The sequence below is a fragment of the Panthera uncia genome, assembly GCF_023721935.1.
Source record: "Panthera uncia isolate 11264 chromosome B3 unlocalized genomic scaffold, Puncia_PCG_1.0 HiC_scaffold_1, whole genome shotgun sequence".
NCBI lineage: Eukaryota > Metazoa > Chordata > Mammalia > Carnivora > Felidae > Panthera > Panthera uncia.
This window is the reverse complement of record NW_026057582.1, coordinates 71,420,182-71,472,458: the sequence shown is the minus strand read 5'-3', so window position 1 is coordinate 71,472,458 and position 52,277 is coordinate 71,420,182. Positions and strand designations below refer to the sequence as shown.

Sequence of the window (52,277 nt, the reverse complement as noted above, 5' to 3'; positions counted from 1 at the left end):
TTTGGCTCTCTCCCACTCTAACCTCTTTTTTTTTTTCCTTCCCCTCCCCCATGGGTTTCTGTTATGTTTCTCAGGATCCACATAAGAGTGAAACCATATGGTATCTGTCTTTCTCTGTATGGCTTATTTCACTTAGCATCACACTCTCCAGTTCCATCCATGTTGCTACAAAAGGCCATATTTCATTTTTTCTCATTGCCACGTAGTATTCCATTGTGTATATAAACCACAGTTTCTTTATCCATTCATCAGTTGATGGACATTTAGGCTCTTTCCATAATTTGGCTATTGTTGAGAGTGCCGCTATAAACATTGGGGTACAGGTGCCCCTATGCATCAGTACTCCTGAAGGGATCATCTCTTTTAAAGAAACATCTTCACGAATCTCGTCAGAAATGGAGTATTTGCCTCCCCATACTCTGATCCCTTTTTTATGTCCTCAAACTTGGAGAAAGCTTTTTAAAGTCACAGAACAGGTTTTTGATTAAACATTTTTAAAAAAATATTTGCATATGATGACCTGGCTTTGGAATTTCTCATCTGCATTATCTTGGTGCCTTGATCAAAATCTCAATTTTAATATCCTGTTAGATAGATAGATAGATAGATAGAAACAGATACAGATGTATAGAACCTATCTATAAATAAAGGCAAATCCATAAACATAGGAGGAGATCTTAACACATTTTTTGGAAACTGACATCAAGTAGACAACATCAATAAATATGTATAAAATATTTAGAAGTAAACAAAATATGCACAAAATCTTTACAGGAACAAATAAAAAACCTTATCAAAAGATATAGAACAAAAGGTGAGTGTAAACAGATGTTTCTGGATGAGAAAACTTAACATTGTAAAGATATCAATTATCCCTCACGTTAGTCTATTAATTCAATGCATTATCAATTGAAACCTCAGCAGGATTTTTAGGGAACTTAATTAGACTGTTCTAAAATGGCAGTGGGAGGGAAAAGGCACACTAATAGTTTAGACAACATTAAAAGAGAAGAACACAGGTATGTGTGTGGGAGGGAGGTCTGCGTGCCCCATTACACCAGATATATTGAAGGCTCTAGAGTTTAAAACAGAGCAGTATCATCATGAAAGAAGAGAAATAGTTTAGTGGAACAAAATAGCCTGATGTGGGGCTCAAACTCACAAACTGTGAGATCATGACCCGAGCCAAAGTCAGAAGCTTAACTGACAGAGCCACCCAGGTGCCCCTAGAATGACCAAAATTTAAAAGATTGCTACTACAAATGCTGGCAAAGATATGGCAGTTATGGGCTACAAATTAATACAATATTTTTGGAAAACAATTTGACACCACTTAAAACTTTAAATGTTTTTACCCTTCAATAGAAGGAGCCATCCATTCTATGAACATCTAGTTAATTCCTCGTCCAAACCAGGACACCCTTGAAGGCCTGCTGACTCTCTTCTTTCAATTTCTGTGACTCAACCTAGACCAGTGGAACTTGATACCTTTCCTTACCTGTCCTGGCCCTGGCCCAGGGCCTTGGAAAGTATAGAACTGTGTCTGGCCTTCACTTGCCCGAAATGCAAAGCACCGTTTGTCTGTATGATTCCAGGCCTGATAGCCACAAAGGTGTCTTCCTGTTGATCAAAAGTATGACCTGGTTCTCTATTCTCAGATCCTAAGCATTAAGGGGAATGTTATCAGGTAATTGGTTTACCTCTCTCTAGACTAGGCAGGGACAGGGTGTTTACATCACCCCCATTCTGCCTCTCTACTCCAAATTCTTCTCTTACACCTGCTGATGGGAGTTTTCTAGCCTATTCTATTGGCTTGCATCTTTTTTTGATCTTTTCTTGGTCTAAGACCAGGATGATCAGCCAGAGTCTAAAAATGTGGTGCTTTATTCACTGAACCTTCCTAATTTCTACTTCCTCACTAGGTGCTGTTTCAAAATATGTTCATAGTTTCATTGACACACCTTCCCTCAAATGGTAGAGCAGAATTCCCAACCCTTCAAGTGTGGGCTGGGCTTAGTAACTTGCTCCTAATGAATGCAATAAAGTGGAAGACACTGTGCAAATTGGGAGAGCAGGTCACAAAAAGTAGAGCCACTTTCTGCTCACTCTCCTTTGGATAACTTACTCTGCAGCCAGCCAACTGCCATATTGTAAAGTCATTCATTCAAGCAGCCTATGGCAAAGGCCATGTGGTGAGAACTGAGGCCTCCTCCCAACAGCCACAAGAGCAAGCCATCTTGGAGCACATTACTTTAACTCCTTTTAGTCCCAGTGGTCATCCTGATCGCAACAACACAAGAGATTATGAGGCAGACTACACAGATAAATTGACCTACAGAAACAGTGAGCTAATAAATATTCTTTTAATCCACTAAATTTGGGAGTAATTTGTTATGCAACAATATGTAACTAATAACACCGGGGGAACTGGCAACATCTTGTCTCATGGCCAGAATGGAGGTAATCAAAAGGAGAAGAGAACCCAGACTGATATTTTTTATGAGCTGGATTGCGTTCTCTCTCCAAATTCATAGTTTGAAGTTCTAACCCCCAGTACCTTGGAATGTGACTACATTTGGAGACAGGGTCTCTAAACAGGTAATTAAAGTTAAATGAGGTCTTTGAGGTGAGTCATAATCCAGTGTGACTTATAAGCGTCACTTATAGTGTCCTTATAAGGAGAGATTAGGACACAGATACACACAGAGGAAAGACCATGTGAAGACACAGGAAGAAGACTGCCATTTCCAAGCCAAGAGAGAGACCTCTGAATGAAACTAAACCTGCTGGCACCTTGATCTTGGACTTCTAAACTTCCAGAACTGTGAGGAAATAAATTTCTGTTAAGACACCCAGTCCATGGTATTTTATTATGGCAGCTCTAGAAAACTGATAGAATATTTCAAATTGTTATTATATCATATTCTTCTGTTGGTAAATTTTTGCCTCACAATGTAAAGAACACTTATTCTCATACAGAAAGTTCTAAACTACCTTCCAAACAGTTAAAAATTAAGTCTTTGTCTAAAACTGTACTGTCTAATAGATTAGCCACTAACCACATGACTACTGAGAACCTGAACTGTGCTCAGTTTAACTGAGAAACTAAATTTTTAATTTTAATTAATTTTAATTTTAACTTATAACTGACAGTTGTTATTGGAAAACTTTTAGGTGTGTTTGGAACAGCTTGGGTATGTGAATCTACTTTTTCAACGATAGATTTTATTAAATCTAAACACATGCCAAGTATTCCCGGTGAAATTTAGCATCTGAATTGAGATGTACTGTAAGTATAAAATATATCCTAGATTTCAAAAAATTAAGATGAAAAAAATAAATGTGAAGTACCCCATTAAAATTCTTATATTGATTACATGTTGAAATAATATTTTAGATAAATTAAGTGAAACAACATGTATTCTTTTATTTTATTTTGTATTCCTTTAATTCTATAAATTATCATCTGTTTCTTTTTAATTTTTTTAATATGACCACTAGAAAATTGTAAATTATGTATGCAGTTTATGTTATATTTACATTTTTCTCACTGGTTAAATATTGCCCCACAGGGCATAATCTCCCTCCACCTCTTACTAGTAATTGTGTCACTTGGTTCCTCTGGGCAGTGGCACAGCAATATAGCACTTTATCTGGGTCCAGAAGTGATGAGTAAAGCCAGGGCCGTGTTTAGTCATAACCCGAAAATCTCTTGGCACAAGCAGAGCATCAGAAGGCAGAAATGAGAAGCTGGAATTAGAGTTCAACCCAGAGAATCTTCTGGCCATAGACTAGAACATAGGCAGAACTGTGGACCCTGGTGCAGGTCAAGTTGCAGCTGCTCATCAGACTGGGTGTAGGAGGTGTGGTGCATCTGCCCAAATTTGCTACCTACCTGCTGCTTGAGAAGCCACTGCCCAGCCACAGCCCTCACGAGCTGGCAGTACCCTCCATGCAGGTGATGGGTATTCACCCAACTTGATGTGGGATGAGATGAGGAGGATAGTATTTCATTTAGCAGAGGCCTAGGTCTGCAGACAGTGAGACTGAATGAGTCCTGGAGGGGGGTGCCTAACTGGCTGCAGTACGTCCTATGACACATCAATTCCATTTAGAGGCATATACTCTAAAGAATTCTTCATACATATGCATGAAATAGTATGTTAATTACAATATTACCATAATAAAGGGAAGCTGGAAACATTTATCTTTGTCCATCAATAGATAAATGCATAAATAAATTGTGTGTATTCATACAATGAACACTATACAGCAGCTCAAATAAGCAAATTAACCAAATGGAAATTTTAGAACCAAAAAATCAGTAACTGAAGACTAAAAACTCATTTTGATGGACTCAATAGCAGAATGGTGATAACAGAGGAAAGAATCAAGGAACTTGAAGACAGTCCTGGAAGGAAAAGAGAAAAAGATCAGTGCTAGGAAAAAAAAGAAAAAAATGTTTAAAGAAATAATGGCTAAAAATTTCCCAGATTTGACCAGAGACATAAATCCACAGTTCAGGAAGATGAGAGAATCCACAAATAGGAAATCAGCAAACAACAAACAAGGAAATCTACACTCAGGCACATCATAATCCAACTGATGTAAACTAGACAAAGAAACAAATTCTGAAAGCAGCCAGAAGAAAACAATGTATTTATTACCTAGAGGGGACAACAACTCAAATAACCATAGATTTCTCATCAGAAACCATGGAGCCAAAGGAAGTGAAACAGCATTTTTAAAGTGCTGAAGAGTGTAACCATCAACCCAGAATTCTGTTTTCAGTGAAAACATCTTTCAGGAACAAAGGTGAAATAAAGATATTCTCAGATGAAGAAAAACTAAGAATTCACAGCCTGCAGATTGGCTCTAAGAGAATTTTGAAAGAAGTTCTTCAGACAGAAGATAAATTATGTAAGAAGGAAACCTGGAACATCAGGAATGAAGTAAGAGCAACAGGAAAGATACTGTGTAAATATATTAGACTATTCTTCTTTTAAATTCTGCAAAATATGTTTGGGGTGCCTGGGTGGCTCAGTTGGTTGAGCATCTGACTTCAGCTCAGGTCATGATCTCACAGTTGGTGAGTTATAACCCCACGTCAGGCTTTGTGCTGACAGCATGGAGCTTCAGATTCTCTGTCTTGCTCTCTCTCTCTCCCCCTCCCCCCCCCCCCCCACTCTCTCTCTCTCTCTCTCTCTCTCTCTCACTCAAAAGTAAATAAACATTTTAAAAATTCTGCAAAATATGTTTGATGGCTGAAAGCATAAATCATAACATTGTTTAGTGGGATTTTTCATGTATATACAAGTAATACACAAGGCAACTATAGCATAAAGTAAGGAGGGTAGGGGTCTTGTAAGGTAGTAAGTTTTCTACATTCCAATTAATGTGGTAAAATAATGATTCTAAGTAGAGCAAAAGAAGTTATGTATTTTGTAATCCTTAGAGCAACCAAAAAAAAAAAATACAAGGAGATATAATCAAAATCATGATAGAGGAACTGAAATAGAATATTTAAAAGATATTCAAATAACTCAAAAGAAGATAAATATAAGAAAACTAGTTTCTTCCACATGCAGACCATTCTGACAAAATGTATGATGTTTTGTCTCCAATCAGTTTTCCAATTCTCTGGGAATGCCAACTGGGTATCCTACAATTTAATTCAATTCAGACATTAACTACCCCAAATAAGTAAGTGCAGACCCTACAGGTTAAAGACTCGGTCCTACAAACTGCCCCACTTGGGATGCAGACCACAAGTCGAGCCCTCCCATACTTCTGACCGGCTGGCTATAAGTCAGGGGTTCCCACATTCCCCTCCCAAGTTTCAGAAATTTGCTGTAAGAGTTCATAGAACTCAGGGGAAAACTTTACAATTACTGGTTTATTATAAAGAACTCAGGAATAGCCAAATGGGAGGGCAAGGTATGTGGGAAGGAGCATGGGGCTTCCATGCCCTCTCAGGGCATGCCACCTTCCTAGCACCTTCATGGATTCACCAACCAGGAAGTTCTCTGAACCCTTTCGGTTAGGGTTTTTATGAAAGTCCCATTATGTAGGCACAATCAATTAAATCATTGGCCACTGGTGATTAAGTCAACTTCCTCCAATCTCCCTCCAGGTGTGGGGTGGGACTGAAAGTTCCAATCCTCTAATCACTAGGTTGTTCCACTGGCAACCAGTTCCCAGCCTCCAAGGGTGATCTCATTAGCACACAAAAAGACACTTATCACCATGGAGATCCCCAAGAGTTTTAGGAGCTCTGAGCCAAGAACTGGGGAAGATGATCAACTTTGTATTTCTTACATCACAACATCACAGCAAAGAGGGGGAGACAGAACAAGCAAAAACACATTTATAAAATGATATACCTAAGCCCAAACATATCAATAATTACATTAAAAAGAGTGACATATGTCTATATGCACTAATGCAGAAAAATCTCTATGACATATAATGTAAAAAACTAGTTACAAAACAAAATGTTATAATAACAAATTTTTAACATATTCCTATATATTCATGTATATTTTCAGCACAACAAAAATGTATTAGAAAAAGTCTGGAAGTAGGGCGTCTGGGTGGCTCAGTCAGTTAAGCGTCTGACTTCGGCCCAGGTCATGATCTCACAGTTTGTGTTTGAGCCCCACATCAGGCTCTGTGCTGACAGCTTGGAGCCTGGAGCCTGCTTCAGATTTTGTATCTGCCTCTCTCTCTGCCCTCCCCAGCTCATGCTCGCACTCTGTCTCTGTCAAAAATAAATAAACTTAAAAAAATTTTTTTTTTTTTAAAGAAAAGGTCTGGAAGTGTCTTCATATTGAAATCATTCTTGAAAAGTCAGTGTGATTGAAGAGAAACAGTATCAAGAGGAACTTTTTTCTGTATAATTTTAATTTTTAGGACAAGAATGTATTTATTACTTTGTCAATGAAAATAAATGAAATTGAATTAAATTTAAAAGAACATATTGTTTCACAGTGTGCTGGTGATACCATCTGGGAATCAGACATTTTTAGGTCCCCTGACTCAGGAATGTACCCAACTGTTATCAGCAGAATTTGTGAAATGGAGTTATCAGTGTTTCAATCTATTTCCTGTCTGTGCCATTTATCTTCTATTCCCATTCTTATTCCCCTTCCCAGATTTAAACCCTACAACCCAAGGGTGATGGGTTTGATCTTCCTTTCCTTCACCCACCCCAACATCATGCCACTTTTCTAGAATTTAATATATTCAAAATTTTAAATATTCCTAGGTATGGCATTAATATTAAATATATTAAGCATTCTTCCACTAACATTTTTAAAGTAACTTTAGAACAGTGTTTTCAAATTGTAGGCCTTGATCAGTAGTGGGTCATAAAACTAATGTAGTAGGTCTCAATTCACATTTATTTCTAAGAAATGAAATAGAATAGAAAATATCCAAGTTAACTGAAACTGTAGTGAAGCTGAAAATTGTTTTGTGAAATGTTTGTTTCCTTGGTGTAGGTGTGTGTGGTTGTGTATGTGAGGGGGGCTGGGGGGTGTGGAGGGTGAGGGTAGGGCTGGGGGGGTGAGGGGTGGGGGTAGGGGTGTGTGTGAGGTGGCTGTAGAGGAGGGGAGATGTGTGGGGTGGGGGTGTGTAGGGGTGGGGGGTAGGGATGGGGAGTGTGGATGTGTGTGTGGGGTGGGTTGCAGTAGAAAATGTACTTCTTTCTCTGGGTTGAGGTAAAGGAGGAAGCAGAAGGAAAAAGGTGAAAAAAACACTGTTTCAGTGAAAACATTTTATTTATTTATTTATTTATTTATTTATTTATTTAAGAGGGGGAGAGAGAGAGAGTGAGTGAGAGTGAGAGAGAGAGAAAACATACTGTCAGTGCAGAGCCCGATGGGGGGGGGCTTGATCCCAATGAACCATGAGATCCTGACCTGAGCCAAAATCAAGAGTCCGACATTTAACCCACTGAGTCAGTGAGGCAACCGTTAGTGAAAACATTTAAAAGGTACTTGATGCGGGGTGCCTGGGTGGCTCTGTCAGTTAAATATCAGACTCTTGATTTTGGCTCAGGTCAGGATCCCAGAGTCATGGGACTGAGCCTCACATAAGGCTCTGCACTGGGTGTGGAGCCTGCTTGGGATTCTCTGTCTCCCTCTGCCCCTCCCCCGCTCATGCTCTTGTGTTCTCTCTCTCAATAAATAAAAATTAAAAAAAAAAAAGAAATAAACTTGATGCAATTTACCTTTCCTTCTGATACTGGCACAATTGTAGATACTCAAACATTAAACAAATGGCTAGCCAAAAGATTCTTCTTTGTGGGGGCCTACAGATGTTAAGCAACTGAAATTTTTATGAACAATGCTGTTTAGTCATTCTTTCATTCAACATTTATTTAGCATCTATTATGTGATAGGCATCAGTGAAAGAATCTTTGGAAATTTCAGGGGGAGAAAATAAATCTCCTGAATAGAATAATGAACAAAAATAAATAAGGAGTTTGCATAGGGATTTAAGCTGGTTTTGTTTTGGTTTTTTGTAAATGGATGTTTTTAGGATGTAGTCTAATTCTTGGGGGTTTTTTTTGTGTTTATTTATTTATTTTTGAGAGAGAGAGCACAAGCTGAAGAGGGGCAGAGAGAGGGTGACACAAAATCCGAAGTGGGCTCCGGGCTGTCATCACAAAGCCCAACATGGGACTCAAAGTCACGAACTGTGAGATCATGACCTGAGCCAAAGTTGATGCTTAACTGGCTGAGCCACTCAGGTGCCCCATACGCTAGTTTTGTAATACAGATGTAGCACAGTGAGCAGAGGCATGATCCCTGAGAGAAAAAAGGAGCAATCAAGCATTCATACCCAGACTCCCTGTCTCTGCATGGAACAGGTGGGTGGCCAGAAAGGACTGTGGGAGAAGAACGGGTGCCATGATGGAACCACAGCTCCATGCAGCATAGACCCCCTGGGCCAGGATGTGGATCTTCTGGAGCCAGAAAAGATTCTCTTCACCAGGACAGGTGTGGCTCTTGCTTACAAGGCTGACTCAAAAGGGGGAGAAACCATGATGATTGGGACCATCATTTGGAGAGGTGAGTTTTGAAAAGAAAGGAAAGGTGAGGGTAGTGAAGAAAGGGAGACAAACCCACAAGGGAGGTAATGTTGTAGGGATGTGGAAAAGAATTACTCCTGAGAATGGCCTGTGTCATGCCACCACTGTTCTCCCATGGTGACCCAAGGTGAGCCATTATGAGGTTGGCAAAATATGCCAGTTCGTAGCTGAGTTGAAAGATATAGAAAAGGGACGGTCTTGGAATGACTTCAGTGGGGGAAGACGAAAGAAGTTCTGGAGACGGACGGGGGTGATGGTTGCACAGCAATGTGAATATACTTCATGCCCCTGAACCAAACACCTAAGAATCAAGCTACAACAGAAACCATAAAAAAACAATGAGATCTTGCCATTTGGGAGAGCATGGTTTGACCTAGAGGGGATTATGCTAAGTGAAATAAGTCAGACTGAGAAAGACAAATACCATATAAATTCACTCATATGTGGACTCTAAAAAACAAAACAAACAAACAAAAAGCAGAATCAGACCTATAAATACAGAGAACCGATGGTTGCCAGAAGGAAGTGGGAGGATGGACAAAGTGGAGAAAGGGAGTGGGAGACACAAGCTCCGAGTCATGGAATGAACAAGCCATGGGAATGAAAGGCACAGCATAGGGAAGAGACTCAATGATTTTCGAATAACTTTGCATGGTGACAGATGGCAGCTACACTTATGGTGAGTACAACATAACAGAGACTTGTCTGATCACTGCGTTGTACATCTGAAACGAATGTAACACTGTATGTCAACTATACTGAAATTTTAAAAAACTTAATCATTACTATAGTAAATTTCATGTTCTATGTATCTTGCTACAACAACAACAACAACAACAAAATAATAAGCTGAGGCTTGAAAGATGAAAGTGTAAGGCAGACAAGGAAGGGGGACACAAAGAGACTTCCAGGCAGGGGAATGGAATATGCAGCCTTGCGTGAAGTCTTTCAATTATGAGAAGAAGAAAAAAAAAAAGGCCAGTGCCACTGGAGGGTGGTGTTGGCAGAAGGCAGGGGATAGGGTGACAAACGAGGCTGGGAGGTAGTTACTCTTGGAACCAATCAGCCACTGAACCTCACAGACCAAACCAAAGAAACATACCCTGGATCCCTGCTGCCCCTGCTTTAATGGGGACCCTAAACAGTTTTTGGTGGTAGAAATAAAACCATCTCTTAACTGGGCCCCTCCTGCCTTCCAGTCTCCCCTCACTTGGCTACCAGTGGATGTGACCACAGGCTCTGGAGGCAGATGGCCTGGGCTTGAATCCTGGATTTACCACTTGCTAACTATGACCTTGGGCAAATCACTTGGCATTCTTAAATGGCCATGGGTAAGAGTGGCAAATATTAGTTCCTGTGCCATAGTGGTTTTGTGAAGACTCAAAAGCCAATACAAACATATATAAAACTCAGGCAACAAATTCAGGTCTACAAAAAATGCAACTTTATTCTCCTGTCATCAAACTTCTTATCTTAAGCAATCATTCTAATAGTTGCCAGAAAGTTAAGTTATCAATACAAGGCATCCCCGAGACTTTCATTTCAGAGACTTCCCAGAGCCACAGCATTGGTCTGGCAGAAGCCATCTGATCACACTCTTGAGAGCAGGACTGAGGGAGAGAGGTGACTTCCCTGGAAGAACCGACAAGTGAGGGTGATGTGGGTCACGGAAAGGAAGAAAGACAGGGTGCCCCAATGAGCAAGTAACTGCTTTGGGCTCCTGGTAGGTTTTGCCAGATAAAATACAGAACTCTCAGTTAAATTTGAATTTTGGATAAACCATAAATAAGTTTTTAGTATGTGCGTGTTACAAATATTGCAAGGGACATAATTTTACAAAAAAGATATTTATCATTTATCTGAAATTAAAATTTAACTGGATGTCCTGTATTTTTATCTGCTAAATCTGGCAACCTTAGCTACTGGGGCTCAGTCCCCATGAGAACCTCTCATGGGGTATGCTGCAGAGATGGAATATGACCCAGAATTGTCCTCAGTGAAAGGTAAAGCAGATGGGGGTATTTATCCCCCCAGCCCCATTCACCCTTGTTTGAAGACTCCCCCAGCATTTCTGGCCTCCCTTGCTCCCAAGCTGAACATCCTCTGGTTGGCCAAAGCTGTCAGGCATTGTCACCAGTGCTTGCCTTAGACTGCTGTCTGGGAATGCTGGGTGCTGCCACAATGGTCCTTACAATGTGACAAGGCACTGAGTCATTGCATCCCTATGTTTTCCTTTGGCCCCCAAGGCCAACTTACCCATATGTTTGTGCTAAAATATATATATAAATAAATAAATATTTAGAAAGGAATTGTGGGCCCATGATAATGGACAAGAGTTCTTGCATGACACATACATTCACACCTGTTCTCTCGAGGAAGCAGTCCCCATCCCACCCAGACACTAGCAGTGGCCGTCTGTCCCTTTCCTTCGGTATCATCCACTGCAGTAATCTTAGACTACAGCCACATCACACATCAGCCAATCAGCCCATCTTAAGTAGAGGGCCTCAGTCAGGCTGGGATCCAGCAAAATAAGGCTATGAGAGGAGAGGCAGTAGGAACTGACTCTAGTTGTCCTGTTCCATTAGAAGTGACTGTCATTGTACAAGAAGGACCTCTGGTCACAGAGCTGGAGGAATTATCCAGAAGCTGCCTGGCCTGCTATATTAATCAATCTGTCAGGAGTGAGGGTTGCCCTCTACCACCCTGGGACCACCCTCGTGGAAGGCAAGGGGGCACTGCAGCATTGGTCATTAGTCAGGGCTCTCGGCAGAGGAGAAGCACCTCTGTATCCCAAGGAGAAAGGTCTTAGAAGCTTGCACAATGGTTGGAAGGTGTGGGGAAGCAATATGGAGACTGTGGCTGGTTCATGAAATCAGGAAGGGGTTAGCCTAGGGAAGCTGCTGACAGTAATCCAGCTGTCTACACCAAAGCAGGTGCTTCTTAGGAAGTAGCTGGAGGCTACAGCAAATCATATGTCTACCATATGTCCAAGCATCTGTTCACAATGGCCAACAGAGACACTGACTTGTCTTCTGCCTTCCAAATGTCCTGTGTGTACCTTTAATCGGCAGACTGTAACTCAGAGGCATATAGGAAAGTGATAGGGGAGAACGGAACTCCAGACTTCCCTACAGTGCCGAGGACAACGGGGAAAGGGACAGGGATGACAAGCTGACCAAGAAAACTTGGTGCAAATAAATTAAGCCATATACCCATATCAAGGGTGGAATGCACTCAGGATGCCGTCAAAGCCCATGGCTCCTCATGTATTAGGGCAGAATCCCTAGAGCAAATTAAGCCCAGGTCAATGTGGTGGCTTTGTAATTCTGCCAGCTTCTATTTCCCTCTCAAATGTCAAACTGCCTGAAAGTCTCAGATATGGATCTACCACACACATAATTCCCATGTGGCACAGGCCTTCTTTCCCTCGGCCTGGTAGTGATCTCAAGTATGACTAGACTCTTCAAAGCCCGGGCCCAAGAGACCAAGGTCCAGAAAGAGAAAGGAGTTTTCTTCTCCCCCACCTAAGTACTCCCTAGGGCATCCCTTTGCAGGGCCCAGAGCCTCCCTGATAATTAACGTAAATACCCAAAGCCATCAACTCTCAGTGACACCAGAGGGGTATGGCCTGAACCCATGGCCACACAGGACAGCCACGTCATTGTGCAAACACATAACAAGTCACCACAGAAGACATAAGCATACACAGTAGCAGGGAGTTTATTTTGTTACTCTCAGAGGTCTCACAGGGAAGATGGTGGAAAATGACCCCAAGAGAGGAAGGAGATTCAGAGGAGGAAGGTGAATTCAGGGGGCATACTGAGATACAGCTGTCTGCAGAAGAGCCAGGCAGGTATTAGCAGCAATAGCTTTCTGGAGCCAGGATTCTGGGCATTCTTCTTGCTGAGAATGCACAGTAAGCTCACTCACCATCCTGCAAGTTCCTTAGTGTTCCAGATTCCCTCTTGTTCCTCCAGGAGTTTCCCACCCTAGGGGAGCCCCTGCGGATCTGTCTCATCTCTACCACCCCTTCCCCCATCTCCCCTGCCTTAACAATAGCCATTCACGGATGCACTGAGCATGTGCTAGGCCTAGGGTACTGAGTATGATAACTTGGTCATCAAAGACCGGCCACTTGATAAATATTAGTTGATTGAATTGAACTGATGGGAAAGGCTCAAGTTGATTAAATTATTTTTATTAAAAAAAAAATTTTTTTAAAGAAATTTATTGTCAAATTGGTTTCCATACAACACTCAGTGCTCATCCCAACAGGTACCCTCCTCAATGCCCATCACCCACTTTCCCCTCTCTCCCACCACCCAACAACCCTCAGTTTATTCTCAGTTATTAAGAGTCTCTTATGGTTTGGCTCCCTCCCTAACTTTTTTTTTTCCTTCCCCTCCCCCATGGTCTTCTGCTCAGTTTCTCAGGATCCACATAAGAGTGGATTTGGTATCTGTTCAAACATATGGTATCTGTTCAAGTTGTTTAAATTATTATACCTCATGCTGTTTCCAGTCAGGGTCAGACTGAACCAAAAGCAGGAAGAGACCAGTTATGCCTGGGATGTAGGCCCTGTACTCTCAAAGTTCCTGTTTGTGCTGCCACATCCAAATCTACCAGCTAGCTGGTCCTAATCCACCAGCTAACTGCTGTGATGTCAAGAGAACAATGACATCAGGTGACACCAAGGACTGTGGTCATTTCTAGAGGCATGAAGTTCTTGCTCGGGAGGAAGCAAGTCCCTCCCCCCCCCCCTCCCCTGCCATACACACTGGCCTGGTTATGCTTTCTCCATGCCTGAGACAAAATGTGGTTAGTAATCTTGGTCCTCTGCCTCCCTTTTAACTTGATTAGAAGGCCATCTCTGTGGTTCTGGTCTGGCTTTTCCTTCCTGAATATAATCAAGAGAAAAGATCCTTACTGGTCTCCACTGTAGGAAGGCAAACCCCAGAGGCCTGAGCTAGACTGAGACTGGCTAGGCTGAGCTCCCACTGTGAGCCTGGCCCTTGGAGGTACAGAAGCACTGACCATCTAGTACCTCTCTGCCTCTTTTGGGCGTCTGAAACTCACAGGACAGAACTGAGTAGGACAGAACTTGAAGGCTGTGATTGTGCTTTGTCATTATGTTGAGAATCCAAATCCCAGCCAATACCTGTTATCCCACTATGTCTTGATGGGAGCCTTAGAAATCAGAACTCGGGGCGCCTGGGTGGCGCAGTCAGTTAAGCGTCCGACTTCAGCCAGGTCACGATCTCGCGGTCCGTGAGTTCGAGCCCCGCGTCAGGCTCTGGGCTGATGGCTCGGAGCCTGGAGCCTGTTTCCGATTCTGTGTCTCCCTCTCTCTCTGCCCCTCCCCCGTTCATGCTCTGTCTCTCTCTGTCCCAAAAATAAATAAAAAATGTTGAAAAAAAAAAAAAAAAAGAAATCAGAACTCAAGGCAAAGCTTACATGCTAACACTTTATTGAATGGCAAGGCAGAGAAAGTGAAGGACAAAGGGCAGTGAACGGGGGACGGAGGGCAAGCAAACTCAAGAGGATGTGTTGCAGAACTGTCCGCAGCCTCACAGAGAACATTGACAGTTGCTCAGTCATGCACGACAATTGGGAGAGGCTGCAGAGAATCACAATGCTTCAGAACCATCTGTCTGGGACAGAAAGGACAACAACTTTATCTGTCAGCTCCTGTCTCTTACTGGTCCAAGTTCACCCCAAGAGGTATGAACTCTCCTCTATTTCCTGGTTTGTTAGCAGCTTCTGGGGAAGCCAGAGCCCCCCCCCCCCCCCCGCCCCAAGGTCTGATAGAATCAGGTTGATTTTCTAGAATTCTTGTGGTCATATAATATGGGACAAAGAACAACACAGTCTTGCTTCCCTTTGCTTTCACCATATTTTTTTAACTGAGCATAATATGGGGTGTGCTTGTGATGATATAAGAATCTCCTCCAATAGATCCTTGGTCTAAAGTGTCTGGAGTATTTCTCAAGTACTTGAAAGTACTTAAGTTTTAAGTAACAGGAGAAAAATATTAAAGAATCTATTATTTTATAGTACATTTAGGTATTTTTAAATAATACGTATTAAAGAAAATTTTTTTTAAGTACAAAGATGGGGCACCTGGGTGGCTCAGTTGGTTAAGCATCTGACTTCAGCTCAGGTCACGATCTCATGGGTCGTGAGCCCCACATCAGGCTTTGTGTTGACAGCTCGGAGCCTGGAGCTGCTTCAGATTCTGGGTCTCCCTCTCTCTCTGCCCCTCCCCCATTCATGCTCTGTCTCTGTCTCAAAAATAAATAAATGTTAAAAAAAATTTTTTTTTAAGTATAAAGATAACCACAAAGTGCCAGAGAGCTGGACACAAGCTCTTAACTCCCCTTTATTCTTTCCGTTGCTGCAGCAGTAAGTGTCATGCAGGTGTAAACTGACACCACCTCCCTCAGCTGCACCACATTCCTCTTGCTCTCTTCCCAGTGTGTTCCTAATGCTGTGGCATGGGACTCATGGGTAGTCTGAAACTGCAAGGAGGTTAACAAGCCCTGGGACAACCCTTAATCCATGGGGAAGGGAGCTGGTGGATAACTGATCCTGCTCCCAGCTTTTGAGTGGAGATTCAGTGGATCCCAGTGGCTCAAGCCCCAGCTTCCCACAGTATAATCTGGGAGACTATGTATAAGTGGTTCTTGAGGGTGTTGGACCAAGAGGAGAAAGACAACGTGGGACAGGGGGCAGTTTATGGATTTGGGAGCACTCTTCCATAACTCAGATTTAACATCCTGGCAAGGTCACCTAGTGCTGATTCTATACATTGCTGGGATGGCTCCTTGAAGCTTGGACATGACAATTAGCCTACAATAAGTGTGGTGAAGATGCTGGAACTGCTTGGCCAGTACTGAGAAAGGAGTCAGAGGCTCTGATAGGTGGGAATTTGAGAACAGATTACTACATGAGGCCAGAGAACTACCACCTAGCATCCCAAGCCAAAGTGTGAGTCACTAACGGGGCTTGACTGAGAGTTCTGCGTCAATAGCTAATAGCTATAGTGTCCTGTGGTCAACAGAGATAAACATCCAAGTACAGTGTTATTTGTCCTGTATAATTCAGCAGGGAGTGTGGGGTGGGGTGGAGGAAGGAAGAGGGAAGAACTGTTGAGCAATCACCACAGAGAAAAATCACAATCACTTATTAGTTTCTAGACCTAAAGCCCATTGATTGAAGGGATGACCCACTGTGGAAAGACATGCCATAGCATGCAAACATACATAAGTATTTCCTAAATTCTTCCCCAGTAGGAACTGCAACCATTTACAAAAAGAAAAAAAAAAAAAGGCACTGACAAAAAAGGAATACCCACAACTTTTGAGGGCTATTGAATTCAAGGGGTAAGCTGACACTGAACCAGGGAATCCAAAATACCATCATGGTACTCCTGTTAGAGGGGAGAATATCTGCTGTAGAGAAGCATTATGGAGGCCAGGTGATATATTGGTGACCACCACCTCACTGTGTCGCCCTTCAGGACAGTGGTGAGGGATGTTCTCCCAGCGGACAGTTCTTCAAACAATACTCTTGGATGTCAATTTGGTATAGACAGAGAAGTGTCATGAGGTAAGATTCTTGGATGATGAATGGCCTGCCTAGTTGGTCAGGGACCTGGAGGTCCCTGTTCATTGTTCTTTGTTCAGCCCTTCCAGAGCAAACTGTCTCAACAACTCTCCTTTTCTCCCTTCACTGAAGACATTTTAATCAATGATCTCAAGACTAAAATATCTAATCTTCCAAGCCACGAAAGACTGGCCAATTTGTGAAAAAATGTAGAATTTCTGGTTGGTAATGACAAAACAAACTGAGACAGAATATTCAAAACGCGGACGATAAAAGGACTAATTTCTTCAATGTATGGAAGTGACGCAAGTGGAAAGCATTAACAGCAATGTAGTAATGCACTATGAACTGAAGTACCACACTGTGGTTTAAGGGGCCATTCTACATGTCACAAAGTGGCAAATCTAAGTACAACCCAAATTTTTATATACAAACTTGAAAAATTATAACAAGTTATGAAGTATTGAAAGACATGGTTGATAGTGGGAAAAATGCAAAAGATTCTCAAGCAATCTGTAAGGAGGAAGACAATAGAAACATGTGGCCCCCATGGAAAATCTCTTACTTGAAATGGATGACAAACTGGCATTCAATTTGAACAAAATGTCTCCTAAAATAATCCAATCCCATATAGTAAGTTCATATTTCCCAAACAAATTTCTGATTAGAATTAGGTTCTCAGGGGTAAAAGGCTCTGCCTTGGCTGACATGACATCATCAACCCTTTAGTTGGTAAATTTACAGGAGCAAAATATCCTGCCACAAATCCATTTCAGTAAATTTATAAGCCGGGGCATTTGCCAATGGTCTGAACATCATGAGTAAGAGGACAGTGAGGACCTGGGCCTGCTGAGCTAAAGACTTCAGACTGGTAGTAATCCTACTAAGGTAAGATGTTTCAGGAATCCCAGCGCCAAGCAGAGCAGGTGGTCCCACGTGCTCATGACTTCTCCCTTGGAGATATTTTAGTTCATTCTGTTGCTGTTATGAAAGAAGGCAGGAAGTCCAGGCTCTCTTTCCAGCCACATGCCTTTCCCATCAGATAGAAGTACAGCTTCTTCACATAGGGGAATGGCCAGTGAGGCTTTGCAGAGGTAAGAAAGGTGATAGGAGTAAGCACTGACGATAATGAAAAGGGACAGGAAGAGGATAACCACTCTGAACCTCTTCTTTGTATTTGTTTTATAGGCCACATTCATATAAACCAAAATACATTTTCAGGTGATTCTGAAAGATGAAATGGTAATCCCAAGGGCTTTCAGGTACAATGACCTAGTATGTGTCACAACATCTGAAGGAGTAACTGTAACAGTGCCAAAGTCTCCGTGGACTATGAGAAAGGAGTATCTCTGTATATTGGGTGTGTATTGGGACATAAGGATTGGGGCCAGTAGAGTTCTTCTCTAGGGGACACACTAGAAGACATTTGTATTAGTTGCCCTGAGACAAGTTCTAGGACATTTGACCACTACAGTGGATTATTATCTAATATAAATTCAAATATTTGAAAGTACAAGATGTCAAGAACATGATTCATGCCATCAACTCCAAACATCCTTGCAGTAGAAAACAAATATTCACACCCTCTGTGCCTGAGACTGAGCTGTGGAAGGCAGGAAGTTTTCCCAATACTACCTATTTACAAGCTATAACAGAAGAACAAAGATTCTCTTCCTTCCTCTAAAACTAGATCTGTGTCCTCCTCTGACACACTCTCTTAGTACACGGGCACCTCCTTTCTCCTCCTCCCCTTTCCCTTCCTCAAACAGACCCCTAGACTGGCAGTATGTCAATCAGATGTGTTTTGTAGACCCAAACAATTGTTTTAAAAGTTGAATTGGTTGTCAACATTTTAGAAAGCACATAAACCCCCATAAAACTCTAGATTTCCAGCCCATTTTATTTTTTAGAATACCTGCCTGAACCCTCTGAAATATTAGAGTTTGAAATCTCTACCCCTGTGGCCATGTTTGCCTCACCCAAAAGACAAAGTCTGCCTTGTTGTTTTGTTTTGGTTTTTTTTCCTACTTACTGTTAGCATCATAGACCATTGGGATGGGACAAGACTCCAAAATATTTGTCATCACTCTTTACTTCTTTTAACAGATGAGGAAATTGATGGGTAGGAGATCAGAGAACATGGTCAAGGTTATACACTGATTGGGAGTAAAAGCAGGGGAGAGTTTAGAACCTTGTTTTCTGAGTCCATAGCATGTTCCTTAATGTACCCATCATGTTTCAGAGGTGGGAAGTAAGGAAACATTTTTCATATCTCTCTTCATCTGTTATATCCATTTGACATCTGCTGTGCCCCAACCCAAAGCTACCTTTGCTGCCAAATTTAGGCACCAATAATCTACCACCATATGGCCCACTATTCGGTAATTAAGCAATTATTTTTAGATGTAACCCAGATATTCCTACCTTCTCTAGCTACCAGGGATCATGCTTCCCTTGGTATGAGAACCCTGAATCCCCATCCTGCTTGCTTATAGAAAAATCCCATCTTTTACCAGTTTTCCAAAACCTTCCTAAATATTTCTGATTATGCCCAAGGAATGCTTAAAGATGCCACAAATCCATCCCAATTGTCCCTTGTCCCCCTTGCCTGTGTCTGGACTCCTGCCCATCTCTGCCACAGGTCCGTCTTTTCATATTATCACTAGCTTCTCCACATAGATAATTCTCCCCTCAAATCACTTTCTTCCAAGTCTGTGTCTCTGTCCACTATTACATTCCTCAGGTATAACACATAATTATTCCTCAGGTATAATTTCACAAAACTATGCTTTTTATGAAAACAAGATCCAGTAACACTGCAGAAAAGAAAATGTAAACGAGTAACTAGATCCATCTTCTCTAGATTCCCTAGGTTAATCATTCAGAGGAGATTACCCATTGACCAGTGCTCTTCTTTGCACCCCCACCCCCCACCCCTCCCACCTGCAGTACAGTTGCAGGGGCCAATGATTTCTCTGCCTAGGAACTAGACCTTCTAGCTCCTCTGAGCCCAGTGAAAAAGAAAATCTAAGTTTAAGGCCAGCTTTCCACCAAATATGGTCATCTGCAATAAGAAGTCTACCCACAGGGAAAACAAACTGCAGAGTTACTTGCTTAAGTTTGTTTCTTTGCTCTCTTGTACCTCTCCACTCCGGAATGGTATTTTAGCTTGGCTTCGCAGAATCAAAAAGCCCACTGAAATTTTTTCACAATATCAAAAAAGCAAGCCCTCTGCTTCCCAAAGATGAATTCTAACTTGCACCTTTAACAGAACAGAAAAATTGCTGGCATTTTAAAATATTTTCCTTTATACTTGTAGCCAATTAGTTTTGTTGTTGTTGTTGCTTTTTAATTTAGGGTTTGAACCTTAACTAGAAGAACCAAGAAAAAAAACGTCTTATACAATTTCCTGGGAAACGAAAGTTTATATTTTTAATATTTCAAGGTCAACATGGTTTGTGGGGAGTGAGTGATCCCTGAAAGAAATAATCAATAAGGTGGACTTAGTTAAAATAAAAAATTTCTGCTCCACAAAACACAATATCAAGAGAATTAGAAGACAAGGCACCCACTGGGAGAAAATATTTGCAAAAGCACATCTGATAGAGGACTGTTATCCAAAATATACAAAGAACTCTTAAAATTCAACAGTAGGAAAACAAACAACCCAATTAAAAATGGACCAGGGAGGAGCCAAGATGGCAGAACAGCATGGAAGTTTTTTGTGTGTCTCGCGTGCATGAAATACAGCCATATCAACATTAAACCATCCTGCACACCTAGAAAACTGATTTGAGGATTAACACAATAATCTGCACAACCTGAACCACAGAACTCACCAGGTACACGGTGCGGAGAGGTGAACTGGGGGAGAGAGAAGCCATGGAAGACAGGGGCAGTTTTTGCATGTGGAGAAAGGACTGAGACGGTGGGGAGGATATGGAAAAAGCACCTCCCCCACCCCCCCCCACCCCCGCCGAAAGCAGTTGGAGAGAAAGTGGAAAAGTTGAAACGGCCACAGGGACTGAACTAAAAAAGGAGAAAGGAGAGGGTTTAAGTTCCATTAAGACTCTATAAACGGGGAGCGCAAAGCCTGAAACTCCACAGCTCAATACCTGGTGGTGCTCTGGTGGGAAGGGCGAATCCCCAGGAGCAGAGTGAAGTCTGGTGGTCTTCAGGCCACGTGGGGACAGGTGATTCTCCTGCTGGGAGCACATCTGGTAGAGGCTGTGTGCCCCCCCCCCCTGCAGGAAAAGGCCCCAGTAAACCCGGGAGAACAACCACATTTGCTGGTGCTGGAACAGTCGTTGGGGGTGAAGCCTGATGCCAGATGCATGTTGCGATTTGCCATAATCCCTGAAACACTGCTGCTATACTATCTCACAAACTTTTTCTGGGGTGGGCTGGCACCCGGCCACAGTCTCTGGGCACCGGCAGCAGCCCGGTCCCGCAAATATTCCTGGGTGCAGCTGGCAGCCGGCCATTTCTCCGTGAGACCCTCCCGCAGGAGGGCAGAACGGGTCAAAACCGCAGTCCCTCACAAGTAAGGGGCCGGGGGAAAACAGCCACACTGGAGACAAGAATCAGGAGGGAGGTGCTGCCTGGGGCTTGGTCAGGGACAGTGTAAAAGCGCAGAGTGGACGGAAGACAAAGGATGGGTGCGCTATTGCTGGGGCGGGGAGAGCACAGTTCCAATACTAGAGAACGGGTAGCTGGGCGGCGCCATGTTCATCGGTCCGCGCATTCGCATACGCACCTACAAGCGCGACAAGAATCCACCCCAGTAAGCTAAGCAGCGCCATCTACTGGAGAACAAAGTTGTTACACTAAGCCCCGCCCAACAAGGCCAACCTCTCTCTTCAGGAACAAAAGTCTCTCCGCCTGCTTAGTTTATGGACTATAACGCATTTCATAGTTTGACTTCTAGGGGAAAACGAAGTAATTTCAGTAGTATTTCAGTCTGTTCACCGGTCCATCTACACAACTTTGTTTCTTTTTTTTCTTTTTATTTCTCTTTTGTTTTTCTTTTCTTTTTCCTGAATACAGAAAGAGAAAAAATTAATTTTTATTTCCAGTTTTTATTAAAAATATTTTTCTTTAATTTTTTTCCACTATATTTTTTACTTTTGTGTAAGTTTTTTCAAATTCTATGTTACTGCCGTCATTTCATTTTAGTCTACTTCAGTGTATTCAATTTTCAAATTCTCAAACGATTTCTTTTTTTTCTCCCCCCCCCCCTTTTTTTCCTCTAATCTCTCAAACCACTTTCAACACCCAGACCAAAACACACCTAGGATCTATCATCATTTATTTGATTTTTGTGTGTGTGTGTGTTTGTTTTTAATTTTTTAATTTTAATATTTTTAAAATTTTAATTGTTTTTAATTTTAGGGTTTTTTTTACCTCATTAATTCCTTTTCTCCCTTCAAAATGACGAAACGAAGGAATTCACCCGAAAAGAAAGAGCAGGAAGAAACGACAGCCAGGGACTTAACTAACAAAGACACAAGCAAGATGTCTGAACCAGAATTTAGAATCATGATAATAAGAATACTAGCAGGAGTCAAAAATAGATTAGAATCCCTTTCTGTGTAGATAAAAGAAGTAAAAGCTAGTCAGAATGAAATAAAAAATGCTATAACTGAGCTGCAATCTCAGTTGCCACGGCGGCAAGGATGGAGGAGGCAGAGAATCAGTGACATAGAGGACAAACTTATGGAGAATAATGAAGCAGAAAAAAAGAGGGAGACTAGGGCAAAAGAGCAAGATTTAAGAATTAGAGAAATCAGTGACTCATTAAAAAGGAGCAACATCAGAATCATAGGGGTCCCAGAAGATGAAGAGAGATAACAGGGGTAGAAGGGTTATGAAAGCAAATCATAGCAGAAAACTTTCCTAACCTGGGGAAAGACACAGACATCAAAATCCAGGAAGCACAGAGGACCCCCATTAGATTCAACAAAAACCGACCATCAACAAGGCATATCACAGTCAACTTCACAAAATACTCAGGCAAGAAAGAATCATGAAAGCAGCAAGGGAAAAAAAGTCCTTAGCCTGCAAGGGAAGACAGATCAGGCTTGCAGCAGACTTATCCACAGAAACTTGGCAGGCCAGAAAGGAGTGGCAGGTATATTCAATGTGCTGAATCAGAAAAATATGCAGCCAAGAATTCTTTATCCAGCAAGGCTGTCATTCAAAATAGAAGGAGAGATTAAAAGTTTCCAGACAAACAAAAATTAAAGGAGTTTCTGACCACTAAGCCAACCCTGCAAGAAATTTTAAGGGGGACTCTCTGAGGGGAGAAAAGATGAAAATAAATAAGTAAATAAACGAATAAATGAATAAATAAATGAATACCAAAAGCAACAAAGACTAGAAACGACCAGAGAACACCACCAGAAACTCCAACTGTACAAGCAACATAATGGCAATAAATTCATATCTTTCAGTACTCACTCTAAAGTCAGTGGACTAAATGCTCCAATCAAAAGACATAGGGTAACAGAATGGATAAGAAAACAAGATCCATCTATATGCTGTTTACAAAAGATCCACCTTAGACCTAAAGACACCTTCAGATTGAAAGTAAGGGGATGGAGAACCATCTATCATGCTAATGGTTGACAAAAGAAAGCCAGAGTAGCCATGCTTATATCACAAAATCTAGACCTTAAAATAAAGACTGTTACAAGAGATGAAAAAGGGCATTATATCATAATTAAGGGGTCTATCCACCAAGAAGACCTAACAATTGTAAACATTTATGCACCAAATGTGGCAGCACCCAAATATATAAGTCAATTAATCACAAACATAAAGAAACTCATTGATAATAATACCGTAATAGTAGGGGACTTCAACACTCCACTTATAGCAATGCACAGATCATTTAGTCAGAAAATCAACAAGGAAACAATGCCTTTGAATGACACACTGGACCAGATATTTAACAGATATATTCAGAACATTTCATCCTAAAGCAGCGAATATACATTCTTCTCCAGTGCAATGGAATATTCTCCAGAATAGACAACATACTGGGACACAAATCAGGCCTCAACAAGTACAACAAGATGGAGATGATACCGTGCATATTTTCAGACCACAATGCTAAGGAGCTCAAAATCAACCACAAGAAAAAATTTGGAAAAGTAACAAATACTTGGAGACTAAAGAACATCATCCTACTATAGAATGAATGGGCTAACCAAGAAGTTAAAGAGGAAATTAAAAAGTACATGGAAACCAATGAAAATGATAACACCACAACCCAAAACCTCCGGGACACAGCAAAGGCAGTCATAAGAGGAAAGTATATAGCAATCCAGGCCTTCCTAAAGAAGGAAGAAAGGTCTCAGGTACACAACCTAAACTTACACCTTAAAGAGCTGGGAAAAAAACAGCAAATAAAACCCAAAACCAGAAGAAGACAAGAAATAATAAAGATTACAGCAGAAATTAATGCTATCAAAATGAAAAAAAAACAAAAACAAAAAAACAAAAAACCAGTAGAACAGATCAATGAAACCAGAAGCTGGTTCTTTGAAAGAATTAACAAAATTGATAAACCACTAGCCAGTCTGATCAAAAAGAAAAAGGAAAGGACCCAAATAAGTAAAATCAAGAATGAAAGAGGAGACAACCAACACAGCAGAAATAAAAACAATAATAAGAGAATATTATGATAAATTATACACCAATAAAATGGGCAATCTGGAAGAAATGGACAAATTCCTAGAAACATATACATTACCAAAACTGAAACAGGAAGAAATAGAAAATTTGAATAGACCCATAACCAGTAAGGAAATCGAATTAGTAATAAAAAAATCTCCCAAGAAACAAGAGTCCAAGGCCAGATGGCTTTCCAGGGGAATTCTACCAAACATTTAAGGAAGAGTTAACACCTATTCTCTTGAAGCTATTCCAAAAAATAGAAATGGAAGGAAAACTTCCAAACTCTTTCTATGAAGGCAGCATTACCTTGATTTCAAAACCAGACAAAGACCACACTAAAAAGGAGAAATTTCCCTGATGAACATGGATGCAAAAATCCTCAATAAGATATTAGCCAACCAGCACCAACAATACATTAAAAAAATTATTCACCATGACCAAGCGGGATTTATACCTGGGATGCAGGACTGGTTCAATATCTGCAAAACAATCAATGTGATTCATCACATCAATAAAAGAAAGGACAAGAACCACATGATCCTCTCAATAGATGCAGAGAAAGCATTTGACAAAATACAACATCCTTTCTCTAAAAACCTTCAAGAAAGTAGGGATAGAAGGATCATACCCCAAGATCATAAAAGCCATATATGAAAGACCCAATGCTAATATCATCCTCAATGGGGAAAAACTGAGAGCTTTCCCCCTAAGGTCAGGAACAAGACAGGGATGTCCACTGTCACCACTGTTATTCAACATAGTATTGGAAGTCTTAACCTCTACAATCAGACAACACAAAGAAATAAAAGGCATCCAAATCGGCCAGGAGGAGGTCAAACTTTCACACTTTGCAGATGACAGGATACTGTATATGGAAAACCCAAAATATTCCACCAAAAAACTGTTTGAACTGATTCATGAATTCAGCAAAGTTGCAGGATATAAAATCAATGCACAAAAAATTGGTTGCATTCCTATACACCAACAATGAAGCAATGGAAAGAGAAGTCAAGGAATCCATCCTATTTACAATTGCACCAAAAACCACAAAGTACCCAGGAATAAATCTAACCAAAGAGGTGAAAAATCTATACACTGAAAACTATAGAAAGCTTATGAAAGAAATTGAAGAAGACCCACAAAAAAATTAGAAAAATATTCCACGCTCCTGGATAAAAAGGACAAATATTGTTAAAATGTCAATACTATCCAAAGCAATCTATATATTCAATACAATCCCTATCAAATTAACACCAGCATTCTTCACAAAGCTAGAACAAGCAATCCTAAAATTTGTATGGAACCAGAAAAGACCCCAAATAGCCAAAGCAATCTTGAAAAAGAAAACCAAAGCAAGAAGCATCACAACCCCAGAGTTCAAGCTGTATTACAAAGCTATAATTATCAAGACAGTATGGTACTGGCACAAAAACAGACACTCAGATCAAGGGAACAGAATAGAGAACCCAGAAATGGACCCACAAACATATGGGCAACTAATCTTTGACAAAGTAGGAAAGAATATTCAGTGGAATAAAGACAGTCTCTCTAGCAAGTGGTGCTGGGAAAAATGGACAGCGACATGCAGAAAAATGAACCTGGACCACTTTCTTACACCAGACACAAAAATAAACTCAAAATGGATGAAAGACCTCAATGTAAGATAGGAAGCATCAAAATCCTCGAGGAGAAAGCAGGCAAAAACCTCTTTGATCTTGGCCACAGCAACTTCTTACTCAACACGTCTCCAGAGGCAAGGGAAATAAAAGCAAAAATGAACTATTGGGACCTGATCAAAATAAAAAGCTTCTGCACAGCAAAGGAAACAATCAGCAAAACTAAAAGGCAACCGACAGAATAGGAGAAGATATTTGCAAACAACATATCAGACAAAGGGTTACTATCCAAAATCTATAAAGAACTTATCAAACTCAAAACCCAAAAAACAAATAATCCAGTGAAGAAATGGGCAAAAGACATGAATAGACATTTCTCCAAAGAAGGCATCCAGATGACCAACCGACACATGAAAAAATGCTCAACATCACTCATCATCAGGGAAATACAAATCAAAACCACAATGAGATACCACCTCACACCTGTCAGAATGGCTAACATTAACAACTCAGGCAACAATAGATGTTGGCGAGGATGTGGAGAAAGGATCTCTTTTGGACTGCTGGTGGGAATGCAAACTGGTGCAGCCACTCTGGAAAACAGTATGGAGGTTCCTCAAAAAATTAAAAATAGAACTACCCTACAACCCAGCAATTGTACTACTAGGTATTTATCCACGAGATACAGGTATGCTATTTCCAAGATACACATGCACCCCCATATTTATAGCAGCACTATCAACAATAGCCAAAGTATGGAAAGAGCCCAAATGTCCACTGATGGATGAATGGATAAAGATGTGGTATATATATATATATATATATATATATATATATATATATACACACACCAGGGTATTATGCTAAGTGAAATTAGTCAGAGAAAGACAAATATCACATGACTTCACTCATATGAGGACTTTTAAGACACAGAACAGATGAACACAAGGGAAGGGAAGCAAAAGTAATGTAAAAACAGGGAGGGGGACAAAACATAAGAGACTCTTAAATATGGAGAACAGAGGGTTACTGGAGGGGTTGTGGGAGGGGGGATGGGCTAAATGGGTAAGGGGCATTAAGGAATCTACCCCTGAAATCATTATTGCACTATATGCTAACTAACTGGGGTGTAATTTTTTAAAATTTATATTAAATTTTTTAAAAACATTAAAAATAAAGTTGAAAAATCTAAGAAAGAAAAAAAAACCAAAATGGACCAAAGATCTTAACAGACCCCTCACCAAAGAAGATATACAGAAGGCAAATAAGCAAATGAAAAGATGCTCCACATCGTGTATCATCAGGGAAATGCAAATTAAAACAATGAGACACCACTATACACCTTTTAGAATGGCCAAAATCTGGAACACTGACAATAGCAAGTGTTGGAAGGAAATGGGATAGCAGGAACTCTCATTGCTGGAAGACCACAAAATGGAACAGCCACTTTGGAAGACAGTTTGGCAGTTGCTTGCAAAACTAAACATACTCTTACGATATGATCCAGCAACTGTACTCCTTGATATTTACCCAGAGGAGCTGAAAACTTATGTCCACACAAAAACTTGACCATAGGTGTTTAAAGCAGATTTATTTATTATTGCCAAAACTTGGAAGCAACCAAGATGTTCTTCTGTAGGTGAATGGATAAACAGTGGCATATCCAGACAATGGAATATTAGCCAGTGTTAAACAGAAATGAGCTATCAATTTATAAAAAGGCAGGAAGGATCCTTAGAGGAATATTACTAAAGGAAAGAAGCCAATTTGAAAAGGCTACATACTGTATAATTCCAATAATAGGACATTCTGGGGGCGCCTGGGTGGCTCAGTTGGTTAAGCGTTGGACTTCGGCTCAGGTCATGATCTCACAGTTTGTGAGTTTGAGCCCCACATCAGGTTCCATGCTGATAGCTCAGAGCCTGGAGCCTACTTTGGGTTCTGTCTCCCTCTCTCTCTGCCCCTCCCCCATTCATGCTCTGTCTCTCTATCTCCCTCAAAATTAAATAAACAGTAAGAAAAAAAATTTTTTTAAATAGCACATTCTGGAAAAGGCAAAACTATGGAGATAATAAAAAGATCAGCAGTTGTCAGGGCTTAAGGGTTGGGAGAGATATGAACAGGCAGAGCACAGAGAATTTTTAGGGAAATGAAAATACTCTATATGACATTATAATGATGGATACATATCATACTTTTGTCCAAATCCATTAAATGTACAACACCAAGAGTTAACTCTAAGTAAACCACGGACTTTGGGTGCTTAGAATGTGTCAAGGTAGGTTCATCCTTGGATGAAAAAAAAAAGTAACATTATGATAAGTGAGGCTGATAATTGGAGAGGCCATGCAAGTGTGGGGTCAGAAGCTATATACGAAATCTCTGATTCTTCCTCTCAACTTTATTGTAAACCTAAAACTGCTCTAAAAAAATAAAATCTTTTTTAAAAAAAACCAACCAATATAATTCACCATATGATTCAAGGAGAAAAATCACATTATAAAAATTAATGTAGAAAAATCATTTGCTAGAATTCAACATTTATTCATGACAAATAGCAAACTAAGAATAAAACTTCCTTAACCTCATAAATAGTATCTACAAAAAAAAAAAGAAAAACAACACACAGATAATGAAGCCATTTGAAAGCTTTCCATTTGAAGTCAGAATAAGACAGATACCTGATATTATCACTTCTATTTGAAATTATAATAGAAAAAGTAGAAGGCAAAAATAGATAAATATGAAATATGATATGGTCAAATGTATCAACCTTTCCTTTTATGGCTTCAGTTATTGAGTCATGCTTAGGAAAGTGTCACACATTAAGAATATTTTTCAAAATATGTTTTTTCTTATGTTTTCCTCTAGTACTTTTATAGTTTCATTTTTATGCCAACTTGACTTATGCGTAATTAATTTTGCTATAAAAAAAATGAAGTAGTGATCCAGCTTTCTTGTTTTTCCTAATCTCTAGCCTCTGGAAGAATTGAAAATATAAGGGGGCTAGAGATTTTATTTTTCTTTCTTTTAAAAAAAATTTTTTTAATGTCTATTTTTGAAGGAGAAAGAGACAGAGCGTGAGCAGGGGAGGGGCAGAGAGAGAGGGAGACAGAATCCAAAGCAGGCTCCAAGTTCTGAGCTGTCCGCACAGAGCCTGATGTGGGCTCAAACTCATGAGAGCATGGCCTGAGCCAAAGTCCGACCCTTAACCAACTGAGACACCCAGGTCCCCCGAGATTTTACTTTTCATTTGATATTTTTCTGGATTATTTCATTTTTTATTTAAAAAAACGTTTTTTTTTTAAGTAGGCTCCATTCCCAGCGTGGAGCCCAACACAGGGCCTGAACTCATGACACTGAGATCAGGACCTGAGCTGAGATCAAGAATCTGATGCTTAACTGACTATGACACCCAGGTGCCCCATGGGCTATTTCATTTTTAAAACTGGATATATATATCTTTTATAATTTTTAAACCCAATTTTTAAAAACGATTCCCATGCGTTTCATATTCTTTACTTGAATGTGGCTAATCGAAGATTTTACATCTCCTGTGACAGTTTTAAAAAGTTTTTTTCCATACCTCCTCTCACATGATGGATCTACTAGTTCCCCTGACTCCTTTCATTAGCCCTCCTACTAATGTGAATGCTGAGAAGATGTAGATGAGAGAGATCCAGATGGAAGTCAGGTGGAGGAGAATGAGTCAGGTAGAGGTAGAGGGCCAGAATGCAGACACCATGTCCTAAATCAGGGGTGGGAGGTGCATGCTATTTCCATGGACATGAAACAAAGGCAGAGCTAGGACCTTTCCCCAGATTTTTTCTGCAGGGAGCCCAGAAGGCCAACTTCAGCATGGTTGACTTACTCAAAGGTTGTGCTAACTCAGGAAGAAAGATGCATCCAGAAGAACTGAGAAAATTTTCCATGAGACACATAAATTCACCTCCTCTTGATGAAGCAAGCAGCTGCATAGGACTAAGAGTCATGGGAACAGGCCACTGCAACTGCACGCAGCAACATTCATTCTAGTTAAACAGCAGAAAACCCTAGATCCCAAGGTAGTGGAGTGGTCTGAAATATGTGAAGCACTTCAATCAGCTGGAGATTCAGTGCAGAGAAGAGGATGTTTGTGACAGAGGATTAAAGCATTTAGCCCTATTGTCTTATTTTTCTCAGAAGCTGGTTTTGGTACAATGTGGTCTCAGGTCACAGAGCTGAGAAAATGAATCATCAAGAAAGTGCCCCAGTTGTGGTGGCACTAGATGTGGCCTCAGCACCCATAACAACACTGGTGAATTTGTGGACCTGTACACTCAGCAGAAATGGTCAGCCAGCAACCACATCATCGGCACCAAGGGCCATGTGTCTATCCCGATGAATTAGGCCAAGGTTGACAAGCTGATGGGCAGGTTCCAAAGGCAGATTAAACCCTATGCTATCTGTGGGGCCATTCACAGGATGAATGCGTCAGATGACTTCATTCGCCAACTACCCAAGGCCAACAGCTCTCATTCTGACTGGAGAGGATCACAGATGTGGAATATTTGTCAATAAATAAATAGTGAGACACCCCCCACCAACAAAAGACAAGAAACTGCTCAGTTCATCACACTAACAAATATTCCAGGAATAATGAAAGACACCCTTCCCCAGACTACAACCATTAGCAGAAGACAGGAGGAGGTGAGTGAATAGTACACAGAAGCAAAGGCCACACCAAGGAGGGGTAAACAGGACCTCATCAAGTCCCAGGGTTTTACATTTATTGGTAAAGCTCCTTATTGACAATAATGGTAAAGAAGCAGGAAGCACAGGAATAGCAGGAAGCAGGAGCAGGAATATCAGATGTGTTGATAATTCAGGCAGCCACTAAATGGTTTATAACTCAGCACCTATTGGGGTCAGGTTTATGCTGGGACCCCAGCCTGGCCAGGCTCAGGCTACCTCAGGCCTCAGATACCCACCCTCTCTCTGCAGTGACGATGACCAGCAAGGATCTGTTTGGTTGATCCAGAGGAGGAAGGCCAGGTCAACACACAGAGAGACAAACAGAATCAAACAGGCAGCTGAGGACTGCTGTAATTAACCCTGGGTTGGCTCAAACACAGGGAATCATCACCAGGCCCATGTGCAAGGCTGGCAAGGAAAAAAGTTGCCACCTTTAAGCCAGAACTCCATGCTTCTATAGTTGACCACAGTTCTTCATGTTCTGTGGACTCACTGTACCACAGCCAGATTCCAAAGGATAAGGATTTCTGGGGGCATCTCTGGGCACAGGCAGAACTGAAAGTCTCTTCTTGCCTTTAGCTCAGTCTGACCCCTGAGACTGGCTTTTCTTCAAATCTGATGTGGAGACACCTAAATCCAAACATCTTTAGCCTTCTCCATTAATTCAATTAAATATTATGGAACAACAACTATGTGGTGGCCATGTTGAGACCTCAGATCTCAATTGTTTATGTGCCACTAGTAAACCAGTACCATTAAGGTTTGAAAACATCAAGAAAGCTGGTAGACTGTGATGGGGAGAGAGAGAGAGAGCTGCATGAGTGCCTGAAAAACTGGAAGCAGTTGCAGTAACCATGGCGGGTAAAGTCCTGCGTGAACATGACAAACACTGGATCTGCACTCACCAATCCAATTTCTTCTCCTGCAAAGGTACAAAGGATAGAGCTCCAGCCTTCGGGGCAATTCTGTTGAAGCTGTAATAATTTCTGCCTGTGCCTGACCTCTAAAATTTCCTACAAAAACCTTGGCTCATCTTCTCCCTCCTATTAGTGTGGTTGGAAGTGAAGGATTCTGAAATGATTAAGTTGCAAGATGGAAGCAGCCAGAGTCCTTGAGTTGGTATTTGAAGAAAAGCTGCCTGGGAGTGCCACAGAGCCTGCACTGACACAGGCAATCAATTCTTATTGAGTTAAGTCACTAAGATTTGGGGATTGTTGATTACCCAGCACAGCCTGGCCTGCCCTTTTACCATGGACAAGTGTAGAGCAGGGAGGGTCAGGCAGCCACTTTCCCCCGCCAGTGGTAGTGACTTCAAGAATAAATAGACTCCTTGAAGCCCAGAAAAAGGAAGGAATTAGATTCCCTAGGCAGGTCTTAAAGGGCAGGCACCTCTGCATGGCCATTGCCATGAGCCTCCATGGTCATTGTCACCGGGATGGTCATGGCTTCTCCTCCTGTTTATAGGGCTATGGACTCCTTAATTGCCCTCACTGATATATGGCAGCACCACCTGCCACCAACTGCAGGAGAAAGAACAGCTTTAGGGGAGAAGCAAATTCAGAGACTCAAATGCCATACTACTACAATGGACAGCTATCCACCAGAACACTGTAGCTAGGAGGCTATTTCCAGAGGTCATCCGAGGCATAAATTAAGTAGATTTCCTTATCCCACCTGTTTAGAACTTTCCCTGATCCTCCCAGCTCCATCCTAACTATCCTGTGACTTCATGCCCTGTAGGCATCGGAGCTATAAACAGATTCTCAGGTACACTCCGATGCCCCTGGACACCTGCCTGTTTTTTTTCACTGTTTACCAATAGCATATATACTTTCTAAGCTTAAGGCAGTGTGGGATCATTTGACCATCATAGAGTTGCCAATCCTGTGAAGTTAATATGGACAACTGAGAGAGCATGAGTTAGAGGCACACCCTTAGTACCTTCAAATCAAATCTGAAGAGGAGTCACTGGCCATACTAATCCCAAGGCAGAAAGAGAATAGCCCAGACCCACAATAGGACCAGGGGTACCATGGTCAACTGCAGAGTCATGAAGTTCTGGGTTAGAAGGAAGAAAATGCTCTTCCTTTCCCCAGCCCCTTACACAGTCCTCTTGTGTTTTCTGTGTCTGAACCAAAATGCTGGAGATGTAGCAACATTAATACCCTGTGCTCCTGAAAAATTGGCACTTTCTGGGAAGACATGACTTTTCCAGGGAGAGTAAGAGAGACAGAACCCAAAGACACTGCCCAAACCTGGTAATTTTGTGAGGAACCAATCCTGGTTACCAGGAACGTAACAAGATTTGACAGTGGAGCAATCCATCCCTTTGTGAGTTATTTGCATAGCAGTAAAAGGGTATTAAACTGAATGGGGGCTTGGGTTCAGACTCTATAGACGAATGGAGTTGCATCAGCCCTCCCCAGATGTACCAAACGGAATATGACATATGGTTCCTGAACGCTACCCAGAATCCAAACAAACTCAAACATAACTCTCTTTGCTCTCCTACATTTACATGGAAACAGAGCTCCTAAGAGGAGAGAACCAGAGTCCCTCTGACAGCCGAAGTCACTACAGCATGCCTGAGCAGCTGGAGTATCCCTGACTGAGACCAGCTGGCAGGACCACTATTGAGACCATGAGAGAGAATCCAGAGTGGAAAACAAGGAGGAGGAGCCACTGGGGAGCTCAGTCAGTTAAGCGGTTAAGCGTTCAACTTCGGCTCAGGTCATGATCTCGCAGTTCACAGGTTCCAGCCCCACACCGGGCTCTATGCTGACTGCTCAGAGCTTGGATCCTGCTTTGGATTCTGTGTCTCCCTCTCTCTCTCTGTTCCTCCCCAACTCACACTCTGTCTCTCTGTCTGAAAAATAAATAAAGAATAAAAAAATTTAAAAAGAAAGAAAGAAAGAAAGAAAGGAAGGAAGAAAGAAAGAAAGAAAACAAGGAGGAAGTCACGGTGATTCTGACAGCCCGAAATCAGGCTTATTCCTGAGGCTCAGGGCTGCTCTGAGTGGTAATATGGGAAGACTGTGTCCATTGTTATATGCTACTCCTTTGGCCAGGTATAATCCAGGACACACACACACACATAACTATACATAACCCAGTAAGAAATGGCTCCTCTTACCGGGAATGCGGAGGTGGTGAGGTAAGGGATTAAGGAGTTTCCAGGCAATGACACGTAAATGGATTCTTCACTAGGCTGCTTTTTCTGAAGTCCTACAATGTAATTCACAAATTATTTGAAGCCCAAAAGCGGGGAGAAAATATTAACCTACTCTCCACTTCTTTTCCTGATTTCTGGATGTTAAGTAGCATGCAATAATTTGTAAGACAAAAATTGGAAAGAATAAAATTTTAATGGCCTACCACTTCTCAGACATTTGCTATTATGTATAAGTGAAAGCAATAAAATACATGGATACGGTTAGATAAGTCAAATATTACAGAAAGATATAAAAAAATTTTTTTTAACCTGCCAATTTCACTCCCTAAAGGCAACCACTACTTTTAAAAAATGTTTATGTATCACTCGGAAAAATATTATGTGTGCCTATATCAGCATGCATATTTATATTTTTTTCTTTATATCAAAAGATTTATGTAGACTACTCTGCACATTACTTTTTGCACTTACTAAATATGTCTTGGGAGATGAACACACAGAGATCTACTTCATTCTGTTAACAGATGCGTATGATCCATAATAAGAGTAGATATAATCTACTTAACTAACTCCCTATTAATAAGTATTAGTTATTCTGTTTTGTTCTGAGTCTTGCAATATAAATAATTCTAACATATATAAAAGAATGTATATATAAGGTAAATTTCTGTAACAAATAGAGTAAGGTTGTATTTGAAGAGATTTCCCATTGCCTCTCAATGTGATCCTTCCCACTCCCACTGTGTAACAGTAGCTCTGTCTTGCCTAATGATCAGGATCAGTTAGTCCTGTCAGGGTGGTGAATCCTCTATTTGCCTGCTGTTCCTTGTCACAAGTAGCCCAAATTTCCAGATGGCAGCCATAACTTACAGTTTAATAGAATGTTTGCCTTTTCCCAAATTGAAGAATTTCCTCCTTGGGAATGCTTTAAATTCACAGAAGCCAGAGATGTAGGAGTGGGAAAGAGATTGTCCCCAAGTTGGTCACCAAGAGTGATGGCAAAAAGGGCCACTCCTGCTTCTACCCATTGGTTCCCAGGGAAAAATGAGGATTCATAATTCTGGTCTATCACCTCTGACAGCCTATCTCATGTACAGAGTCCCATTCTTTCCCATCAAAGGTCTGTCCTTGGCATAGCAGACTTTCCTCAGTTGGGAGTCAAACCTTCTTTGGAGCTCCTCTACTCTTGTGGTTAAGCTCCAAGCCTGATTCTCAGCTTTCTCTGCCCTCTCACTGCAGGAGATAAGAGCCTCTTTACATGCCTCCAAAGAGGTCCTCCAGGTCTGACACTTAGCTTTTAATAACAACTGACTGATTACCCTCAGCTTTTGTATCCTTCTCCAGAGCATCAATATAGTTGCTATTTTCCCTATGTGTGTCAAATGGCTTGCAACAGCTGATGCATTCCCTTCCACCAGCACACGATCACAGTTCATAACCAGAGGACGATTGCCCTGCCACCTTCTATCAGTGCTCTGTCTACCACACGTGACATCAGCTGGGAGCCAGTCATCCAACTCTAAAACCTCACCTCATCCTCATCTGCTTTCTTAGAATATTCCATCCCTGCTTGGGTTTCCTAGGAAGCAGACTCTAAGATTGAGACTAACATGCAGGAGGTTTATTAGCGAGTCCTTCCAGTACCAATACCTGTTAAAGGGATGAGTGGGGAGGCAGAGTGGGCAGAGGATGGAGTCTAGCTGCAATGCAGTCTCAGCGGAATGCCTCAGGTAATCCTGCAGGGGAATCTGAAGATGGTATACCCTGCAGAGCTCTCCTGAGCTGGGGAGAGAGGGCTGGGCTCCATACCACTCATTCATCAATCATCAGATGTGGGCTGTGAGAAGGGGTCAAGACCTTGGGCATGGTGTCTCCTTCAGCTAAAGAAATCCAGAAGGGTTTGACTGTCGAGGGTTTTCTGCCAGTAGCACTCCCAGCAACTGAAGTAATAAATCCTCTCCTCCTGGAGGATGGTACTAGCAGCAAGTATCAGAAACCACCACATAACCGGAGCTCTGGAAGTAGACATGCCTATTATATAAACCCTTAGGGACTCTTTATCAATAGAAAAGCACACCTGGGGAATATGTGCTCTTATTTCCAAGAGAGGGAAACCCTGAGGAGCACAGTGCCTGACATCAGAGAGCCTGTACCCTCAGAGGTGGTAGAATCTATTAGAGTCATTTCTTAATGGCTGAATCATATGGCTGTTGGCAGGAGGCCTCAGTTCCCCACCACGTGGGCCTCTCGTTAGGTCCACTGGAGTGTCCTCACAACAGAACAGCTGGCTTGCCCCAGAGCAGGTGGTCCAAGAGAGTGACAAAGAGAAAGACCTAATAACACTCAAGTCCGATTCTCAGACATCACAAACCATCATTTCCACCACATTTCATGCTTTAAAAGCAAGTCACTAAGTACATCCTCCACTTAAGGTGAGGGGAATTAGGCTCCACCATTTGAAGGAAGTAGGATCAAATATTGTGGACATATTTTCAAACCACCACATATACAGAGAAGGATATTTCCCAAACCAACAATAATAGATTCTCCCTTCTTAGGAAGGGGTAGACTGGAGGAGTCAAGTAAAATAGGTTTTTGTTCTTTCCTCAGTTTTTTTTTTTTTTTTAATAATAAGAGTGTGTATTCTTGTCATACTTTTGTAATTAAAAAACAGAAACATTATTGACAATTGAAAATATGGCAACCAGTGAGACTGGAAAAGAAGCCAGATGCTCATCAAAGGGTCAGACTGTGATGAGCTGCCCATCTCTGTCAAGGTCTCTTCTGCCTGTCCCCACTCAAACAGACACAGACAACAAGGAACAAAACAATCATTGCTAAGAGCCTCTCAGAGAAGTCATCATTTTCCTAGCACACAAACAAGGAGTCAGATGACTGTACTTTATTGAGTAGTGAAAGTTGAGGAAAAAGCATTAGAACCATTAATCTGTTTCCTGCATCCCCATTCTTCATCCACAATTTCATTTTATGCGGAAATCATCCTATTAGCTTTGATGGCTTGATTACAGGCTCTGGCTAGGACATGGACATCCCAGGGGAAGTATCCAAGAGGGCAGAGCTGGGGGATTCTACACCGACATGGCTCTCCTCAGTTGGGGGCCTTGGGCCCACCGCCTTTCCCGTATCCCACACAGACTCCCATTCTCCAACATCCAAGGCCTGCCCCAATATCTCCAGGCAGTTAGGGGAACACTGTGGGAGGATCTGTCTATGTGCAAGCAGAAAAACTAATAACACAGTAGCTCAGTAGGGACTGTCTCCTGGACCTGATGGCCTATTAGGAATGGTCTCTCCTGGGAGTCAAGATGTCTCTACCCTTCCTGGGCCTTTGCTGACCCCTTCAGGCAAGGGAAGGAACTTCAGCTGTGTCCACACTAGGATAACATTTTCATCTCCCTTACCTGACCTTTTGCATAGGAGAGACCACCAGAATCCCCAGGCTACATGCTGCATGGAGGAAATCCATCATGTTAGGGCAGCAAAAGGAACAAATAGGACCATCTCCCCTGCTTTAGGAGAGTATTTTGTAGATGGAAGCTACCCCTCTCATTTTACAGCCTGAGAACCATCCTCTGGGCCCCAAAGGCATTGCTAGAGGCACCCAAGTTTCAACCACAAACTTCCTAGTCTAAATTCAAGTCTTGCCATTTGTCTGCCTTTTGGAGGCAATCGTACATTGGAGAACTCCTAGTTTGGAGATATTTTTGATTGAGTAGATTTGGGCCTCCTGTGGGTGTAGGCCAGAGTGCAGATCTGAGGCAGCCACTCCAGAGGCTGTGAGCAGCAAGCAACAGCATCTCTCTGATTCCATCTGCTGCCCCATGGGGGGTGGGGGGGCAGGGCGGGGGAGGGGCTTCTTAAAAGGCAAAGTCTCTTCCTGACCTCATTCCCTAGCACACCAAACCCTATCCATAGCCTCTCCACTCCTCGGAGAAAGCTCCAAGAGGCTAGGGTTGGCAAAGCCCAAGGGTCCATCCTTTTTTAGGAATGACAGCTCCATCTCAGCAGCTTCTCTAGAAGCATCTCTACAAATGGGCCCTTATGTCTGCTTCCTACAGAGAGTGAGGTGGTGAGCATTATCCTAGCACCTCACCAGTCAGACTGGAAAAGATAGTATGTTAAAGAGGGGGGTATGATTAGAGACGAGTTAACAAAGGGCAGATAGGAGCCTGTAAAATAGGGAATAGCTTTGGGCAGAATGGCAACATTTGTCTAAAGGATCATCCTTCCCCTAGCCATCCGAGCCCCTCTCTGCAACAATGCATGGCCCACGCAAGAATGGGTTTGAGAGGTTTAGGCTGCTACACTGGGGATGCCTAGTATTGTGCACAGAAGTAACACAGTTAGTGATTCCCGCCCAGTGAGATTTTCAGGGAGTATCCAACCTGGAAATTATCCTCTTCAAGAGCCAGGGCTACTTATAAATACTTCAGTGCAAAACAGAAAGAGAGAAGCTATTCCCAGACACTAAGCAACATGAATTTTTGCAGAGCAAACAGTACACCATCTGAGGCAGGCTTAGTAATGGTCCCCAAAGATATGGATGTCTTAATCCCCAGAACCTGTAAATGTTTCCTTATATGGCAAAGATCACATTGCAGATGTGATTAAGAATCTCGAGATGAGGAAGCGCCTGGGTGGCTCAGTTGGTTAAGCATCCAACTCTTGATTCCAGCTTAGGTCATGATCTCATAGTTCATGGGATTGCCAGCTTAGGTCATGATCTCATAGTTCATGGGATTGAGCCCCACATGGGGCTCTGTGCTCTGTACTGACAGTGTGGAGCCTGCTTGGGATTATCTCTCTCCCTCTGTCTCCACCCCTTTTCCACTCATGTGCGTGCACATGCACTCTCTCTCACACAAAATAAGTAAATAAACAAATTTTTTAAAAAAGGATCTTGGGCACCTGGGTGGCTCAGTCTGTTAAGCATCTGACTCTTGCTTTTGGCTTAGGTCATGATCTCACAGTTTGTGAGTTCCAGCCCCAGACTGGACTCTGTGCTGACAGTGCAGAGCCTGCTTGGTATTTTCTCTCTCCCCACTGCTCATGTTCTCGTTCTCTCTCTCTCTCTCTCTCTCTCTCTCTCTCTCTCTCTCAATGAATAAATAAACTTAGAAAAAATTTTTTAAAGGATCTTGAGAAGGGGAGATTATCCTGAGTTATCGGGATGGGCCCTAAATGTGATCACAAGTGTACTTACAAGAGGGAGGCAGAGGGAGCTCTTACTACAGAGGAGAAGGTGATGTGATGATGATAGCAGAGATTGGAGCGATGCCCTTTGATGGTGGAGGAAGGGGCCACAAGTCAAGAGACACAGATGACCATTAGAAGCTGAAAAACACAAGGAAATGGATTCTCCTCTGAAAACCTCCAAAAGGAACCAACTATCTGAAACCACCAGAACTATCAGAGAGTAAATTTATACTATTTTAAACCACTACATCTATGGTAATTGGTTAATAATAGACCATCTTTAAGCCCATCACTGTGTGTTATTTTTAACAGCTTTATTGAGGTATAACCGCACATATTTAAAGTGCACAATTTGATAAGTTTTGACATGTATACATTTGTGAAACCATCATAACAAGTTGGTGAACATATTCATTACTTCCAAAAGTTAACCCATGCACCTCTATAATCCCTCTCTCCTGGCCTCTCTCAGCCCCCTGCCACCTTCAGGCAACCACCAATCTGTTTTCTGTCACTTAGTTCATTTTATACAGATTAAATCCTACAGGATGCACCTTTTTTGTCTGGCTTCTTTCACTCCACCTAGTTATTTCTAAAATTTTTAAAAAATGTTTATTTATTTTTGAGAGAGACACACACACACACACACACACACACACACAGAGCACAAGTGGGGAGGGGCAGAGAGAGAAGAAGACACAGAATCCAAAGCAGGCTCCAGGCTCTGAACTGTCAGCACAGAGCCTAATGCAGCACTCGAACCCACGATCATGACCTGAGCCAAAGCTGGACGCTCAACCGACTGAGCCACCCAGGCGCCCCTCAACCTAGTTACTTCAAGACTCATCCGTGTTGTGTATATCTCAATGGTTCATTCCCTTTGGCTGCTAAGTAGTATTCCATTGCATAGATATCCTACAATTCGTTATACACTCACCTACTGGCAGATATTTGAGTTGTTTCCATTTTTGGCTATTATAAGTAAAAATGCTATGGATACTTATGTAAAATCCTTTGTATGCTTTCAATTTGGGGTGAGGGTGACAAATAACTATCAATGGAATGGCTAGATCATATTATAAATGTGTGTTTTACTTTTCAGGAAACCGCCAGACTGCTTCTCAAAGTGGTTATACCATTTTACATACCCGGTAGCAAGAACAGCTTGCTTTTATATTTTTCAAAACTATTTAAGATTTTCATCAAGTGAAACTCATCTCCACCCCCCGAAATAAGGTAAATAATGCAGTATTACTGTAATGAAAAGCATGAATATAAATGTCAGAGAGAAAAAGAGAAAATGAAGATCAGGGAAAAGAGATATACATAGAAATTAAGAATGGTAGTCAGAGGGAGGAAATTAGGGAAGAGGAAAGGGTCAAAGGTGAATGAGAGACAGCAAAAAGAGAGAGAGAGGAACACAAAGAATGGTATCAGACCCATCTAGAAACAGATGGCTCATGCAAACCAGGCTAGTTGAGATTTTGATAAAGGGACTATTTACAGAGCTTAGGCAGGGCTTATGAAACCAACAATGGAAACTTCCTATCTTGGTTACCACCTTCTAGGCCTGAAGGGTCTCAGGAAAGGGAGATTCTGAGTACCCACAGAGCACAGCTACAGGGAAAGGGCCACTCATTGGAAGCAGGATGCAGCCATCCCTCTTGAACTAGAAGGAAGCAAGCCTCTGGAATACACCTCCACCTCTTTTGCACCCATCATCTCTGTCTCCTGATGATGGCTTCCTTTAGCCAAACCCACCCAGAGCCAGAAGGCATCAGAGTATGTTGATGACATCCATATGGACCAGCCTCCCTGGTTGGGAATGGATAGGTCTGGAGGGGCAAAAAGAAGACCCCGGGTATAGGAGCCAACAGAAGAAAGGGACAAGGAGCTAAGCTGCTTTTCCATCTTCCTCTATTAATGACACGCACAAACTGAGAACACCATCTATAACTATTTAGAAATATGGCAAGGGAAGACAGTGCCTTGTGATGTGCAGGGCTGTGCACCAGAATTTTGAGTACAATTGGTCCAATCCGTTTTGAGATCTATTTTGAAGGGGCTATTAACTTGGGCTTTAAAAACAAAACAAACAAAATGATTAATTCTAAAACTGCTGCTGTTGCTGATCTTATTCTGATTGGATCCTTGTTAAAAAGGGAAAAACTCTTCTAAATCATGAAACACAGTACCTGTGGATTTGTGTGAATATGAACAAAGGAAGCAGGTATCTCCAGCATGAAGGCTTGAGTCTGAAGACTCTGGAGAGGCTTCATGAGAAAGACACAAATGTCTTTAAACCTTAGAGGAGATGCAGAAGGTTTAGTAGGACAGGTCCTCTTGGCAGATGGTTATTCCTCCTCTTTGTCAGATGACCTGCCTATTTCTGAGTTAATCATCTCCATTCTATTTGTTTCAACATGAGGACTGCTGGCTAAAGAACAAGATAATCAAGGGAAGAACTCAAGCATCCATCAGATTGACTGGAAGAGCTGGAGGCTTTCTGTGCATCCTTATGTTTTAATCTCATACAACTTGGAACTACATCTCCCTTAAATTATATCCACATCCCATCTTTTATGGAATCTTTTGGGTGTCCATAAGCAAGTAATTTAAAATAAAATGTTTTTAGAACACTCTCTTTTCTCAGAAGGGAAAACTGAGGTCTTCTTTCTCACTCATTTTTAAAATAGAAGGTATAAACATCAGCGCCTGGTATGGATGAATTTACCAGCCACTTTTTACAAAGTGGACACTGAAGAGAAACCTCTGGATAATTGGTAGCAGTTATGTTATCTGGATATGCAGTCAAGTTCCCTTAATTGGCACTTTTGGGTGATCTGGATCCTTTGCTGTCTTTGCTCAGAACCTCTAAAGGGGAACGTTAAGAAAAATTGAGCTTATTGCTATTAAGTTCTTCTTCCGTTTCTTACAGTTCCCAGAATCTAATGAGGTGACACTAACAGGACAAGTAGTTTGCTCTGGTTCCACACATTTTGAGAGAGGTGGGAAGACTGTCAACAAAATGTTTCTGTTCATTTAACTCACAAATGTGAGACTGTTCACGGGTAGAATGGAAAGCAGAGTTAAACATGAGGTAAGAGCTTGATATTCAAATTTCACTTATTTTACCAACTAGCTAAATGTGCTCAGGTAGAATTTACCTAATTCCTCTGCATCTGTTTCCTTTAGCTTCCCAACAGAATGATTATACTTGACAAGACTAATCCACCTGACAGTTGACATAAGACCATTTAACGAAAGCAGCCCCGGGGTGGCTCCAGACAGGACAGATTTAATGGGATGAACAAGAAGTCTCACAAAATTCAGGTAAGAAATAGCCTCAGATAGCACAGCCGTTAAAAAAAAAAAAGGATAGAATCGAGCACAGAAGGGTCAATGCAGAATAGCAGCATGGGCAGAGTCCTCACACCTACAAAGAGTCAGAAACCATCCCCACGCTGACAAATTAGCAGCAGGCATCTTGTAGAACATCTTAGAGTCTCCTCAGGAATACAACTGGCAAAGACTCTAGAAAAGCAAACTCTGAGGAAGTGCATAAGCAAAGGCACTGTATTAGTCTGCTAAGGCTGCCATAACAAAATATCACAGACTGGGTCCTTAAATAACAGAAATTGTATTTCTCACAGTTCCAGAGGCTGGAAGTCCAAGATCAGGGTATTAGAAGGTCTGGTTTTCCCTGACACCTGTCTCCTTGGCTTGCAGATGGCCCTCTTCTTGCTGGGTCATCATAAGGACTTTTCTCTGTGTGCTGGCTACAGTTTAGAAGACCTATCGGAACCCTCTGTATATCATTTAAAGTTCATTATACAGAAACATGCCCATATCACCTGTCTTCTCATGCTATAACAGAGTTTGTCTGGTCTTCGTCCCAAGTTCCTGACACAGAGCTTCTACAATCCTGGGAATTTCCCAAGTAATAGAAGTGTACTTGTTAGTCATGAGCCCCTGGATCACACCTGAGTTTATGCTAATAAGATGACGAGCTGGGGGGTGGGGTGCGGGGGCAGCTTGTGGATAGCTTCAGGATGAAGGTTAGTCACTAGAAAGAGCAACCACCTCATTAGAAGGTTGGGACTTTGAATAACAGCCCTACCTCCAGGGTGAGGAGGAGGGCTACAGATCACATTCAATCACTTGGTCAATGATTTAATCAATCACACCTACGTAATAAAATCCCAATAAAAACTGTACACTGAAGCTCAGGAGGGCTTCCTGGCTGATGAGCACATGGCTGGGCCAGGAGGGTGACAGCTTCTGATTCTCCCAGAGAAGGCAGGGAAACTGCATTCAGGACCCTCTAGACCTTGCACCACATGTCTCCTCATTTGGCTGGTCTTGTTCTGTATCCTTTTATAATAAATGTGTAGTCCTTAATTATAGTGCTTTGGGCAAATTATCAAGCCTGAGGGGGCTGTGGGAACCTCCCAAATTTGTAACAGGTTGGTCAATAGTGCGGGTGGCCTGGGAACCCCAAAGTGTGCCCAGCGTCTGAAGTGGGAGCATTCTTATGGAGGATCAAGCCCTCAACTCATGGAGTCTGCACTAATTCTGGGTGGCGGGTGCCAGAACTGGATGACAGTACACCAGGTGAGGTCAGACTAATAGGGGATGAAACAGAATCCAGGCCATATTTTGTTTTAGTTATCTTTAATTTCAAATCAAAGAACCTCTTGTCAAAGGGAGTAAAACATCTTGTCCCAAAACTAAGATATGGGCAGATGTGTCCACATTTGAGAAAAACCACTGGCTTTGGGCAGCTCAAAATTCAGATATTGTTACCTGGTGGTCAGGTAGACTCCATGTAGCCCCCAGAGACTTAGTGCCATTCACGCTTTCTGCATCGGCCCTAACACCACTTGAGGGTGAAGCCTTGATATTCCCACTCCTCGGCACAGTGCAGCCACTGGTCATGTGTGTCTGGGAAGCACCGCCTTCCCTGACCTCAATGTCAGCACATCTGTCACCTCATAAACCTGCCACAAACTTTCTCCTCAACAACCAATGTGCGCTCGATGTTTAGTGACTTCTGAAATGAAACCACAGCCTTTTATACTTTTCCAAAACCAGCTGATGACAGAAGCAGCATTCACCAACACAAACCCCTCCTTTCACACCCCTTCTGGATCAGCACACTCCGTAGCTTCCCTGCTAACAAACTAGCAAACGTTGAGTTGCGCTTGAGATCGGTTCATCTAAGAAATTTTGTTGAGTATATTTTAGGATTGATTACAGTAAAACTTCAAGTCAGGGTGCCTGACTGGCTCAGTCAGTGGAGCGCGTGACTCTTGATCTCAGAGTTGTGGTTTCAAGCCCCACATTGGGTGTAGAGATTACTTAAAATTTTTTTAAAAATCTAAAAAACAGACAAACAAAAACTTCAAAGCAGTAGTGAGCAGGGGGAAACCTCCTTTTCCAAAATGCTGTCTTAATAAGGCCTGTTTGAGTCCAGGTGGATCATAGTTTACATATTCAATATTGCCGAAGCAAGGCACATGAATTAGAAAGATCTGGTATTCATGAATACATCATTTACCAAATTCTGCCATTAACACTCTTTAGGCCTTTTTAATCATTTGTATTGTGAATTTGGTTATCAAATTTTTTATAACCAGAAGTAAAATCCCATTACAAATGACTCTTAATAATGCTTCTCTTTCAAGCCATCCACAAGTGGCAATGCTTTGGATCCCACTGGTAGTCTGTGTAATAGTAATTGTCCAGGAGGAAAATCCCCAATTGTGTATTCTCTTTATCATAGATACAGCTGGAAGAACTCAACCAGCCATGCACAGAGCAATTCAATTTTTCTCCCATCGCTTTGTAGCAAATGCTTTCTTAACCACTTTCCTCTGTCCCTGACCACGTCAGGCATCCCAACCATTCCTCCCAGAAAAACACATAAAAACCAAATGGGTTTCAATGTTCAGAAGTTGGAGAAAGAAAAGACATGGTGTGGCTAGCATTTTCCTCCTTGTTGTACTGGGTGCTGAGCTCCTGATCATGCACTTCAGGGTCTGAAGCCTCGTCCTGATTCAGCCCCAGGTTCTATAACCCTGTCACCGCTGTCTTCTGCCTGAGCTGGTTTTATAAGAACCACATAAAACCACAGGGTACAGAAAGAGCTAGTAGACCCTCCCCGAGCTTCTCGAAATCTCTCCTTTATTTTGTATAAAGATGAAGTTTATCTACAGGTTCCCATTCTTGGTTGACCTTATCAAGATGTCTAGGGCTCTTTAAAAATCCATCATTACTAATTGTGTTCCTGAGTATATAAGAATAATGTTCTCTATTGCAGAGTGGATGGTAGAAAATATGTGGCATATATAATTTTTACACACACACACACACACACACAATCTTATTTACATATTTTGCCTCTGTTTTATTTCTATGAGATTTGGGATTATGCACCTTCTCATATAACTTTCCACTTTTTTCAAAACATTTTCCCTTAACATAGTATTCAGAGATATTTTTAGGTAGCAGTTGCCAGAAAAGAAGGAAGTCAGAGTCCTTTAATAAGCATTTACAGTTTTCATCAAAATGAGTGTTTTTATATACAACTGGTCCTTCTAAGTATATAAATGGAGTCATACTAAATCTGAAAATGTCATTGATGAGATTTTTTTATCCCCCAATAATTGGACCCACTACGAAGCCAACTAAGATTGTTAAGCATAATTTTTTATTCTCAAAGAAAAAAGAATTTTTTTTAAAAGATAAAAACCTCTTGGTCACAGCAAGAACCCAAAGGACTACTCTACCTGCCTCTTTGCATGTATTTTCCCTCAAACACACACATACAGAAACCTACTTCAAACAAACCACTACCATTAACTCAAACCTGATCAATAAAGTCAGCAGAAGAGGGCCTCTGTCCATGCCATTAGAGAGAAAATACACCACCATTATTTGGGAGGCCTGGGGAGAAAAAGATCTAAAAAATTCCCCCCCTGGAAATAGTTAGAAAAGTAAATACCAGTCTCTTAGATTCTGGGAATGGGGCAATGTGGGGTGGAACTTATTATACAGGATCTTCATAAAATCCTTGTGCTACTTTAAATTTAACGTTAGAGTTTTGTTAAATCTGGTGGTAGAAAGAGCTAAAACACATGCATTGTGAGATGAAACAGTAAATTTTGCTCTGCTCACTGCAGTGGACTTCAGAGCTGTCGGCCACAGGCCAATTTGTCTTTTCATCTACAGAAAGCACTTGTTATTTCCTCAGGAGCTGGAATAAGACAACATAGCAGTTCTGTAAAGGGCTCAGGATGGACACCAACCAGCATCATTTGATGCAGGTGGAACAGGGGGTGGTGTCAGCAGGGCCAGCGGCCTGCCCTGCCAGCCTCCTGTTGGAGCAATGTGTGTTGGGGCCAGACGAATGGAATGTGCTGTGGAGATGTCCAGCACAGTGCCCACCCCTTGTTCTCTGCCATTTTAGGAGAGGTGTATAAAAGTGGCGGCATGTGGGGAAATAAACATTTTTTTTCTGAGAGAGAGAGAGAGAGAGACAGAGCACAAGCAGGGGAGGGGCAGAAAGAGAGGGAGACACAGAATCCAAAGCAAGCTCCAGGCTCTGAGCCATCAGCACAGAGCCCAATGTGGGGCTCTAACTCAGGAAGCACAAGATCATAACCTGAACCGTAGTCAGACGCTTAACCCACTGAGTCACCCAGGCAACCCAGAATAAATACTTGAGATATGCACACCAAACAGTTTTCATCTTAAGTGCCTACTGTTTAGGGGAATTCTCTAATATGCCTCAGCTTCCTTCGAAAACTTGAGAGCCCTCAGTCCTGTGGACAGTGAGTCTGAGAGCTGGCTCATTGCCACACAACTTAGAGATTCCAGAGGCAGGATCCCACCCTAGATCGTCCTGTTTGTCTCCACTGCAGATAGCTGTACACAGTCATATATGCATATAATCACAATGTATACTAGTATACGCTTGTATCGAGTTTTTTTTAACTAACAGATTTTATATTTTAGAGTAATTTTAGATTCACGAGTTGTAACAAATGTGCTACTCTGGTGGCTGATGTTGACAGTGGGAGAGGTTGTGGCAGGGGGGACGGGGTGGGGAAGTAGGGGGTATAAGGGAAATCTCCGGACTTTCCATTCAGTTGTGTATTCGTAATGTTCATAGTTCAATAGTTAAACACATATGCTTATACTTGCCCCTTCCAGAGATGTCCCATCATACACATGACCTAAAATAATACAGGTGATCATTGCAACGTGATTTCTTTAATCCTACCTTGAAACTGAAACTCTGGGTCCCCTCAAAGACTCAGAAGAGTTGATCAGCAGCATTAACGATGACAGCCTTGCTTTCAGGCAAAATTCTGAGAGAAGAAAAATTCATTTATGCCCACTGAGCACTTCATACTGTGGTGGTGTCCTAGATGTTAGCATATTGGTTCTTCCCCCTTGTTTCTTTCAGTTTTTAATAGCTTTGCATTCACCCTAGCTAGAAATTATAAAGCCATCTTTGCTTTGTCTTCATTCATCAGTGCCCCCACCACAGCCAGTCACCTAAAGGTCTAATTTTACAAGTCTCAAATATGGTCACCTCCTCCCAAGCCCCAATGCTCCCCTGGCTCACACCGTCAGCGCCCCGACCTGGCCTCCTTAGTGGTCTCCCTCAGACCCATCTATCCTCCATAGCCACCACTGCTGTCTTTCATTCACTTACCAAATGTGGATTTCTTACTATGAATAAAATTGTACGTCTCTTACTAAAGAAACAAGGGTAGATAAGACACGTCCTCTGCTCTCAAGACACCTGGGTGGTTCAATTGGTTGAGTGGCCAACTCTTGATTTCAGTTCAGTGATGATCTTAGGGTCACAGGATCGAGGCACACATTGGGCTCCGCACTGGCCATGGAGCCTCCTTGGGATTCTCTCCCTCTACTCCTCCCTCTACCTCTGTCTCTCACTTTCTCTCTCTTTCTCAAAAAGAAAAAAAAAAAAAAAACACCTCTCATACTCTCAAGGATCTCACATCTAAAATGCAAATTCCTGGGGCGCCTGAGTGGCTCAGTCAGTTAAGTGTCCAACTTCCGCTCAGGTCATGATCTCACATGATCATGAAGCCTGCTTTGGATTCTGTGTTTCCCTTTCTCTCTCTCTGCCCCTCCCCTGCTCACACTCTGTCTCTCTCAAAAATAACTAAACATTTAAAAAGCTAACCAAGGGGCGCCTGGGTGGCTCAGTCGGTTAAGCGTCCGACTTCAGCTCAGGTCACGATCTCGCGGTCCGCGAGTTCAAGCCCTGCGTCGGGTTCTGGGCTGATGGCCAGAGCCTGGAGCTTGCTTCCGATTCTGTGTCTCCCTCTCTCTCTGCCCCTCCCCCGTTCATGCTGTGTCTCTCTCTGTGTCTCAAAAATAAATAAACATTAAAAAAATTTTTTAAAAAACCTAACTAAATAAATAAAATGCAAATTCCTTTTTGTCACTCACCTGCCTGAAATTCTTCAGGGGATCCCCATTGCCTGTAGGATGAAATCAAAACCTATTAGCACAGCACAATTTGTCATTGTTCATACTCATGGGATCTGGCCCCCCATCTGATGGTTCTGCCTCATTTCCCAGCATTCTGCCACACACACCCAGGCTGCAGCCTCCTCAGCTCCCTGTAGCCTGTTCACCCCTCCAAGACTCACGAAAACCACCTCCTCCATCTGGAAGCTCCTCCCTCTAGGAAACTCCTGGAATTTTCTTCAAAACAAACAAAATCTCCCCCCTGCCTCCCTCCTCTGATACAATAGAGTCCTCCTTCCTCTTCAAATGTGGCTGTACAATTTCCGCACATGTCTGTCTCCCTGGGGACTGCCAGCCCCGGAAGAAGGGATGAGCAGGCAATTTCATTCATTCATTTATCATGTATCATTTATGCCTGCTGTCTGCAAGGGCTTACACATCCCGTCCAGCCCTCTCAACAGTCCCGAGTGGCATTAAGATGTGGAAGAAAGGAAAGAACGCAGGAGGCAAGCAGAGGCAGCCCTCTGGGTCACTGCCTAAGGTCCCCACAAGGCATTACTTTGGAGAAGTCACCATGGCTGAATGTCTTCCTCTCAGACTTATAGGCTCAGAAACCTGATTCTACCAGCACAGAGAGAATGGGACAGTCTCTCAGGGGTGCCAGCATCTCCGAGACTCTAAGCTCCCAGAGTGCAATGTGGATAAACAAGAGTGCCAAGTCAGTCATTTCCCACATGTACCACAGCATGTGCACAGCACCTACTACGTGCCACGTGCTGAGTACTCTTACATGATTTACCACACTATTCCTTACAAGTAGGAGCCAAGTACTATTAACATCTCCATTTTATAGATGAGAAAACTGAAGCACAGGAAGGTCCAGTCACCTGTCCAAGGTCACCAGCTAGGAAGAAGCAGAGCCAGAACTTTTTTTTAACACTTCCGCTTCTTACTGAACAGGCTACAGAAGAAGTTTAGTCAGACAGACCAAAGCACATGTCCTCCTCAGACTCCTCAGCTTCTTCTTCTTTGCTTCCACTCCCTCCTCAGCTGAGACGGCAGCAGTGCAGGGCACAGGTCCACCAGCCCTGAACTACGCAGATGGGGCTCCCGATGTTGACATCAGCCAGGGCCTTTGCAGACAAGCCTGGCCAAAAAGGTTGAAACCTTTACACCCGCTGCTTTAATAAGGGCACTGATCCTCTCCTCCATGACTGTCACCTCATTGTGATGCAGGATGAGGGCCGAGTACATTCAGGGGAGCTCCCAGATGAAGGCCTTGGTGCAGGCGTGCTAGGCCAGTGTACCTGGCCCAGTGCTAGTCACGGAATGAGGCAACGCCCTCACCCAACGCAGCCTTAGTTTAACTTCCTCACAAAGACCAAGCACCTTGGTGGCAGCTGAAGAAAGCAGCGAGTAGAGCTAGAACTTGAACGTGGTCCCGAAGTTGCTGTTTTTAACTATTTTAGTGAACAATGAGAAACAACTTTCAAAGGGACCGGGTATTTTCCTCCTCTAATGGTAAGTCTTATGCCTGTGGGGCAAGCTATGTGGGAAGCCAAACAGTGCCACACAGAGCGCCACAAAAGGGTTACCTGCCGAGCAGGTTACCGTGACTCAAGGCTTTTGAGGGTCAGAGAAGCCTAATGCATCCCTGTCAGCAAAAAAAAAAAAAAAAAACACTACACCTCTCCCTCACCCGAGCAGTGCTTAGCCAGTGTAGACACCTGCCACTCTTCAGGGCTCTACGGTTCCTCAGATCCTGTTCTAACAAGTTAAGGTCTTTATTCAGGCTTCAGTCCATCTCAAGTGGCCTTTCTGCCTCCTTCATGTGACATGGCACTTCTCTGCTTCGAGCTGTTTTGTGCTGATTGTAGGTACAGCTCAGAGAGCACCTAGCTCCCCATTCCCCGGCTCACTGTTGTCCCCTCATTCTGCCTCCGGGTAATATGACCCATATTTGAGGATGACAGAACAGTGATCACGGCCACAGAGCTGGTCCCCAAAGCAAGACCTGAACCTAGGCCTTCTGAATGCTAATCCTACTTTTTCTCCCTTGCCAACTATGTAAGAGAAGAAACTGTTAAGATCTGCAGCTACCCTAGCACCAGTGGCCCCGGATCCTTGGACCCAGTCAGGTGCATCTGCTTCCTCCCACCTCGCCCTGGCCTCAGCAGCCCACCCCAGAAGGCTCCCCTTGTTCCGAGCCTCTGTGGTGTCCCCCACCTCATACCCCCAGAGGCTCTGGCCCCTCTCCATGCCCTACCCTTGGTTTCCATCTGCACCATACCTCATGGGGTAGTCTTGCCTCCCTTGCCACTCAGCCCACACCTCCCTCACCTCCCTCTCCTGCCATCTGCAACACAAGCACTTTGTCACTGGCTCTGCTCACCTTCAACCTCCGCTCTGCAGCTCTCTGTTCCTTGGCCTTCAACCCCGAGATTCCCAGATCTCTGCCACTTCAACTGGACTCCCAGGCGGACCCACCCCCTACCTGTTGCCCTCTGTCTACCTTCAGGATGGCTTCAACTGCTCACCCTTCCAATTATTTGGCACACTGACTGAATGCTCTGGATTTTCCAAGGCCACCCTGATTTTAACTATTCTGTCCCATCATCCGACCATTTGGCCCAATTCTGGAATCAGAAACATAGTCAATGGAGATTTGTCGCACCTGGATATCATTTTCAAAATTGGTACCACATGCATAGGATACAAAATTCAAAACGCATCAAAGAAGGTAGAGGACGGGGGGCCTGGGTGGCCCAGTCAGTTAAGCATCCGACTTCAGCTCAGGTCATGATCTTGAGGTTCGTGAGTTCAAATCCCGCATTGGGCTCTGCTATCAGAGCAGAGCCTGCTTTGGATCCTCTCTCTCCCTCTCTCTCTCTGCTCCTCCCCTGCTCGTGTGCACATGCTCTCTCTCTCTGAAAAATAAACAAACATTTAAAAATATTTTTAAAAAGAAGAAGAAGAAGAAGACGATGACGACGGAGGGTAAATTAGGTCTCTTCTCAGCCCTGGTCCCCAGGCCCACGGGCCTCAGCTCTCCTACTGAGACACCATGCCTACGAGCACTTTCTCATCCTTCCAAAGAGGCCACAAATCTCTGACCTGGATGGGACTGGCCATGTTTCAGCAACAGCATTGGTCATTTCTTAATCATTTATAAATTAAAAAATTATTTAAAGAAAGAAATTAGAAAGCTCAGCTTCAATCCCACTCCCTAAATGAATTCATGCCGTTTCTCTGAATGGCATTCCACTTTGTATCTATGTGCACACGGTTTTCGTTGTTTAATCAGGGTAATGTGAAAAGTTTAGTTCTACTCCCATCGCTAATTTCATACACACATTTAATTTTCATTATTTTTTAATAGCTTACATAATATTCATGTGGGCTAAAACCCAATTACTGGGTTTTTATTTCAAGTTTTAACAACTATAAATAATATCAGTATAGCCACCTATATAACTTTTTCTTCTTTGCATTATTGCTTTAGGATAAGTTCCAAGACTGGTAGTATTGAGTGCAGGGGATAGTTCCTGTTATATTTAGCCAAATAATTCTTAGAAAGTTGACAGCAGTTTGTAATGCCTCGTACAGGAATGAGGATACATCTTACTCTCATTCCATCAAA

The 52,277-nt window shown here is 42.3% G+C and overlaps 1 pseudogene; it reads right to left on the bottom strand.

Annotated features, from left to right (window-relative positions):
• Positions 1–19,654: 19,654 nt before the first annotated feature.
• Positions 19,655–50,044, bottom strand: LOC125909674 (60S acidic ribosomal protein P1-like; annotated as a pseudogene).
• Between the last annotated feature and the right edge of the window lie 2,233 nt (positions 50,045–52,277).